Source organism: Juglans regia, chromosome 2, assembly GCF_001411555.2.
Source record: "Juglans regia cultivar Chandler chromosome 2, Walnut 2.0, whole genome shotgun sequence".
In the NCBI taxonomy this organism is placed as follows: domain Eukaryota; kingdom Viridiplantae; phylum Streptophyta; class Magnoliopsida; order Fagales; family Juglandaceae; genus Juglans; species Juglans regia.
Genome location: NC_049902.1, coordinates 6,025,978 through 6,091,773, shown reverse-complemented (window position 1 = coordinate 6,091,773; position 65,796 = coordinate 6,025,978). Strand labels below are relative to the sequence as shown.

Genomic DNA, 65,796 nt, shown 5'->3' with positions numbered 1-65,796 from the left:
ACATTTGTGTATAAACATGGAATGACTCAACGAGGACACCATGAATTTAAGTAAAAATAAAACATCTTAGATGCTTTCTTTACTAAATGTTCGGTTTAGTGAGCATGTGGTAGAATTGCTTATTCTTGTTTATGTTAATTTACGGCAATATTATGTCTTTTGTGATTTAATATCTCATTTCTGAGTATATTTTTTTTAAAATATTTTAGAAGGTCGATTAAAGTAATAGCACTGTTGTGCATGTGCAAGCATGCTTGAGCACATAAGCTAGAAGCCTAGAATTAATGTAATTGATAGGATATAGTTTATATTGTTCATCTGCTAGCTAGCTAGGTGCATGGACCCCCTCACATGAAGAAACACTACACGAATATTTGCTGTAGTGAGTGTTCATGTGAGGAACCGTGTACACGCATTTCTCCTCAATAAAAGGATTGAAGAAACAATTTATATTTTTTTGAGTTTCATATATAGGAACAGTTAATTATTTGATAGTTTTAGAGTATAGATAAGGAGGTGTTCCTACCTTATTATCATATATATGATGTCATGATATCATTCAACTAAATTGCTTATATAGCAAGTAATTTTTAATGATAATATTAATTCGTGATAGATTGAAGTATGGACATGTCCATACTTCAGTGCTCAATGATGCTTCACAATTCCTAACATCGATTCTAGCTAGATTCATGTTATAATTATCTATTCACGACGATATAAATAAACCTCGAATTAAAGTATTTTCATGGAAGTGTATTTAAGCATCATCCTTGACTTATATGTACCTGTTTGATCATCGATCTTTTCTAACTTAAATTTTGGTTGGGAGAGAAAACTTAAAACAATTGACGAATAAGGCTCCGTTTAGATTCGAAAAGTGTTTCATCTTATCATTACAACTTTTTCAAATTTTCACACAAATGTAATAAAAAATTCAACTTTTTTAAATCTCAATTCAATTTTTTCAAATCACAAAATAATAATAATATTAAAAAAATAATATTCTAATAATATTTTTTTCAACTTTCATATTTTATCTAAAACCATCTCATATCATTTGATCTGAATCCAAATCAGCCAAGTCTTTTCTCCATCGACTCTAGCTAGCTAGTTGGATGGCGAGCAGCCGTGGATCGAGTACTTAAAATATTTGACCTCCCTCTCTTTTAGGGTAGGTTTGGATAGTGAGATGATAATTTTTAGTTTTAGATGAAAGTTTAAAATATTATTTTTTAATATTATTATTGTTTTGAGATTTGAAAAAATTGAATTGTTTATTATATTTTATATGAAAATTTAAAAAAATCATAATGATGATCAGACGAGACGAGATGAGATGAGAATTTTATGTCTCATCCGGCCACTTGTGTTTGTTATCATTTCCTCCATCTCTAGCTTGCGTGTTTTCTTTTATTTCCTTTTTGTACTTTTTTTAACGGACTTTACAAACAGTTCCTAAAAATATAAACGTGGAACGTAAAATGGAGCTACTGAATAAGTTATGATCACTTTTCAAAGTGCTCGATCGTGGGGAAAAAATAAAAATTGAGCAACAATAGTAATGAAATAAATAAAATCTTTGTGATCACCATTGTTTTGTACGTCTATTTATGCGATGCAAACCTAATAAAAGAAAGTAGTACTTTATGATCACTTATTTTGATAATAAAAGAAAGTATATAATAGCGTAGTTTATTTTAATAATATTCCAAGGTTTAGGCTTTGGAATCATAGAACTAGAAGCTTGCATGGTACACATATATTTGGATGAGTTTTTAGTGTAGTTGTGATATGAATTCTGATTGAAGATCTAAGAAGAAAGTCCATTTACAGATGCCACAGAACGCAAATTAAGGTAGCTGGTAGACTTTGTCATGGTAGATCTAAGCTGCTTATAAGTGATCATGATGAAAAATATTTTAATGATTTCTTTTATGTTAAATAAGATTTTTGGTAGTAGAAGAACAATGGTAAATCGCTCCAAGATAGCTTCAAGAATTTGAGCAGTTGACGAGAGATAGGCTTCGTGGTCTCCCGAAGGGGGCCATGGCGGCCAAGGATTCTGGTCGACGTTCCTTTGCTGATATGGTATCTGTGGTTCCGCAACCACTTCCAGAATTATTGGTGCCTCATCGTGGGCCAAAGTACGTGGATGGCAAAATGTGTTTTCAGTTCACCAAGGAGCAAATTGCTCGATCTGCGGAACCTTTTCGGTTCTCTATTGTGCTGAAGTTTATAAGACAGAGACCTTCATTGGATGTGATCCGGTCGTTTATACATCTCCGCTGGGGATTATCTTGCATGCCGATGGTTACAGCTATGCGGAGATCAAGAAATGTTTTCATTCAAATGACTAATGAGCAAGATTTCATCAAAGCAATATCTCGTGAATCTTGTGAAATAAATGGGATTCAGTATCGTGTTTTTCACTGGACTCCAGAGTTTAATGAAGATGAGGAACCGTCTTTGGTCCCAGTTTGGATTGTGCTGCCGGGGCTTCCTCCAAATTTCTATCATGAATCTTTTCTTAAGATTTTAACTGCTCCGATTGGTAAGTTCATTAGAAGAGATAATACAACCAACTGTGCAACCCGCACGGATGGAGCTCGTTTATGTTTGGAGATGGATGCATCAAAAGAACCAATTTCGTATTTCTGGATTGGGATGCCTGGATCGGGCCGCAAGCAAGAAATCATATATGAGACGCTTCCAGCATTTTGTAATCATTGTAAAATTCAAGGGCACAATGCTAGTACTTGTAAATTGCATAATCGGAGTGATGGAGAAAAGATTTGGATACGAAAGAATGTAAAAGATTCGGAAGAAAAAAAAACAGAGATTCAAGTGGAAAATAATGTTGAGTTGGATAAAGGTAAGGGAGTGATGTTGATGGAAGCAGGAATGGATCAAGGAGATACGGATAAAATAATTTCCTCGCAGGATCAAACTCGGAATTATGGTGATCAAGAAATGGGTGAAAAGGAGGGGGAAGCTATGGATAAGTTGAAGGGTCACGAAATGGATGTTAGGATGAGTGAAGAAAATGAATTATCTGGTAAGGATTATCATGTAGAGGAGATAGTAGATGAAGAAACAGAGGGAGTAAAAATGAATGAATTGGTGAAGTTGGCAGGGGAGGGGTTGATGGCAGAGAGGTTTGCTGGGGTTGTTGATACAGAAAATTTGGATAGTAATTTGATTTTTGAAAAGGCTTTAGAGCCGATAGTTTCTGATTCGGAGCTACGGAAAATACCTGAGGAGAATACTGAATGTATGGAGGATACAGTTTCTGAACCAGATACGGAGCTTAACGTGGAACATTTTTCGAAACAAAAAGACTATGCTTCGGATAATGAGGGAGCGAATGTTAAGCGAAAAGGAACGAGGAAAATATTTCAAAAAGTTCAAAGTTCGAATCGGGTAAGTTCTTGGCCAAATAAATTTTCTTTATGATTGGTCCTATTTTATCATGGAATATTAGAGGATTTGGAACTTCTAGAGATCGTTTAAAAAGTTTGGTTAGGAAATTAAATCCGAAAATTGTTGCGTTAATGGAACCTTTTGCTTCATCGGATAAGGCGCAGGAGGTTGCTCGGTTTCTTCATATGGATAAGTTTATTATAAATGAGGGGGAGTCTGGTAAGATTTGGGTGTTTTGGCATGATGATATTTCAGTTCAGCCGATTATTTGCAAAGAACAATATATTTTAATTCGCGTTGGAGTGGAAAATAACGCAGTTATTTGTTGTTTTGTTTATGCAAAATGTAATTTGGGTGAGAGGAGAGAATTGTGGGAGTCTCTCAATGGTCAACTGATAGGTAATGAACCTTGTATTATTGTAGGGGATTTTAATATTATAAGGGAAGACTCGGAGTGTAGAGGTGGTAGATCACGTCCGAGAAGGGCTATGGAGGATTTTAATAATTGGATTGATAATTGTGGTTTAATAGATATGAAGTCGTCGGGTAGAAGATTTTCTTGGTGTAATGGCCAAAGAGGGTTAGCTCGTAGCTGGGCAAAATTGGATAGAGGTTTAGTTAATGCCAGCTGCTTGACTAAAGTTCCAAATATGAATAATTGTTATTTATCGAGATCAACTTCTGATCATTCGCCTATGTTTATGCAATTTCAGTCCGATCTTTTTAAGTATGGACATTCTCCATTTCGGTTTCAGCAGATGTGGATTGAGCATCCAGACTTTCAGCAGTTTGTGGGTAGGATTTGGACAGAGGAGGTGGGTGGTTTTGGTCTTCTGAAGCTGGCTTTGAAGCTTAAAAAATTGAGAGGTTCTTTACGTGAATGGAATAAGGGTATCTTTGGTAGAACTGAAACTCATATTCAGGGGTTAGAAAATAAAATTGAGGATTTGGAATCTATTTTACAACAAGACTGGAATCCGGCGATAGAACAGGATCTTGTTAGTACCAATATGGAGTTAGTTAGTTGGCGTCGAAGGGAAGAAATTAGATTGGCTCAATTGGCTAAAATTAAATGGCGGGCGGAGGGGGACCAAAATTCATCTTTCTTTCATGCGATTTTGTCTTATAAACGGAAACAAAAAGTCTCGGACATGAGTTTACAAGATGGGACTTATTTGGGATCTCCTGAGGAGATCCATTTAAGTGCTGTCAATTATTTTTCAAATTTTTTACAATCTGATAGGCATGATAGTTTACCGGATTTAACGCATATTATTTCGCCTGTTATTTCTTTGGAGGATAATGCGATTCTTGGGGCTATTCCTTCGATTAATGAAGTGAAAACTGCTCTGGATTCCATTCCTTCTAATAGTGCGCCAGGGCCGGATGGTTTTGGTTCAGGTTTTTTTAAGAGTGTCTGGGAAATTATTAAGATGGATATTATGGCTGCGGTGGAAGAGTTTTTTAGAGGTGGTAAATGGTCGAGATTTTACTCGTCGTCTTTTGTGGTTTTAATTCCTAAGATGGATAAGCCTAATGGGTTTGATAAATTTAGACCAATTAGTCTTTGTTTGGTGTTTTATAAAATTTGCTCTAAGGTGATTGTAAACCGTTTGGCTGTTTTGCTTCATAAAATTATTTCTGTTGAGCAAGGTGCGTTTATTCCTGGAATAAGTATTTTTGAGAACATTAGTTTAACCCAAGAAATGGTCCATTCTATTAATAAAAAAATTCATGGGGGTAACGTGGTATTGAAGCTTGATATGGCTAAAGCTTATGATCGTGTTGAGTGGGATTTTCTATTGAAGGTACTTCAATCTTTTGGGTTTTCTTCTGCTGTTTGTGGTCTTATTAAGGAGTGTATTACTACGCCTTGGTACTCGATTTTAATGAATGGTACTACAAAAGGTTTTTTTAAAGGTGGTAGAGGATTGAGGCAAGGGGATCATTTGTCGCCTTATTTGTTTATTATTTTACAGGAGGTTCTGTCTCGTCTTATAAAACAAAAGGTGGAAGAAAAAAGTTTTGGCCATTTTTCTCAACCTAGAGGTACGATTTTAGTATCTCATCTAATGTATGCGGATGATGTGGTTATTTTCACTAATGGTGGTTGTCGATCAATTCGGTGTCTTCTAAATATTTTGAATACATATGAAAAGTGGTCTGGTCAATTGATTAATAAAGAGAAAACTGCTATGTATTTTTCCAAAAATCTTTCGATGGCTAGAAGAAGGAATCTTAAACGATTGACAGGATTCTCAGAAGGTAAGTTTCCTTTTAAATATTTGGGGGTGCCTATTGTGTCGGGGAGAATGAAAATTAGTGATTTGGAAGAGTTGGAGAACAAGGTTAAAAGAAAAATTAGTGGTTGGAAAATGAAACTTCTTTCAGCAGGGGGCCAAGTGATTTTATTGAGACATGTTTTGGCTAGTATGGCGTTGCATCAACTAGCAATTTTACAAGTTCCAAAGTTAATTATTTCATCTTTAAATCGGTTAATAAGTGCTTTCTTTTGGGGAGAAAAGGATGGAAAGGGTAAGAAAAAATGGGTTGCTTGGAGGAATATTTGTTTGCCATTAGAAGAAGGAGGTTTAGGTATTAGATCGTTTGATGATATGCAAATGGCTCTTCATTTAAAGCTTGCCTGGAAATTGATGCATGAAGATTCGCTTTGGACAAATTTTTTTCGATCAAAATATGTGGGGAATAAACCTTTGATGTTGTTGGATTCTAAAAAGGGGACAAGTTTTTGGCGGATGATTGTTAGAAACATTCCTACAGTTTTGAGTAATTCTAAATGGAAAATTCGAGAAGGAAATGTATTTTTTTGGTATGATAAATGGTTGGATCAGGGGCCTCTTGCTGATAATGTTTTGGTAAGTGAGCAACCTCTTTTGAAGATAAAAGATTGTATATTGGATAGAGGATGGGATATGGAGAGGTTAGAGAGGCTTGTCGGGTCTGAAGCTGCAGAGAGGGTATTAGAGGTTTTTGCAAATTGCAAAGAAGGCAGTGATTTGTTAATTTGGACTCCTAGTGAAAGTGGTAAGTTTTCAACAACATCAGCGTGGGATTGTGTTCGTGTTAGAGGTCAGAATTTTGAGGGGAATAAGTGGATTTGGAATAGCATTCTTCCAAAAAAAAATTCGGTATTTATGTGGAAGGCTTGGCATGGAGCTTTGGCTGTGGATGATAAAATTAGAAGAATTGGTATTCCTTTAGTCTCAAGATGTAATTGTTGTATTCAAGGACATTATGAGGATTTAAACCCATGTTTTATTTGCTGGTGAAGAGGCTGCCGAAATCTGGAAGAAAATTGGAGTTATGCTTGGGCTACCTATTGGAAGGACCTGGTATGAAACATGTCTAAGTTGGTTTAGGAGAGCTTCTAATGCAACGTATTCTGGAGTCATTTTGGGTATATTACCTACTGTGATTTCGTGGAGGCTTTGGACAAGGAGATGTAAAGCCCGTATAGAAGGGAAAATTGAATCTGGTCAAGTTGTGTGGCAATCTATCAAACAGTGGGTGGGCATTATTTGTCAAGGGTTTTCAAAGCCTAAGAAATTTAATAAGATTGACCTTTACATTCTTAATTGTTTTAATTTACAGCAACTTCCAATCAAAAATCAAAAAAATGATTACATAGCTTGGTCTAAGCCAGAGCCAGGTCGAGTGAAGCTCAACATAGATGGAAGTAGTCTTGGGAATCCAGGTGTGGCAGGGGCAGGAGGTGTGATCCGGGATACACATGGGAATCTGTTGTTAGCCTTTTCAAAGAACATTGGTTATGGTACTAGTAATTATGCTGAGTTGAGAGCTCTAGTGGAGGGTGTCAAACATTGTAAGAATTTGAACTTTAGTGCAGTAGACGTTGAATTGGATTCGAAAGTGGTGCTGGCATGGTTAGATAATAAACGCTATGGTAGCTGGTATTTGGAGGATTATTGGGAGGAACTGCTAGTTCAGAGTATTAATATGGATATACGGTTTATGCACATTCATAGGGAAGGAAATGGGGCTGCGGATTGGCTAGCTAAAAGGGGGGCAACTGATGGTGATGTGGTATGGCAGAGCAAGGGGGAAGTTTCTCCTCTGTTTCGGGGGTTGGTTAGAGTTGATAAATGGGGTCTTCCTTCTGATAGGCGGAACAGATAGATGAGGCTTGTGAATGTTTCTGGGTTTCGTTCCGTGTGGAGTTTTCGTTCCGTGCGGAGATGAGTCTTGTGGCTTGGTTCGGGGATCGGTTTTGTATTTACGGGTTTAAGCGGGTTGATTTTGTTTTCTTTTTTCCAGTTTTGTTTTGCTAGTATGGGTCTGTTCTTTTAGTTGGTTTTGTAGTTTGTTGTTGGGTTTTGGTTTAGATACTTGGGATGGTCTCTATCCTGAGTGTCAGTTTTGTTACCACGGTTTTCCTCCATCATAAGTGAGGTTGATTAATAAAATTGGGACGGGGCCACTAATGCACGGGTGGTTTCCGGCTCTTATATAAAAAAAAAAGTGATCATGATCAGTACTTCTATCATATTACCGCAATATAAGTTATTTCAAGATGATTAGGGGGTGTAAACAAGTCGAGTTTGAATGAGTAGGGCATGCAGGTCTAGCATTGTTCATTTAACTGTTTATTCAAACATGAGTCAAGTTTCAATCATTATCGAGTTAGATTTTATGTTTACAAACAATTTATTTAATATTCGAATGAGTTCAACGTTATTCACGAGCTCCATCATTTTAATTAGTAGATTATTTATGTTACATTTAATTACTTTATTTAAAAATTTTGGCAAACAACTTTTTACTTTTTGCTAGTATCAATGATTATATTGATAAGGATTTCAAATAACATGCTTAGTATTTAGAACATTTATTAGAACATTCATGATGCCTTTTAATCTCTAGTCTTTAAATACTAAAAGTACTGATATGTTTAGAAATATATAATATAGAGCTAATACTATATATAAAAAGAATAATAAATACGGAGCTATTCAAGTTTATACAAGATTTTATGATTGGAATCGAGTTTTATACGAAAAGAGTCGTTCAATAAACAATTACATTAATTTTTACATTAACAAACGGCTCATGATCTATTAAATGAATCGAGCATATGAAGTCGAATTCGACCGATCCCATCTCAAGTGGCATATTTATTTACACCTCTTATAAAGACCATCATGAACCACAAATGTCTCTTTAATTTCTACGAGATGAGGGACCAAGACTTTGACAAAAGTGCACAAAAATGCAATAATCTCTAATATAATTGATATATATTTTTCTCTTCCCGACGCAAGTTGTACGTGGACTGTGTCTAAGATTGGAACGAAGACTACCTCCTTCAACGCGATTATGGATCCCAACCCTCGCCTTACGCAACACAAGATTGTCGACAAAGGCACAAATATTCTTCCGAGGAGTACATATTTTCCTTTTCCCATAATTTTCAACCTTGAATTGCGGCAAAATTGTTGTGGGGAAGTAGGGTGTATACGAAAGGATGAGATCAAGATATCTTAAGTTCTTGTTGAACTTGAAACCTTTGAGTAGAAAAGAGAGAGAAACAATATTAATTGAGTCTTGTTTCCAGATTCAAATAATATTAAACGTTCAATAAATATTGTAGAGCCTACTTTATAATTATATGCTCTAGAATTCGGACAAAAATTTTAAAAAATCATTTTCCAAATAGGATCACTGGTAGGCCGCTCATATAAGATGGTTTATAAATAGATCCTTTAACTATCATACGCTCTACATACCAAAACAATGGGTTCATTCACCATTAAGAAAGTATTTTCCCAGCTTCTCATCACGTTTGTCTTGTTCATGTCCAATTTGGTTTCATTACCAGAAGCTGCATTTTCTTCTAATTCTTCCAAAGAAGCTACTGCTCTTCTTACATGGAAAAACAGCCTTCCAAACGAATCCCAATCTCACTTATCTTCATGGACTACTTCAGTTTCTTCTTCCAATCTAAACCAAATTAGGAATCCGTGCAAGAATTGGCTTGGTATTTCATGCAACTTTGCTGAAAGTGTCATCCGAATAAACCTTACCAACTCTAGCTTACAAGGTATGCTTCATGAATTTTCATTTTGGTCATTTCCAAATCTTGTCTATGTTGATCTTTCCATGAATGCTCTCTTTGGAACCATTCCACCTCAAATTAGCTACCTGTCAAAACTCAAATATCTTGAATTGTCGTTTAATAAGTTTTCAGGTAAAATCCCACCAGAGATTGGCCTGCTAACTAATCTTGAAGTCCTCCACCTTGCTCGTAATAAATTGAATGGCTCAATTCCTAAAGAAATTGGGTGTCTAAGCTTTCTAACTGACCTTGCTCTTTTCAAAAACCATTTAGACGGTTCCATTCCTTCTTCTTTGAGCAATTTGAGCAACTTAGTTAATTTGTTTCTCTATGAAAATGAACTTTCTGGTTCCATTCCTGCACAAATGGGAAACCTCTCAAATTTGGTCAAACTTTTCATTAATACCAACCACCTGACAGGTCCAATCCCTCCAACCTTTGGGAACTTGAAAAAGCTAACCACCATGTATATGTTTGGTAATTTACTTTTTGGTCATATACCTACAAACATTGGAAGTTTGAAGTCCCTTGAAAAATTAAGCTTGTTTGGAAATAATCTTTCCGGTTTAATCCCGACATCATTAGGAGACTTGGAAAATCTTACACTTCTTCATCTCTCTGGTAATAACCTTTTCGGACCCATTCCTCCAGAATTAGGAAATTTGAGTTCCATCAACGATCTACAATTGAGTGAAAACCAGTTGCATGGTCCTTTTCCAACTTCATTTGCTAATTTGAGCAACTTGAAATCTTTATTCCTTCGTGATAATGACCTTTCTGGTCCCATTCCTCAAGGAATAGGAGATCTCATTAACTTGGTTACTCTACAATTGGACACAAATCAATTTATTGGTCATTTGCCTAAAAACATTTGCCATAGTGGATTGCTTGAGAACTTTTCTGCAAGCAACAACCATTTGGTTGGTCGAATCCCCAAAAGCTTCAAAAATTGCACAAGCTTAGTCAGAGTCCACTTGGAAGGTAACCAATTTGTTGGAGATATATCTGATGACTTTGGTGTCTATCCAAACTTGACCTTCATAGATCTAAGCCACAATGGATTTTATGGAAAAATTTCAAGTAATTGGGCAGAATGTCATCAATTACAGACCCTACTAATTAGTAGGAACAATATTATTGGTAGCATACCACCCGAGATTGGAAACTGGACTCAGCTTGGTGAACTTGATCTCTCTTCTAATCGTATAGTTGGGATGATTCCAAAAGAGCTCGGAAGGCTAATTTCTCTAGTGCGATTGAGGATGAATGACAATCAAATCTCTGGTGATATACCTTTGGAGTTTGGATTGTTGACTAATCTCGAATATCTTGACCTATCCACAAACAAGTTGAATAAGTCCATTCCAAGTAATTTTGGGGATTTCATGAAATTGAACTACTTGAATTTAAGCCACAACAATTTTAGTGAAGGGCTTCCACTTCATCTGCTGAGCTTATTTCATATCACCAAGCTAGATATAAGTTATAACTCTTTAAATGGAGTGATACCAGCAGAGATTAGCAAAATGGAGAGCTTAGAGATCTTGAATCTCTCCCACAATAATCTTTCCGGCTTCATTCCAAAAGCCTTTGAAGAAATGCGTGGCTTGTTGTATATTGACATATCCTACAATGAGTTGCAGGGCCCCATTCCCAATTGCAAAGCATTTTTATATGATCCCATAAGAACATTACAAGGGAACAAGGGACTGTGCGGTAACGTTTCAGGACTACAACCTTGCAATTCTTCCATGATACACAAATATAGCTCAAGAAAGGGACACAAAGTCGTGTTTCTTGTCCTCTTTTTAGGAGTGCCTTTGGTTCTGCTTTCTTTCTTCGGATTTTTTCTCTTTATGCGAAGAAGAAAGAAAGATCGAGAATCAAAACAAAGTAAGATCCAAGATGAAGTATTTCTTTTTGAATCACGTTTTGATGGAAGAGCATTGTATGAAGATATCATAAGAGTAACAAATGGTTTCGATGCTATATATTGCATTGGGAAGGGAGGACATGGAACAGTCTATAAAGCAAATTTGCCTTCAGGTGCTATCATAGCTGTGAAGAAATTCAACCAGCCACTTTGTGCAAGTGAGAAGAGATTTGACAAGGCATTATTGAATGAGATAAGGGTATTAACAGAAGTAAGACATCGAAATATCGTAAAACTTTATGGTTTCTGTTCCAATGCACAACATTCATTCTTGGTTTGTCAGTATCTAGAAAGGGGTAGCTTGGCCTTGATCTTGGGGAACGAAGATGCTGCTAAAATATTAGACTGGAGTAAGAGATTGAATATTGTTAAAGGCGTGGCTTATGCCTTGTCTTACATGCACCATGATTGCTCACCTCCAATTATTCATCGTGACATATCAAGTAGCAACATCTTGCTGGATTCTCAATTTCAGGCTCATGTTTCAGACTTTGGTACTGCTAAGATTTTAAAGCTAGACTCATCCAACTGGACTTCATTTGCAGGCACTTATGGTTATGTTGCACCAGGTAAGTTTTTTTCCTTCTTCTATCATAGAAAAAACATGCATGTGTTAATTTTGTTAGTCTTTTTTTTTTTAATTTTTTTAATTATTGTTATTATTTTTGAATTGTTTATTTATTTTTTATTTTTGCAGAGCTTGCTTATACAATGAAGGTAACCGAGAAGTGTGATGTATATAGCTTTGGGGTGTTGGCAATTGAAATCATCAAGGGAAAACATCCGGGTGATTTCATCTCCTCACTATTAGCTACATCAGCAAAGGAAAACACACAAGTGAAGGATGTGTGGGACCAACGCCTTCCATTTCCAACACTTCAAGTTGAGAATGAACTTAAAACAATTGTAAAGCTTGCCTTGGAATGCTTAAATGTCAACCCACAATCAAGGCCGACGATGCACATGATTTCTCAAGCTTTATCAACCAATATTGCACATTCCTAGAGCCATCCATATATGCATTGACAACATGAAAGTCGAGAGTGGAAGGTTATCTATATTGACTACCGATACTAAAAATTAAGGACAATATGTGCTGCAGTCATGTTTTAGTCGAGAGCATTTTCTTTCCATCCCAACTATATATATGTGTGTGTAACCTCAGTTGGAAATTATTGTATGAATGTTTTTGGGATTCCTATCTTATTAATAAATTATGTTCTTCAATTTAATTCCAACTATACTCTCCATTCCAGTTGAGAAATACTTTAACCATAAAGTGACTACACAAAAATAAAACTACAAATTGACATGCCTTCATGCGGTAGTACGTACGTTAGATTGTAAAGTTATTTTTATTATAAAGTAGATCTAACGAATTACATGAACTCACGTCAATTTGTGTATTTACTTTTGTATAATCCCTTTGTGTCTCTAGCACTTCTCGACGCAGTTTACACCAGTCTACCATAGTGTCTAATTTTGGGAGTATATTTGTGACATTTCTTTTTGCAAGTTGAAGGTTTGTTCTTCTCACTAAATTTTAATAAAAATCCGGCCTGTGGAAGCTTTGGACACCAGTTTTTTTTTTTTTTTCTTGTTATTATGGAAGTTTATATATATATATATATATATTATATACATATTTTTAGAGACAGATTAAATTATATTCGTAACTTCTATCAATAGCAAAACAAAATAGTAGCTCATGGTGGGCATGAATAGCCAGATGGTGGCCGCAGGTAATTCCCATCGTGCAGCTAGCGGTCAATATTCCATACATAGGGAGATTAGTAGTCTGCATGGGGAGGGCCGCCAGGCAAATCAGGGGAGATTTTCCCCATTGACGCTGATGTACGTAGTTTTAACATATAAAAATATAGTGTTGGCATATTTATTGACTTAAGTAAATTCTAGGCTAAAGCTGTTTAAACAAATTGCAATTATATCGAATTTGCTAGATTAATTTCACTAGAGTACCTTGGAAGGATAATTGCTAATACTTTCTTGAGATAGCTGACAAGACATGATTAATCAAGCAAAAAAAAAGAAAAAAAAAAAGAGTATTTGTAACAAATATGACTATTTGCAATGGGAATGGACTCATTTTAATATGAAATAGATGTTTGTAACAAATAAATGACTACAAATAAGTCATTTTTACTGCAGTGAAAAATTTAAATAGTTTTTCTAGATGTTAGATTGCTAGGTCAAGTGAAAATTCATGATTTCTGAGTCAGAAATAAGGAATTTTCACTTGACCTAGCTAACTTCCACAAAAACTATTGGAATTTTTGGGGTTGAAATAATTTTTGTGGATGACTAAAGTGTTGAGGATTATATTTCTAGATGCTCAATAGGAGCCGTGATTGAGGGAACTGGGCAACCTTCATTGTCAAGACGTTTTTTAAATAGTTTTACTCTAATTTGAGTAGTCCGATCCTTCCTATGTAATCATCCTTATACATAACTAAATCTACGTGTAGAGCAGTTATTTTAGAAATCCAAACTTGTTTCTTATAAGAGAAAAGCTTATTTATATGAGACTTAGAGATGTTTGGAGAAATGGTTTGAATTAAGTTGTTTTATTGGATTTTGGAAAATGAGAGAGAAAAATATTATAAAGTTTAAATATTGTTAGAATATTATTTTTTAATATTATTTTTGTTTTAGAATTTGAAATAGTTGTATTAATTTTTGTACTTTATTTGGAAGTTTGGAAAAAAATTAAGGATTAGGTAATAATTAGATAAAAAAGTTTAGATAAAATATGAAATTGAAAAATATTTTTATTTGAGTACTGTTTAAGAAGGAAATTACTAGAAATTTTATGATGAGATGGCTTGTTTCCAAACAAGCCCTTAAGCTTAAGATAGTTTTGTGGATTTTTTTAGAAAGCTACCAAGTATTGATAGTTTTTACTTTTTATTCCCAAAAATGCAAAGGTGAAAAGTATCCTACTTTACAACCGCACTTTGTTACTCTTGAACTTGTCCCGTCCGACCCCTTTTACTGATAGTTGCATGCGTCGTGTTCTGACAACTTGTAGCCAGAAATAAGTCAGCGAAGCCGCCGCGAAGGGTTGAGCTCTATCACAAATGCCAATCATTCTATATTTCAATAGTACATACTTGTTGGGATATTTGTAGAGGCTGAATTGACCTTACATGGCAAGCTGATCACTTCCTTGTAAACACGTTTCTCAGCACTCAGAATTTAGCCTTTGATAGCATCTACCTGGCGTCGATATAATCACTAGGATTTATTTCTCAGATCCAAATCTTATTGTGATATGGTTCGTTATGTTCCTATGTCGGTCATCATGCCCTTCTAGAGTTTATCTTTGACATCATTGGGATACATGTGTATACCTTTTATCTCTAAACCCAGCTTTTAATGTAATAAGATCCTTTTAACTGCCTTTGTCACATGAACATCTTGTGATGCCTTTAGTCGCCAATGGCTCCTTCCTCACCTATTGAACATAATCATACCCAACAGTTTTTATCTGCCTTTCCGCCACAAAGAGTCCTTGGGTAAGAGTTCAAAACTTATTTACATTTTATATTTCTGATTCTCAAAATAGTTTGTGTAAATCACACACACACACACACACACACACACACACACATATATATCTCTATGACGTGCTGCAGCGGAATTACCTGGCTATCTGCCCCATTTTGGGTGGTAGTTTCTTTTAGTGGGTTTAAGTGTGTTCCATTTCATTAAAAAAAGAAAAACTAAGCTGCAGGTCTTACAAACTGATCTATGCCTTTATGTAACATTACTATATTCAATTTGGTTTGCTTTGGAATTAATTTGCCATTTCTATTGCACATGGCACATTTCTATGACCATGTCCAATCAAAATTTCAATATAATTTCAAAATCTTTTCGAGATCTTTATTTCAGTCCCGTACGCACATGCACTTTATAATAGTAATTTGTTCTCGGAGTCTCATGGGACTATTTAGAAAGTACCAATTAAAAACGATAGGATCCACATTCTCGATCAGACTGATGCAACCATATTTGATTCTCACTAAAAACTCTGGCCAACTACGTCTAAAAAAAAAGATCAAATTTGTGGCTGAATAAACAAAATTTGTAGTACTTGTACAACAATGGAAAGAAAGAAATGCCAGATATATATTTTATATATACTTAAGCCTTTGGTGATCACATCGATCTAGACTAGAGACTAATTTGGACATTAAGAAACAATTGCCAGATCTGATGAAATGATCTCTTATTGACGACAACAAACGAGGCTAGACTAGATCAGACAGAATGGGGATATATATATATCAATAATATTATGATTGTGTGTATGAACGATATTTGGTGGAAGAACCATGCATGCATGCTTAACGTACGTACAGAATGCAAACGTATCATACAAAGGCCTTTATTTGTTAATTTGGATGATCCGAACTGAACTGTTCATGAACTATATATCATGATCTTTGCCTCGCCAAGTCATGAGAGTACTCCAGCTCCCGGGGACGGGCTTCCACCAAAATCTAACAAGAATTGAGGTTGGCCGGCTCCAGGTGTTAGAGGATACAGGCCAAACTACAAGTCGTTTAGTCCCTACTATCCCTTGTACATAAACTGTCATCTTTTTCATTATTCTTTGATTTGTTATTCTACTTTACAGATGTCACTAGCTCATTTGAACTTACGGTTAGTTAGTTAGAACTTTCTGCTGTATATATGTTTTGCATTCTCTGTATACGAAAACAGAACAATACAGAGGAATAAAGTTCTTCTTCCATCCACTCGTCTCTCTATTTTCTTTACTGTTTTTGCCAAGTCTGGCTGTGTTGCAGCACTGGTTATCATCTTCTTACATGGTATCAAAGAGCCACTGAGAGATATATCGATGGAAAATCCCACCTCCCCCAAATCCAGTTCAGACCTTAACACAAATACCTCCTTCAACCCTCATTCAGACCTTAACACAAATACCTTATCTCGCTACCTCAATCTCTCTGATCCAGCAAATCCTTTTCGCCTGGATCATGGAGATAACCCAGCCATTACTCTCGTTTCTGAACTTCTTACTACAGACAACTATGCCACTTGGTCTCGTGCCATGCGCCGTGCCCTTCGTGCGAAAAATAAAATTGGTTTCATCAATGGTAACCTCTTGCAACCTACTGATTCCATGGACCCTTTATTTGACCTATGGGAAAGGTGCAATGACATGGTCGTTTCATGGATACAAAACTCTGTAAGTCCCTCCATTAAATCTAGTGTTGTTTTTGTTGATGATGCTAAGGAAATTTGGCAAGATCTTTAGGACCGTTTCTCTCAACAAAATGGCCCACGAATTTTCCAACTCAAGAAAGCCTTAGCTAGCCTTCTTCAAGAACATGATTCAGTAAGTATATATTATGGTAAGCTGAAGACTCTCTGGGATGAACTCTCCATCTATGACCCTATTCCCGTATGTAATTGTGGCACCATGAAAACACTTTTAGATCGATATCAGAGAGATTGTGTTCTTCAGTTTCTAATGGGCTTACATGACTCCTACTCTCCCATCCGAGACCAGATTATGTTGATGGACCCCATTCCCTCTGTCACCAAAGTATTCTCCCTCATTCAGCAACAAGAAAGGCACCACCAAATGATCTCCACTGTCCCTTCCACTGAAACCATGGCACTGGCCATTAAGAAACCATTTTCTCCTTCACGATTTTCCAAAACAAATCCTTCTTCCAAAAAGGACAGGCCCTATTGCAGCTACTGTAAAATCTCTGGCCATTTATTGGAAAACTGTTTCAAACTTGGCAATGCAGCAGCCCCCATTTGTTCCCACTGTAACTTAACTGGCCATACAGTCGACAAATGCTACAAGCTGAATGGTTACCCACCTGGTCACAAGTTTCATGTCAAGCAGCAACCTCCTGGTTTTCTTGCTAACCAGGCCACTCTTTCTAATGCTACTGAATCTGAAATTGTTAGTGATGACAGGATTGGTTTGACCAAACTTCAATATCAGCAGCTTATGTCTTTGATTCAATCTCAGGATTCTTCAATTGCAGCCAATGTTCTTCACTCTGGCACTCAACCTCAACCCTCTAACTCTCCTGTCCATTCTTCCAAAATGTCTGGTATATCTACATCCTTCTCTACACACACACACGGTTTCCTACATAATTCTTCTTCCAATTGGGTAATTGACACGGGTGCCACAGACCATATGGTCTGTAGCACTTCTCTTTTCACCTCAATTACCTCAGTTGTTGCTTACTCAGTCAAGCTTCCCAATGGAAGCTCAGCCTCAGTAACACATGTTGGTACCATTCATTTGACAGATACTATCATTTTGAGGGATGTTCTTTGTGTCCCTTCATTCTCATTTAATTTAATTTCAGCAACCAAGTTAACCCATTCTCTAAATTGTTGTTTGTTTTTTTTCTCAAATTGTTGCTTCATTCAGGACCTGCCTTCTTGGAAAACGATTGGGAAGGGTGAGCTAAGACATGGCCTGTACTACTTGGTCTGCACAAACGTCTCTCCTTCAGCCCTTGCACTATCCCTCTCAGATTCTACTCATAACACTCACACAGATTTTTCTTCTTCAGCTTCTATTGTTAATTCTGATGCTCATGCTGATCTCTGGCATTGTCGCCTGGGTCATTTATCTATTTCTAGATTAAAATTGGTTTCTGACCCTATTGTAAGCAAGCACACAGATTCCATTAATGAAAAACCTTGCCACATTTGTCCATTAGCAAAATTTCATCGATTGCCCTTTCATGACAGTGTTCATTCTTCATCTAGAATATTTGAACTAATTCATTGTGACTTATGGGGACCTAGTCCCACTGTTGCACATGATGGTTCTAAATATTTTTTGACCATTGTGGATAACTTCTCTCGTACAACTTGGCTTTATTTACTTTCTACCAAAGCTGAAACTAGAGCATGCATCAAGTCCTTTTATAATTTGGTGGAAACACAATTTGGACTCAAAATTAAAACCCTACGAAGTGATAATGGTGCTGAGTTTTGCATGACAGATTTTTTTAATGATAAAGGCATTATTCATCACAAAAGCTGTGTGGAAACCCCTCAACAAAATGGCATTGTTGAGAGGAAACACCAGCACTTGCTTAATGTAGCTCGTGCCCTACTTTTCCAAGCCAATTTGCCTTTAGAATATTGGAGTGACTCTCTTTTGACAGCCACATATATCATCAACAGACTTCCAACCCCACTTTTAAAAAATAAAACTCCATATGAGCTTCTGTTTAACAAAAGACCTGCTTATGCTCACATGAGAGTATTTGGTTCCTTATGTTTTGCAGCCACCCTTTTACATGGTAGAAAGAAATTTGACCCTAGAGGTCGAAAATGTGTTTTCCTTGGTTATCCCTTTGGAATAAAAGGATACAAATTGTTAGACCTTACCAACCACACCATTTTCATTTCAAGGGATGTAATTTTTCATGAGTCCATTTTTCCCTTCCAAAATCCCACCCTTTCCCCATCACCTCCTTCTCTAGAGTCTCACTTACCCATATTTTCATCTTCCCCACCTCTTGCCTCTAATTTTCAGCCCCTTTCTCCTGCACCTTCCATTCCTTCAACTATTTCCACTCCTGCCCATTCTACCCCCTCTACTGTCAGCATATCACCTCCTTCACTAATCACTGAGTCCCCTTCTCATTCTACTTCTCCCCACATCCCCATTCCCATTCTTCGAAGGTCAAATAGGATTAGAACTGCACCTCAATATTTGAAAGACTTTCACTGTCATCAGGCTTTGTTGGCTCCTCCTGAACAATCAATTTCCAAGGATGCTCCTGCTCCAAATGGTAAGTCATTCCCTCTAACTAAATGTTTATCTTACCATAAATTCAGTTCTTCCTTCCAAGCTTTTTCTTCTTCTCTTTCTCTCCAATCCGAGCCTAATTCTTATAAACAAGCCTTGAAGGATCCTGATTGGTGCAAAGCTATGGAAGCTGAGATTGAGGCCTTGGAAAACAATCATACCTGGACACTTACTGACTTACCTCAAGGGAAAGAAGCCATCGACTGTAAGTATGTTTACAAGATTAAATTTAAGTCTGATGGCACTATAGAAAGACTTAAAGCTAGGTTGGTAGCCAAGGGCTACACACAACAAGAGGGCATAGACTTTCATGAGACTTTCTCTCCAGTTGCTAAGCTGGTTACTGTGAGATGTTTACTCACTGTTGCTGCAATTAAAGGATGGCATTTACACCAATTTGATGTAAATAATGCCTTCCTTAATGGTGATTTACAAGAAGAAATTTATATGAAGAGACCACCCGGGTACACCAAGGGAAAGCCACATCAAGTTTGCAAATTACTTAAGAGTCTCTATGGTCTTAAACAAGCATCAAGGCAGTGGAATTTTAAACTTACCTCTCATCTACTTGAATTTGGTTTTATCCAATCAAAAGCTGATTATAGCTTATTCACAAAGCAAGATGGAGACTCTTACATTGCCTTGTTAGTTTATGTGGATGACATCTTAGTTGCTAGCAATTCTCAAACCTCTATTGATTCCATTCGAACTTTTCTTCATTGCAAGTTCAAAATAAAAGATCTTGGATGCCTACGTTATTTTTTGGGCCTAGAGATTGCTAGATCATCCAAAGGCATTCACATTTCTCAAAGGAAATATGCCTTAGATATCTTAGCTGATTCTGGTATGCTCGGTTGTAAACCTCTCAAGCTACCTCTTGATCAAAACCTTAAAATCAGCAAAGATGAGGGCATTTCTCTTGCTGAACCAAGCACTTATAGAAGGCTTATTGGTAGACTTTTATATCTCACCATCTCTCGGCCAGATTTATGTTTTGCAGTTCAATTGTTGAGTCAATTCATGGATAAACCATCTTCAACTCACATGGCAGCAGCATACAAGGTTCTAAGGTATCTCAAAGCAGCTCCTGGACAAGGAATTTTTCTTTCCTCCTCATCTCAGTTTCATCTCCAAGCTTATTGTGATTCGGATTGGGCCTCTTGTCCAGACTCTCGTCGCTCAACCACAGGTTATTGTGTATTCTTAGGCAGCTCATTGATTTCTTGGAAATCCAAGAAACAAAATGTGGTTTCTCGGTCCTCAGCTGAAGCTGAGTATAGATCCATGGCTGCCACTTGTTCTGAATTAACTTGGCTTCGTTTTTTACTTCAAGACCTTGGTATCTCTCATCCACAAGCTGCCCTCCTCTTCTGTGATAATCAAGTAGCCCTCCATATTGCTGCAAATCCAGTGTTTCATGAGAGAACGAAACACATTGAACTCGATTGCCACTTGATTCGAGATCAAATTCAAGCAGGAACCATTACAACAGCTCATGTTTCCTCTCAAACCCACTTAGCTGACATTTTCACTAAAGCATTACCCTCTTACCTTCTGCAATTACACCTCTCCAAGATGGGCATAGTTAATCTCTATTCTCCATCTTGCGGGGGGATGTTAGAGGATACAGGCCAAACTACAAGTCGTTTAGTCCCTACTATCCCTTGTACATAAACTGTCATCTTTTTCATTATTCTTTGATTTGTTATTCTACTTTACAGATGTCACTAGCTCATTTGAACTTACGGTTAGTTAGTTAGAACTTTCTGCTGTATATATGTTTTGCATTCTCTGTATACGAAAACAGAACAATACAGAGGAATAAAGTTCTTCTTCCATCCACTCGTCTCTCTATTTTCTTTACTGTTTTTGCCAAGTCTGGCTGTGTTGCAGCACTGGTTATCATCTTCTTACACCAGGGGACGGGCTTCCGATGAAAGTCAACTTGTACTCGGGAGAAGGGCTTCGGATGGCAACACTGCTCGATGGGGCTATAGTCTCTGCAATTCATCCAAGGTAATTAAATAAATAAGATAAACTAATTCATAGGTCTCTACTACGTAGCAAGTATATATTATTATTATTATCTTCTTAATTTCTGACAACAAAGAATTATAAGAATATATGTGGGCAGAAAAGTGGGATCCAAACATCAAAGATGAGATTAAAAGATTACGCGATCGAACGTGCACGTGAAAAGAGAGAGAGAGTATTGAAATTACCACTAAGAACTCTCTCGATTTGTCGGGAAGCAATTACAGGATTAGCGAGGACGAGAAACGCAATGAAGCAAAATACAATGACAGTAGAAACTTTGAGAGCCATATTCTTGAGTTTGATGGGTGCAAGAGGAATCCACACCATCTTCCTCCTTTATAAGGCTTCTCAAGTACGACCACAGCTCATGGTTGACGCAACGCAGTTGAAAGCTTGTAATTGGGCTTGTCAGCCGGAGCCCTTTAACACGGAGCTAATTGATGGGACGGGTTAACGCAATAAATGGAAGAATTCTTTAATAAAAAATATATATATATATATATATATTTATATATGTATGTATTTAATTATATAAACGTTAAGTTTTAACTTGACTTGGCATTCATTCCGCAAAAATCGGCTTAACAATTCATAAATTATTAGAACATTTTACAAACTAACAAACCAGCAAACCATTTATTTGTAAAAGTTCAAGTGGTGCAATGAACTAGCAAAGTTACAAACCGTTTATTTGCAAATAGTCAAGAGGTGCAATGATTCAGAATATTTACAAAGGGTCAAACGGTGCAATTGTCAACGCGCTCTATAGTGTATTTGCAAAGTTGGTCGAGATGGTTAAAAGCAAATGGCCAAGCACTCTGTTTTGCACCATCGAAATACAGTAACCTTTTCCCCACCGTAAGCCACAACCAAGCCACTGCGAATTTTATATTGCAAGGGCAGATGCCCAAGCCATTGCGAATGCTTTAGGAGAAATAGTGTTTGCTTGTACATAACTGTACATGGATGAGCAACAATAACCTTACATATACATATAAAGATGGAAAACTCTTCTTTCAGGCGCTTTTGCGCACCGATGCGCACCGAATCTGACAAGGCGTGCTGCCACGTCAGTATTTTTTTATTAAAAAAATAGAAAAAGACGAACTCATGAAGAGAAGAAGAAGAAATATCGGCTCCCCTTTGTCTCTGTTCCAGACTTCCAGTGCAAAGACCCAGATCCATTTTTGTCTTCCCTTCATCTCCCCTCTCCAAAATCCCACCTTCGCACACCATTTTTGCCGTTTGTGGGTGTTGCTCTATCGTTCCTCCCTCCGCTACAAATTGGTCGGTCTCTTACACTCCTCCGCGACGGCCACCTCCTAAGCGTCAGATCCTGAAAGTCGGCCGCACTCCTCCGCCACTCACGTGAACTCCTTTGCATCGTATCTGGTAGGTGCTTTCATTTCCTCACTAGTTTGTTCTTGTATGGTTTTGAGCTTTCATGGTACCGATTTTACTAGGAATCTCCCCAGCCCAAGCTGTGAATATTTCTTCAACCTTTTCTTCCAAAAAAAATTGGCCTTGCTCCGCCTAGAAATTTATTTAATTAAAAAAAATAGTTTAAAAGCAAATGTTTTCGTTTTCAATGAATTATCAAGGGAAATCAAAGTAGTATCCTATTGATAAGGAAGGGTGATGGCAAAGTTTCACTGCATTTTGCTTTCGATTCCCAATTTATTTTATTCCTGGAGATGCAGCGTTTATTTAGCTTTATATTGAACAGATTTGGTTGATTTTATACCTTTGTTTTCGTTTTATTTCTGTCCATTCAGTCATATATGCCCTCTTGCCCAAGTTTTATGCCCGTTTCTTTGACTTCGTATGTGATCTGATCTATGCTCATTTTGCCCGATAGATGATCGTGGCTGAAGTTGCAATGTAGAGACCTGCCTCAAACAATTTGCTTAAAATCTGTTGTTTTCATTTAGTTTGGTTTTCTTGAATTTGACCTGTGTCTTTTAATTTTCTATCACCAAGCAGCCATTAGTTTGGTTGTTTGTGGTTTCTTTTTCTAGGTTTTAAATAATTTGGTTGATCTGAAACTATTTAATTTTCCATTGTCGGCATCTGTAATGTTCATTAGGTCGATCATTTCACGAGTTCAATATGATATATTTGTGTGTATGGGTTATAATTAAGTAAATTGATATAGTCCGTGATTTGCTTTACAAATTCAAATGGATATATATAATGTGCATAAATCTCCATCAATGTATTTACTGTTGTCCTTAGCAACAAAAACAGAAGATACATGTGTTGCGGTATGTATCTTTAGAAATATACTCAAAATGTATAAAGTTATTCATTTAAGTTTGAAGTTGATTTATTTGGTCATCCAATTTTACTAATTGCAATATCTTAACCCTGCAGATTAAGGTACAAGTGTTAGTGAAATTACAAGTACAACAACCAAGAGCCGAGCAAAGCATTCAGGGATATAGACCTATTAATTTCTGTAAAAATCCTTCACAGGCTGTAAAAAATATTTATTGGTTTTCCCATGTTGTGTGTGATTTGGACTTTACATTTGTTTCATGGGTTGTAAAAAATATTTGTGAATTTATTTTAATAGATGTGGGTTTGATTTTATATTAGTATCAGGTTGATAGATGTGGATGTGCTTCTGTACTTGACAGCTTCTAATCGTGAATGGCTGATCTACGTTGGAGTGGACATGAGATTGTCTATTTTGCTTACCATTCAGACATTGTTGATGTGAAAATTGTAAATTTGTCATATAGTTAATTATTAGTTGTAACATGAATTTGTATTCACTTTGCAGGTTTCTTACTTGGGTGAAGGTTGCACATGATACATATTGGAGGTTTTATTTTTTAGCAAGTTCAATCTCGTCAACAGTCACCCAAATCCACAATCATGGGGTCGGAAGGAAGCTGTTTTTTTGTTAGAGAAACTAGGCTTTTTGAGACATGTAATATTTGCTGTAATATTTGTTTACTTTGTGTTTCATTTGCTATAATATTTGCTTACTTTGTGTTACATTTGCTGTAATATTTGCCAGTTATGAACTCAATTCAAGAACTAATGTTTCTCATTTCAATGGAATCTCTACAAAACCATGTGCACAAGTTGTTTTCATTACACAACTTTTCATTACAAAGGTTAATTTAATGAACCTACAAATACTCATTTTGTACATCATAACCAAAACACTTAAGAAGTGCCACTACAGTTGAAACATTAAAAAATGATCTACTCCATACACTTGAGATAGACAATATTGTCGACTATGATCTGAGGTGGATGAACATTTGCTTTCTCAGAATATTCTTGTGCAGCTGAATCCAGCACAGACTGCACCAAGTGAAGATCATCTTCACGGCAACGCAGCAAAACAGTAGGCTCTTTCAGCCTGAGCAAACTCTGACCAAATGCTAAGGTGGACTGAGCATAACAACTACTCGAATGATGATACATCAAACAGCTTCCAAAAAGTCAGGACCTAAATGGAGGAACAACCAAAACTCCTCTAACAGTCTAAACTAATTCATCATAACTGCAACATTGAGCTACTGCCTTCAGCATATAGAAGATTAAAGAAAAGATTCCTTTTTGCAGCTCCAAACAAGTATGGATTGTTTTAAGCACCACCAACAACCATTCAGCTGAACAGACCATTTAGAGATTCTAATCAACATCAAAATAATGCATTTGTTAGTGAAGATAACAAGTAAATAACTATCAAGCTAAAACTTCAACTGGCAACTAGATGCATGAATATATTATTTTCAAGTCGCTTCACATGAAATAAGTGCCTATTGAAGGTATATATGACAAAAAACCAAATGAGTGCTTATATTTTATTTTATTACTTGGTGGATTAATTTAGAAAGGGGCTTCTAATTAATGGGCGTAAAAATGGATAGGCATTGACTGACCCTAGAGTTTGGGTTATGTATTTATGCATGAAAAAAGAAAAGTGAATCCCCAATTGTTTGTTACTTTTTTTTTTATTTTTTTTTCGTAAAAGAACTAGAAGCATGTTATGTTAGTTGGACACCAACTCTGGCTATAAAAGAAGGTTGGCCTTCATTTTCGGAATAGCAATTGGGACCGCTCTAATCAGTTTTATTTTCAACCCCCATAATCAGTTTTGTAATCCCGTCTTATTTTATTCAACATGTCTTGGAATTTTTATCAAACATCTGGAGTACATTTAAGCTTTATATGTGTATTTCCATAGAAAAGGACACACACCACCCAGTGATAAAACTAACAGAACTCACAAGTAGTCAACTATGCAGGGGAACACCCAGTGATAGGGATAAAAGGAGTGGACATCAGTAGAGATCGATGAGGGAAATGAACATAAGTGATCAAAGAAAGAAAACACAACACCTTGCGTACCCTTGAGACTGTGGTTCTTCAAAAGATGACGATAAAGACTTGACGACAGGCATCTCGAATGTGGGTCACGCGGGGAAGAGATTGGCCAAGCTGCAGTAAAGGGAGGAACGAGAGAGCACTGCCATCGAATCTTGGGATTTGCATGAAGGGGAAGTCTTCTTCAGAAGGGGCAATATTCTTTTCATTTTCTTTCTTTCTTTTTTAATTTTATTTTTTGATTTTTTAAATAACTTTGACAGCAGCAGTTCCACATGAGATTCGTCCACCGATTCGTCCACCGATTCGCTTGTACCTAGAAGAATTGTATAAAGATATACTATAGACTTTACGTGAGATGCAGCTAGTTGGGCTTGTTTTCGTAGAGCCTTATTTTTGTTTGTGTGCAGTCCGTTTTGATAATTTAACCAGACAAGAATTTGTTTTAGTTTTTTGGTGGATTTTGAATGAGACTTGGGCCATGAAGCGGTTACTGGCTCTTGTCCCAAGCCCTTTTGACCCTGTACTAACATGATCCACAGAAAGGGTTTATTAATCTGACCCAAACCACTAATTAAGATTTGCTTAAACTTTATTAAACCCTTGTACGTATATTTGATCTTTCAACTGAATAAAATCCTCTGCATCATAATGCAAGTAAGCATATTGCTGAACCACGTAAATCTTATGGTCATGTGTGATTGATTTTGTTTTTTCCTTTACTTTTTATTTTATTGTTCCTAACAACTCATATCAAGAGCTAGGTTCAGGTTTGAGTAAGAACAATGGCTAAGAAGAAGTGACAATGTCTAGAATCGAGAAGTTTGATAGCACAAATTTTGGCTATTGGATGATGCAGATTGACTATGATCTCTACGGAAAAGACTTCATCTTCCTCTGTTGGGGAAGAAGTCGGATTACATAGAATATGCGGATTGGAACCTATTAGACCGATAGGTTTTGAGAGTTATTTGGTTGGCTCTATCAAGGTAAGTTGCACACAATGTTATCAAGGAAAAGACCAATGCAGATCTTATGGCAGACTAGTTTAGACGCAATGACTAAGGAAGTACATGATGCTCTACTTCTTGCGGTTCATAGTCTAGTTGATGATTGGGTGTTGGATTCGGGAGTTTCATTTCACACCACTTCACTAGCGATATTGATGGTGACTTCAGTAAGGTGTATTTGGTTGGTAGAGAAGCGTTGGATGCCATGGGAATTGGAGATGTGTGCATTATACTTCCAAACATAATTGTATGGACTTTACAAAAAGTCATACATGTTCCCAAGCTAAAGAAAAATCTTATCTCAGTGGGTCAGATTGATGATGATTGTCATTCGATATATTTTTTCAGTGGTGTATGAAAGGTTACAAAAAGAGCGATTGGCTTGGCTTCTTGTCAAAAAATCGGTACTCTATATATGACATCAGGATCAAGCAATCTAGAGCAAAAGTATTCTGATTTTAACTTTTTGAGATCAAAGTGTAGAGCAAAAGTATCACTAACAAGGGGAATAAGCCTAGTGCACCCATTCCTATTGTTCCATAATCAAATCCAAAGCCATCTACAACTACAATTGTTGTTCGTAGCTCTTCTAGGACTACCAGATCTCCACAGAGTTATAATAAAACATTGAGATAAAATTTTGAACAAGTGAGAGTCAGTAATAAAGGATGGATGAACTCTCTATTAGGGAGTCAGACATGAGAGCTAATTGACCTTCCAGCAAGGAAAAAGGCTTTCGACAACACTTGGGTATATCTTTTAAAGACTGGGCATGATCGTAGTAAGAGATATAAAATTAGACTCATCATGAAAACAATTTAGCAGAAGTAGAGGTGCTACCCACACCTCCCAGAGGGGAGGTCGCCGGCCCCACCCTTCTCCTTCGTGTTTTGTGGGGGGGGGGAGTTAGACCCATGAGCCCCCCCGGGTGGGCGATTGCTCTCTTGTAAAGGATCCACCCACCCTGCCCAAAACCAACTGTAAAAATAAAACAAAATACAAAATCAACCTAGAGAGAGAGAGACAAAACAACAGACGGCGACCTGTAGATGGCGAAACAGAGGAAGAAAAATTAATAGTGGGGAGAGAGAGAGCACGCGCTGGGGGGATGGGGAGTTTTAAATGAAACCTAATATAAAACAAAGATGTTTTGGGGAGTTCTCCTTAAAACAACGCCGTTTTATTAAAAAAAATTATTTTTTTAATATGTGTATGGTACAAACAATCTTTTTTTTAATATCTATATTGAAATAAGTTCCAAGGCAGTGGTACAGAAAGTTTGAGAACTTCATGTGTAGTTCTGGTTACACTAGATGTCAGGCAGACTATGGTTGTTATACTTGGCATTTTGACAACTATATTATTCTATTGTTGTTTGTGGATGATATGCTTATTGCAGGGTTTAGTTTTGAGGGGACCAACAATCTGAAGAAACAATTGTCAAAATTGTTTAGAATGTATGATTTTGGAGTTGCAAAACAAGTCATTGGCAAAAGAATTATCGGAGAAAGAATCAAAGCCACGATGAGAATTTCACAAGGAGAGGATGTTAACAGATTACTCAAAAAGTTCAATATGGATAAAGTCAAACTAGTGGGCACACCAAAGATAGACGTTGCCCATGCAGTAGGAGTTGTGAGTACGTAGGTATATGAGTAATCTAGGAAAGTAGCATTGGGAGGCAGCAAAGTGGATTTTGAGGTACTTGAAGGGTTCTTCATATACGTGCCATTGCTTTACTGTAGTTGGTCTGGAAATGTAGGGTTACAGAGTACTGCAAGTTTTGTATATGCAATGGGTGGTGCTGTTGTGTCTTGGGGTTCAAACTTGCAAAAGATTGTTGATCTGTCTACCATAGAAGCAGAGTATATTGTTGTATCTGAAGTCTCAAAGGACATGATTTGGTTTTAGAGTTTCTTGAGGAAGTTGGGTAAGAAGAATGAGAATGGTACTCTCTACAATGACAATCAGGGTGTTAGGCGAACCAGACAATCATTAACCAAGTTCATATACCTCAACTCACAACTCTTGGACTTTGTTTTCATGATCGGTGTTTCCTTCACAAGAGAATTAGTCGGAGGAAAAGATTTTCCTTTATATAAATGATTGTAATTAAGAAATTGGGAAATAATAGTTTGCAATCTTGATTTATGTTTTTTTTTTCCCTCTGTGGTCAATGCTTATTGGTCGCTACTGACATCGGGTTTTCCGTTTGTAACTATCTTAATATGTTCTTATTTATCATTCAATATGTATAATCCAAACATTAAATTTCACCTAAGGAGATGGTGATTAAGAGGGTGATGGATATAATTATTTTTTAAATTATATGAATGACAACATGGACTTTGTTTTCAAAAGTCTTCTTTAAAAAGAAAATTTGGAGGAAGACGTTCACTTTCTATAAAACGATGGTAATCATAAAATAATGTTTTACAATCTTGAATTATATGAGTAATACTACATACAGTCGTAGAGAGTGCAAGCGCCGTATAGTCATTTTGAAAAATAGTAGAGTTCACTATTAAAGAATTAGTTTTTTTTCTCATGTAGATCCCGTATTTATTTACTTTCTTTTAAAGTGATTGTGTGACACTTGCACACTCACGACTGCAATTATCATTTATCTTCCACTATATACTTACTGTTTTTGAATTAGATCGTGGAGACAGTACTAAAAGTGGAGTTCTCTTATGAAATGCATTAGAATACTCAAATGTAGTGTATTTTTATCGCTTGTATTTTATAGCTACACCTAGGGGTGTAACCGGTCCGGTCCAGTTTTGGATAAAATCTAGGACCGAATAGGTATGTACCGGTTTTGTATTTTTCAAAATCGATTACGCACCGGTTACCCTCCTAAACCGCTACTTCCGGTTTTACCGGTTTCCGGTTCGGACGGGTCCAGTTTTCAGGTTTTTTTAAAATATAAATTTTACAAATTGTCATTAAAAATTTGTTTATAAAAAAAACAAATTTTGATTTAAGAAAAACTGTTTTATATTTTATTAATATATTAGACTATATAATAGTATTAATATTAAACTATTGGTATACTTATAAGTTATATATTAGTATTAGTTATAAACTTTTAGTGATATAGTATTAACATTTTATGTAATAATTTATAAATTATAATATGAAATTATTTCATATATGAATATATATATTATATATAAAATTTTACATAAAAATTTATAATTATACATTATATATAAAACTTATATATATTAATATTTAATATATATAAAATATTTTGTATAAAACTTATATATAAAAATATTATTTTTTATTTTTTTTAATCAACCGGTCCTGTCCGGGCCAAAAAATCCCGGAACCGGAACCGGACCGGAATCGGCTGGTTTTTACATTTTAAAAGCCGGTTCCATAGCGTACTGTTTCAAAACCAATAAAACCGGTCCGGTTCAATCCAGTCCATACCGATTTTTCGATTTGAGTTTGCACCCCTAACTACATCCAATCAATCTATTTGTTGAATCAACACAAATCGCCAATATAGCTCAGCTAAGGAACAAGTGCCCGAACCTATGGTTCATTAGCTTTTTCTTTTCTAGTTTACTTCTCTGACTCCGAGCATTGCGGCTATAGTAATAGATTTTTGCCTTGGGAACCTCACTCTCTCATCTTGTATATTTATTAATTTTAATTCAATGCTATCTTTGATCTGAAAAGAATCATGACCAGGTATTTCCAGCTCCAGTTTGCGTTCAGATGTATGAGCCCGTTAATGGTTTTGTTCAACCCTTTCATTATGATTCTGTTACTATCACACTCAGTATGTTAGAAAAAATACTCAAATCTTCTATACAAAATTTTCTACATCACATGGTTTTCTTCATCTATAACTTATTGCTGGGGAAAGAAAGCAGAAGCAAGGAGAGGAAAAGGACAGGCCCGTCGATCGAGGAACTTGACTTTCTCCAATGAGTGGTCTCGTTGGATGGCATGCAAAGAGGCATGGATTGAATGAGGTCTGTGGCCATTCAAAGCCCATCCCATCCATTTCATTGTATATGTTGAAACAAGGCCCTTGTAAAATGGTACTTCCTTGTGTTAATGCAAATATGCTCTTGAGATTTTGGAGGATTTTGGTTTCTTGGGACCAGGTATATATTAATGATAGAGATTTTTAATTAATCTCAAGCTATTCCACTATATACTTACTTTTTTTGAATGAGAACGTACGTGGAGACAGTCAAAGTGGAGTTTTTCTTATGAAATGCATTGGAATACTCAAATGTAGTGTATTTTTATCGCTTGTATTTTACAGCTACACCCAATCAATCTATTGTTGAATCAACACAAATCACGGCCAATATAGCTCAGCCAACGAACAAGGGCCAGAACCTATGGTTCATTAGGTTTTTCTTTTCTATTTTACTTCTCTGACTCCGAGCATTGCAGCTATGGTAGTAGGTTTTTGCATTGGGAACCTCACTCTCTCATCTTGTATATTTATTTTAATTCAATGCTGTCTTTGATCTTAAAAGAATCATGACCAGGTATTTCCCACTCCAGCTTGCGTTCAGATTTATGAGCCCGACGGTAATGGTTTTGTTCAACCCTTTCATTATGATTCTGTTACTATCACACTTAATATGTTAGAAAAAATACTCAAATCTTCTATACAGAATTTTCTACATCACATGGTTTTCTTCATCTATAACTTATTGCTTGGGAAAGAAAGCAGAAGAAAGGAGAGGAAAAGCACATGAGGCCCGCGTCGAGGAACTTTACTTTCTCCAATGAATGGTCGTTGGATGGCATGCAAAGAGGCATGGATTTTCATTGAACCATTAATGCCCTTTTGTTTTCCATCATGAATTGGGAAACAACACAAGACTAATGAAAGCAAAGGATTAAATGAGGTATGTGGACAGTATATATATAGTAGGATTAATAACCCATCCCCAAGTGAATCCATCGGCCTTGACTTGGAAGTCTATTAACTGTGTATTTATATTGTTACGTAGGATCAAAAGGATTCATTCCTCAATTAGTACTGTTCAAACTATGCTAATTCAATAAGTTAGATGATGAAGATGTTGGTATAACTGCATAAGTCAAGAATATTGGTGTGTGCAAAGGGTGCGTGGTCTAAAGACTCTGAGAAAATTTCCTGCTTATCATATTGGACCACATCAATTAATTAAGAATACTACTAGCGGGCCACCAGGCCAGCGATTGCTGCCATGTCCGCTAATATATTTAAAACTTTTATTTTTTATTCTATTTTTTTTCAACATTTTTTTAATATCTTTAATAAAAAACTAAAAAAATACACATTTTCAATAATATTCATTTCCTTAACTATTAACTAAGAAAAATAAATAAAAATAATCAAGCGGTAAGTTTAAACCGTGAGTTTGAGGGGCTCTACTAGCATTTTCTATTAATTAAAATGGTTATCTCCTTTTTGTGAATAAGATATGTTTGGATTTTATATATCAACTATATCATTTAGGCTTATAAATTTACACTATTATATATCCCACATGTTACATAGATTCCAATAACTCATGAACAAGTAAGTTTACATGTTCATCACAAATAGATCATAGGGTGATGCCAAATATTAGCCGACAGGCTTAACCTTACTTTAGCCCAAAACAATGGGCTTACCATTTTAACATGCTGTCAAAGCCCAATAAAGATAAATAGAAGCGGAAAGGGCAGAGAATAATCCAATGAAATCACTTCAAGTAACATATATGCCAATATACACTTCAGGCAACGTACAAAAAATTCTAACCAATATAAAATTACCGGAATTTTAGCCATTCAAAACCCATGCCATCCATTTCATTATATGCGTTGAAACAAAGCCCTTGTAAAATGGTACTTCCTTGTGTTAATGCAAATACGCTCTTGAGATTTTGGTTTCTTGGGACCAAGTCTGTTAATGTGGACAAAATACAATAGATTCCAATGCAAAATGAATTCATAGGAGATATATATGTGTGTGCATGTATGTGTCATGTGTTGGATAGGATTCATTTTCCGTGGAACAGAGTGATCTTTTACTAAATTAGACTTAATCTTGCTACTCCTTTCAAAACCCAAGTCAATCTGTGGAGTGCAATAAGACAAGCAGAATTCAATTTCCTTTCATATTAGTTTCAGCCATGAGCTATGTTTGCATTATCATTCAATTTTAAACAACGTGCAGCACCAGTTATCATTTTACAACAGTTAGTGGAATTTTTCTTTTGTTGCTAAACAATGTACGAAAATTTTACAAGTCACCTTTTCATTCCGATTATTAAATTCTGCTAGATGAATTTATAAAATGCATTGCATGTTATCTGTCATGAACATGAATACGTGATCGTGTGTTACTTGTCCTGATACTCCAAGTCCTTGTTATAAAACAAGTAGAGATTGGGGTGTTATAATCATAATGGAAGAACCTATGGAAGTTCAGGTAGAGATTATTGACTCTCTGTCTTTGGACATTGGTTATAGTCACCCCTAGCAGATCTCGAGGGCTAAAGTTTTATATGGGTAAAGCCTAGCCCAATAACCTTAGCCCAAGTCCTCAGAAGTCTGTGTAGCCCACCATCAAAACAATGCCGTTTTGGGCCAAACACACACAACAAACCCAAATTCCTTTCTTCTATCCCCTTCCCCAGTCTCTATCTCTCCCCCTATCCCCCACATTAGCTTCTCCCCTCCCGTGATGCCCTGTACGCCTCTTTGCACAACAACTGCATGACACTCACTGTTAAGTCTACCCTTTTGTCCCTCTCTTTTCCGCTTCCTACGCTGGACACACCCCACCTCTCTCTCAGGCGTTCACTCACTTTAGGCTTCTCTCCCCCTATCCCCATCGCCTTTTGCCTCATGATGTCCTCTACTCCATCTCGCCGCACACAACTACTGTAGCCCTTTCATTGTTGGTAACCTCCTCCGCCTGCACCCCTCTCATTTCTCTTAGAGTCTTTCTCTCTCTGGTTTTCTCCCCTTTCTCACTCTCTTTCTATCCTATCATCTTCCTTTATTTTTGTCCCTTTCCGATTGTCGCCACTACCGTTTGCCATCCAACCTCCTTTGGACCAAGACCACCGGTAATCTTCAACTATTCAAGGGTTAGAGATCTCCAACCTATATTTGGTGCTGTAATTTATCATGTAAAATCGTTTGATAAAGCTTGTTGCTTTTTTGGAAAAAGAACTGCCATTATTTTGTTCAAATAGTAAATATAGTTTTGATGTTTCTGTTGAGAGTTGTGGTTATTGGATTTCTTGCCTTTGGACAACTTATTAACATGTTTATGATTTGATGATGCATGCTGGATTTTTGGGTTGTTGGGAATATTGCCTTACTCACAAGTAGTGTGTGTCTATGTAAGTGTTCCAATAAACAGGTTTTATGTAGGTGTATATATGACGACCCTATGTCAAGATGAGGCATTATCTCTGTGGAGCTTCTTTAGTCAGTTGAGAGTGCATAATACTAAGTGACATCTCCTGAGTTGTTGGGCGATAATGGGCTTGGGCGAGATAGTAACCTTTCGTGTCTAAACTATGGCCTCTCTCCTGGTGAAGGCTAAATGATGCTTGGCCAAGAATGTGCTAGGCACGAAACTGGGTATCGCTTGTAACGAAGTCACTCGCCTAGTCGTTACTCATGGTATGCCAAAGGGAGTTATGGTGTGTGGATGGTCTATTTAGGGGAGACCACGGTGCACAAATTAAATAAACTGGATATTTTAAAGGTGGGTTTTTGAGTCAGTTTTCAGGTTGCTTAGATGGTTTGGGGCCCTTGAGCGAGTGATTGATGTTTGTGTGTTTCGAGCATTGTTGTTCGGTAAATATTTATGTGAATTTTTTTAGTATATGGCTCGAAAATCTATAGCTTAGTACGCATGATTTAATTTTCTTTGCATCTATAAGTTGCATATCTTCATTTCCATTAGACTTGCATATTTGAGTTTGGTGTTAGATTCACTTACTGAGATTTTGTAAAACATTGTACCATGGTAGCCCCATTACGGTCCCTTTCCTCGATATTGTAGATTTTGATGCAGAGAAATAGTTTGGATGTAGTTATGAACATGGAGATCTGACACCGTTAGAGGATTGAGGATTGCGACTTGCCCCCATTTTGATTAAGTGTTGTATTTGGATTTTATAAAAATGCTAGATGATTGCAATATTCTTTAACGTATGTTTGGAGGAATATGGCTTATGGATAATTTGGGGTGAGTTGTATCAAGTTTTTCTAGTACTATTATATAGACTTTATTTTATGACTATCTTTTTTATTTTCAACAACGAATGAACTATACATTTTTATTGAGAATGTAAACATGTACTTTGTTATCATAATATGCAATGAGTGTATGTACATTTTTATTGAGCATGTTAGCACACACTTTGTTGTCATAATATGTGTGGGGTGTATGACCCGAGTGGTCGACATCCCGGCATCACGGTCCTTGCTGAGGTGGGGGCGGGGGTTGCTGTAGAAACAAATAGAGCGACCTAAATCTAATTCGAGTTATTTGATCGTCTCTCTTGATTAGGGAAACTCCTTTAATCTTTTTGTTTGAACATAAATGAGATCCTATCCTTTTTGTTTCTATTGGGAAAATGTATGAATATAACGAAAAGATGAACGTTACCATATAGTAATCTATTATTAGCCGGCACCTCGAAATTATGCATCAATTCCAGATATGTGGTATATCTTTAATAGTCGTTCTGTTCAAATATATGTGCAATTCTGATATTTGTAGTCAAAATTATGATTAAAATACTAACATGTGTGCAATATCGCTCCAACTCGAGGAGTCTTCATCATTTCCTATCATATTTGCACAAAACTGCCTTCTCAAAAGAGTCCAAAGCTATTAACGTAGAATATGCCAACTTGGCATCATCAGACCCATATCTCCTTGCATAAAAAAGGCATTAATCCATCTTGCCGTTAATTTTTGAGAACATCTAAGTAGAATTTTGTTTTCTAAAGTATAAGGAGTGTTGAGGGAAAAATAAGTTGATTGGCATATTTTTGTGAAAACCTGTGTAAAATTGAGTTGTAACAAGTGTTGAAGCGATGTAACATGAAAAAGAATTAAGTGGGCTCAACACGGCTCATCTGGCGCTCGAGCGGAACCTTCCAGAGAGGTTTGCTTGATGTGCGCTCGACGTGGAGCTCGAGCAGAACCCATCCAGAGAGGTTCGCTCAATGTGCGCTCGACGTGGCGATCGAGCAGAACCCATCCAGAGAGGTTTGCTGGACGTGTCACTCGAGCTGTTTTTGAAAGACAACGTGCGCTCGATTTGTGCGATTTGTTTCATCCTTTAAGTGCTTACTTGTCAATATATTTTATTAGACTAGAAAAATTGAAATGCACCTATTCACCCCCCTCTAGGTGTTGTATTGGATAGAACCACTGCTATTTCAATTAGTATCAGAGCGGGTTCACTCCGCTAGGATTTAATTCCTAAGTGTGATCCTGCTATTGTGGTTAAAATGGATAGGTCTCAATCACTCACATTGCCACCATATTTGATGGTAGCAATTATGCCTATTGGAAAGTTCGAATGATAGCATTCCTAAAGTCTATGGATGAACGAGTATGGGTTTCCATAACAAAAGGATGGAGAGAACCAGTTGCTATCATTGAGAGAGTTCAAATCCCCAAAAGTGTGGATTATTACTCTAGGGATGAAATAAATGTGTGGTTGGAATAACAAAGGCTTGAATGCGATTTTCATGGTTGTGTCCTAGGAGGAATTCAAGTGAATCTCCATGTGTGATAATTGCAAAGAAGCTTGGGACATTCTTAAGGTTACCCATGAAGGTACCAAGGCTGTAAAGAATTCTAAGCTTCTAATGCTGACCACGAGTTTCGAAGAACTTAGAATGAAGGATTATGAAACATTTGATGCCTTCTATGCCAAACTAAATGTTGTTGTCAATTCTATTGTTAATTTAGGGGACATAATTCCTAAGAATAGAATTGTGAGAAAAGTTCTCAGATCTCTTTCTGAGAGATTTTGTCCCAAAGTCACAGCCATTGAAGAGAGCAAAGATATGGACAATATGAGGATTGAAGAGCTGGTGGGCTCTCTACAAACCTATGAACATACTCTTCCTGTGGATAAGAAAAATAGGTCCATAGCCCTCAACACTATCGATGAGTCATCCGATGAGTTGGCTATGAGTGACAACGAAGTAGCTTTTTATGGAAAAATATTCAGGAAGATGTTTGTATCCAGAAATAGAAAGGACTGGGGACATAAGAAGAAAAAGTTTGAAAGAGTCAATAGAAATTCCAGTTCAGGAACAAGGAAAGGAGCTCTAAGAATTACACTAGAGCTACCAAAGATAAGCTACAATCTGATATACAGTGTCATGAATGTCATGGTTTTGAGCACGTTCACTTTGAGTGTGCAAATTACAAAAAGGGCAAAGGGAAAGCAAAAGGTGCTTCCTTGAGTGATAATGGTTCTGAGACAAGTGACTCTTCAGAGAGTCCCTCTCCAAAGAAAAATCTCAACTACATGGCATTCACATCTTCTGTTGGTGGCCAAAGTCACAGAAGTGAATCAACATCTGAAAATGAGAGTATATCTGGAAGTGAATCCAGGGATGAAGATGAGTTGTAGGAAATCTATGAGAAGTTGTAGAATGAATGTGTAAAATTGAGGAAACTCAATAAAGTACATATTGAGAATATAGATTTCTGCAAAAGCAAAAAGGAGGATCTCCAAGGGAAATTGAATGAGGCCATTTGTCTAACCGATTAGTTGCAAAAGAGGAATGTGTCACTCGAGGATAAAGTAAAAATGCAGGAAAGTGAGTTGATTTTGTTAAATGATAAACTGAAAAACTTTTCTACTGGGAAACAAAAACTTGACAAAATCTTAACCTCAGGAAAATCCTTTGGTGACAAGAGAGGTATAGGATATGTTGAGGGAAATCTAATGTGGCTTCAACTTCAAAACCTCCTGTAAAAATGTAATAAAAATTATGTTTGTTTCTACATCGAATGAGAATGGCAAAGCACAACCTTTTAAAAAGGGTAAGAAAACCCTACATATGCAAAAGTCTGTCCCACCTCCCAAGAGACAAGGAGCTCACAACACGAGCCCTATATGTCATCATTGTGGAAACGTTGGTCATGTTAGACTAGATTGCTTCAGGTTAAAAAATCAAGTTGTTCATGCTCTTGCATTCTCTAAAAGTAGGACTGCTTATTCTTCTAAAAAGAGTAAGAAGTTCTTGAATGCTCCTAGGTACATTTCACCCTCCAAGAGACAAAAAGCTCACAAGGCAAATCACGTCTGTTACAATTGTGGTAAGATTGGTCACATTCGACCAAACTGTTTTGAGCTTAGGGGCCATCCTAAGAAAATGGAAAAGCCCTACTCAAGAAAAGGGCATCAAAACTTGTAGAGCCAAGTCATGGTCTTGACCAAGCAAAATGAGATGATCAATGTGAAGTTAGACCAATTGACTACTTGCCAGAATGCTGATAAGGTGAATCATCCAAAAGTTAGACAAGTGTGGATGAGAAAGGGGGAGGAGCAGACCGTACATGGTATTTATGGTATAGACTGATGATCATGCATTCATGCATTTTACATATGTTTAGGTCTTTTATAGTTTTTCTTCATTTTTTTTTGTTAAAAGCATATTGTGTGTGTTCATTACATGCATAATTGTTTCTTTGTATATTGTTGTGTGTGTTCCTAAAAAACATGCATAATGTTTTGCACATGAATGTGACAAAGAGTGTTAGTGATGTTAATTTTAAAAATCTAGGTGCATGTGTCTTTTGAGAATTGTATCATATATCTATGGTTTACAAAGGTTTGGAACATGGGTATCTTTTGTAATTTGTGACTAGCATCACACACTTCACTCCCTACTTGGTCAATCGACATTTCACCACAGTGAGTTTTGGGGAGGCAATCAAAAGTGTTAGGAAGCTCTACTTGCACACAGAATTGACCACGGGCTAGACAACCTCACCATTGTTCCTTTGTACAAAGAAAAAGAAAAAGAGATGATGTTGTAAATGAATAAAAAAATAAGGAAAACTGGTATCTTGATATTGATACAGGTAATCAAACAGAAGTTTCCAGGTTCTAGCAGCATTAGGTTTGACTTTCTGTATCTTGGAAGAACTTCCCAAACACTTCTAGTTTCTTGTACAGTGCAATCCCGCTCACACTTTTCGGTTGAAATTTCTTGATTGAGCAAGGACCTTATTAAAATGCGTGTCTTTGTTACTTGTAGTACTTTGTTTTATTACCAGCATGTTTTATGAGGATATGATGCTCTTCTACATTTGATATGTATTTTTGGTTTGAAAATTGACTTCATTAATATTTGGTTCACACTGAAAATTTTAAGCAGGAAGTGAAAATTTTGGGCTTCCGCTCAAGCGAAACTTAAACTCCGCTCGAGCGAAAACGTTTTAAAAAGCCCTCATCTCAGCCATCGAGCTCACAGCCTCATAGCTTGGCACCATCCACATCGGCACCTGGTTTGATCGAGTCCAGCCTTCAGCAGGTCCCTGAGTACCTTGCTCACCTTGAAGCCCGGTTAGATAGCCTTGATGCTAAAGTTGAGAGCCTGCAACTGCTTGTGACTCAACGCTTCAACGATATAGAGGAGCGCCTTGATGATGATGGTGGCAGTCTGAGTGATGGTGATACTTGAGACGCTTGGCTTGTCGTGACAAAAAAGGGGAGTAGTATATATTTAGGGGGAGTGGTATAAATGTAGGGGGAGTAGCAAGAAAGCTGTAGGGGAAACTTTTGTTTTGTTAGTAACACATTGTTTTGTGGGGGAGCAGCTTTTGTTTTTAATCACATGCTGCTTGTGTTGCTATTGTTTGTCTATTTTGAACTCAAAGTCTGGTTAATTTCATAATGAAAAATCTTATATAAAAATTGTGCTATAGACATTTTTTATCCTTATGAGATTATTTATTTCATATTTTTTTTGGTACGTTTAACCGTTTGTTAAGTGTTTGCAGAAATATCTCAACGTGTTGAAGATTATACCTGAATCATGAGAATCTTGTTTGGGGTGTGTCAGAATTAGGTCCTATGTATAGGTTAGATGTTTTGTCACAGAAATACCAAAGGGGGGGAGATTGTTGATGGAAAAATAAGTTGATTGGCATATTCTTGTGAAAATCAGTGTAAATTTGAGTTGTAACAAGTGTTGAAGCGGTGTAATATGAAAAAGATTGAAGTGTGCTCAACACGGCTCATCTGGCGCTTGAGCAGAACCTTCCAGAGAGGTTCCTCGATGTCCCCTAGACTCGGCGCTCGAGCGGAGCCCATACAGAGAGGTTCGCTCGATGTGTGCTCGACTCAGCGCTCGAGCAGAACCTATCCAGAGAGGTTCGCTCGATGTGCGCTTGACGTAGCGCTTGAGCAGAACCTATCTAGAGAGGTTCGCTCGATGTGCACTCGACGTGTTGGTCGAGCTGTTTTTGAAAGACAACGTGCGCTTGACTTGCGCTTGACACCTCGCTCGAGCCAATGTTCAAGACAATCTAAAATTCAGGATTTTGAGCGCCGTGATTTGTTGGGACTATATATAGAACAGCTTATTTCCGTTCTTTGGTGTGGAGAAACTAAACAAAAACCCTAGTTGCTTCAAGAACCATTGAGAGAAACATTTCCTCACATTGTGAATTTCTCTTGGACAAACACATCTCCACCACACGACACTCAAGATCAAATCTTATTCAAAATCCATTGAAGTGGACGTGTTGATAGGTCGGAAGAGTTTGGAGTTGCTATTGATGCAGAAATCGAGAGGTTCTCGTGGGAAGCTCTAGAAAGGTCGGAGTTCCGGCACTACATGCTTGTAGAGATCGAGTCGGTCACTCGGGGTGTTGCAAGCCAAGTTTAGGAACTATAAAGGTTTTGTGAGTGTCTCTATATTGGTTGTAACAAACATTTTTTATAGTGGATTTTAGGTGGTATTTTACGCCTTGAATGGTTTTTGAATTTGAAGACGTTCTTCAAATGAGTTTCCACTTTGTGAACAAATCTTTGTGTTGATTATTTGTGCAATTTGTTTTATCCTTTAAGTGCTTACTTGTTAATATATTTTATTAGACTAGAAAAATTGAAATGCACCTATTCACCCCCCTCTAGATGTTGTATTGGATAAAACCACTGCTATTTTAAGGAGAATAGTTAATTATTACATAGTTTTAGAGTACGTATGAGATGGTACTACTTATGCGTTATCACATTATATTATATCATTAAAATTGCTTATATAACTACCAGTTTCTAATGACTTCACATCTGTGATAGAGTGAGAGTTACACCATGTGTCCATATAGACTATGACTGCGTTTATACCTTGAGATGATCTCAGATGATCTGAGTTGATCTATGATTAGTAATATTTTGTAGGTTTTATTGAGATGTGTTTGAATGTAAATAGGTTAAGATATATATTTAAATGTATAAAATATGTTGAGATGGGTTTAATTTTTTATAAAAAAATTGAAAAAGTAGTAGATTCCATTAATAATTGAATTGAAATGAGCACAACCTACATGTACCTACGCTCTTTTAAGCAGACTTCTGACTTGTGCCAGCATGCATCCTCTGCTAACTTTAAATGTTGGTTTCGGGAGAAATTTGAAAATAAAATTAAGAAATAAGGCCAAGAAAGAGTACTTTGACCGAGTTTATCGTGGTGGAATCTAATGTCTATATAATAGCAAGCAACACGCTGATCAATTATATTTGTAATTGAGCATCGTTATCGAGTTGATGATACTTTTTAGTGAGCATGCGGTTGAATTGATTATTCACGTTTTTGGCAACTTCTGCATTATTAACTTTGTAATTTAATCAAATCCTAACCAATAAAAAAGAACTTTGTGATTTAATCTCTTCTTGAGATTTATTTATTTTTATTTAAAAAAAATTCTTAAATAAAAGGCCGATGGTGTACATACATTTGCCAAGATCACCATAAACCAAAAATGTCTATATCTCTACCATAAATTAAGCGTAGAAAAAGAGGAACAAAGACTTTGACATAGTGACAAATTATGTCAAGATCACCATTCTAAACCATAAATGTCTATATCTCTACCATAAATTAAAGAAACAAAGACTTGTCTATTAATTTAGTCAAAAACTCCAAAATACAACATACTACTATCCAGATTATCGCCCATATTGTGACCTATCCATGATTTTTCCAAATATATTGATATGTACAATTAACTTACTTGATGAATCTTCTTCTAACTTTAAATTTTGGTTGGTAGAGAATATTCGAGAAAGAAAATTAAGGAATAACGACAAGAAAATTAAGCAATCCTAATTGATGTGTATTTCATGCAACATGTTCGTACTTTACTACTTAAATTTTCCTTGGGGGAGAAAACTAAAAAAAAAGAAAATGATGAATAAGTTATTTCAAGACGATTAGGGGTGTAAACAAGTTGAGTTTGAATGAGTAGACCGGGATACAGTTCTAATATTGTGCATTTAACTGTTTATTTGAACACGAGTCAAGTTTCAATCTTTATCGAGTTAGATTTTATCATGTTTACGAACAACTTATGTAATATTCGACTGAGTTCAACTTTATTCACGAGTTCCGTCATTTTAATTGGTAGATTATTTATATTACATTTAATAACTTTATTTACAAATTTTGGCAAACAACTTTTTACTAATATCTTTATAAAATTTATATATATGCATATCAATGATTATATTTATAAGGATTTCAAATAACATGTTTAGTATTGTGAACATATATTATTTTAGTCTCTTTAAATGCTACAAATACTATCATTAGAAATATAGAGCTAATGCTATAAACAAAAAATAAAAAATAAAAAATTTTGCATTAACAAAGACCATCATCTCAAGTGGGTTATTTATTTACCGCTCTTATAAAGACCATCATGAACCACAAATATTTCTTTCAACAAGATGAGGGACTTTGACAAAAATGCAATAATCTTCCAAGGGTACATATTTTTCTTTTCCCGACGCTACTTGGACGTGGACTGTGGTATAATGATTGGAACGAAGACTACCTCCTTCAAGTGAGAGAGAGGTGACTCCTAGCCTCAATCCTGCTTGTTTATGCATGGTAATTCATAATTCATCGTCTTTGTTATTTGATCTCTTTTTTTAAGATATGTATTTTTATTAAAATGATTTCGGTTAAGTAAAAGGACTAACTAAAACAATGTCACTATTGTCGTCATGTGTTTACTGACTTGTGTGTATTAAGGAAAGCAATACCGACCATAAATAGCAGCTGTAAGCAGTCAACTATATCCATGATCTCAGCAATCCATGACAGCAAAGGAAAATTACTTCATACGTTTCTGTGCAGTTATTATTTGGTACATTTATTATTTTGTAACTGCTGTGTATTTTTCAAATTTCACAATTTATTTACTTTCCTAAGATAGAACATATGTGATGTATATATTTACTCAAAAACTGAATCAATAAGATTATTGAGAATTGTTCTCTATCAACGGCAATGTGTTATTCTCTATATGGTATCAAGAGACCTACCTCTAACGAGACAAAGATCCAACCATGTCTTCCGCAACAACTCCAAACACTCAACCTATCTCTACCCCTGAAAATTCCTTGGTTGTTCTCAACATCACTGCCCAGATTAATGAAAAACTCACCTCCTCCACTTTTCCTCAATGGCGTGCTCAGTTTGAAGCACTGCTCATTGGGTATGATCTGATGGACTACGTTACTGGTGATTCCCACTGCCCTCCGATGGCACACCCACGTCTTCCTCTAGGAAAACCCATTGGGTTAGGCAAGACAAACTTATTTTAAGTGCTATTCTAGCATCTACTTCTTCCACCATAACTCCACTCATTGCCACAGCAAAAACTTCTCATGAAGCATGGAAGAAGCTGAACAACATGTATGCTAGCCGTTCGCGTACAAGGGCGATGCAGTTAAAGGAAGAGCTCACCTTGGTTCAACGCGGAAATCGCTCCGTTCCAGATTTCCTTCATGCTGTCAAGGCTTTGGCGGACGAAATAGCACTCATAGATCATCCAATTTCGGACGATGATCTCACCCTCTATGTCCTCGATGGACTTGGACCTGATTTTAGAGAGATAGCTACTCCTATTCGGGCAAGAGAGAAATCTCTAATGTTTGAAGAACTTCATGATCTTTTAGTCGGTCATGAGAATTATCTCCGTTGCATGGAGATGGCTTCCTAGCAGCTTGTTGCTGCTGCAAATTTCACGGCCCGAAAAAATGGTTCCTCTGGCGGCTAGCAGCAAAGGACATCTTACAAACCAAATGGGTCTCGTAACCCCAGCTTCTCTCGTTCGGGCACACAGCAGTACAAAGACAGCCGCAACAATAATAAAGGCTCGGGCAAAAACACTTCAACTCATAAAAGGTACCAGCCCAAATGCCAGCTTTGTGACCAAATGTGCCACACGGCAAAGGCCTGCTCTCAGCTGCAGTCCAATGAGTTCAGTGCAAATTGTACTGCTACTTCAAATAACCAAGACTCTAAATGGCTTCTTGATTCTGCCGCATCGCACAATGTCACTATTGTCGTCATGTGTTTACTGACTTGTGTGATGGTATTAGTTTGGTACTCATGTTATAATTCATTGTGAAAATCGTGTTTCGTTAACTGACTTTTCCAAGTACGTCCAAGGAAATTCTATGAAAATAAACTTTCAAATTGATATGGTTTTATAAGATACGTTGGATTTACTTTATAATAAAAATAACTTTACAACGACCAAACATACTATATTAAGATACATCATTTTGTGAGTTTATTTTTGTACAATCTTTTTGTGGTTAAAGCATCTCTCAATATCAAAACATCATGAAAGTTATTTACAGAGAAATTGTAATACAACAAAACAAACAGAGCAGCCTGAATCTCCTTAGTTTTAGTTATTTGGTCGTCCCTCTTGACTGGGGAAACTTCCTCGATCTCATCTTTTTGTTCGAACCTAAATGAGATCCTTTCATTTGTGATTCTACTGGGAAACGTATGAACATAATAAAAAGATGAACATATGAACATTGCCTTGGTGGAATCTCTCAATTGCTCTCTGCGTAAAATATAGTGACTTATATATCAAGACCATTGCGAACCACAAATGTCTACATATCTCTACCGAAAAAGGAACCAATGCAAGACTTTGACGGATTAAAAGATAAGGAAGAAGACTTCCTCCTTCAACACATGAGCCCCAAGTTCCAGCTCTCTTTACACAAGATAAAGAATAAGTTCGACTGAAGTTCGTGAAGCAATAGGTACACATTTTGATTTTCCCAGCCATTGATGTGACTGAAATGTTGAATGCACTGTGGAATGTTGAATGTTCCGTGGAATCTAGTCGACGAGATTAATTTCCAACCATGAATTGCTGAGAATGTTGCAAGAAAGTATAATGTCCCTGCCCTAAAATTATTTTCTAAACTTGAACAGTATCTATTGATGATTGGTAGGCCCGTACAAGCTAGATTGCTTATAAATAAAGCCCTTAACTATCATACGCTCTACAAGTAAAAACAATGGGATCATTAGCCATTAAGAAAGTATTTTCCCTTCTCATCAACTTTGTCCTATTTTCTCAGTTGGTTTTTTCACTGGAAGTGCCTGCCGTTTCTTCTAATTCTTCCAAAGAAGCTACTGCTCTTCTTACATGGAAAAATAGCCTTCAAAACGAATCCCAATCCCACTCATCTTCATGGACTTCAGTTTCTTCTTCCACTCTAAACCTAAGTAGGAATCCATGCAATAATTGGCTTGGTATTTCATGCAACCTTGCTGGAAGCGTCGTCAAAATAGACCTTGGCAACTCTAGCTTACAAGGTACGCTTCATGGATTTTCTTTTTCGTCATTGCCCAATCTTGCGTATATTGATCTTTACATGAACACACTTTTTGAGACAATTCCACCTCAAATTAGCTACATGTCAAAACTTGAACATCTCGATTTGTCCTTTAATCAGTTTTCAGGTAAAATCCCACCTCAAATTGGCTCCCTGTCAAAACTCAAATATCTTGATTTGTCCTGTAATCAGTTTTCAGGCAAAATCCCCCAAGAAATTGGCAAGCTAACTAATCTTGAGGTCCTCCACCTTGCATATAATAACTTAAACAGCTCCATTCCTGAAGAAATAGGGCGCCTAAACTTTCTAACCGAACTTTTACTTCACAGAAACCATATAGACGGTTCCATCCCTTCTTCTTTAGGCAATTTGACCAACTTGGTTAATTTGCTTCTTTCTGACAATGAACTTTCTGGTTTCGTTCCTTCAGAAATGGGAAACCTCTCCAATTTGGATCTACTTTTCATTCATAGGAACTGTTTGATAGGTCCAATCCCTCCCACTTTTGGGAACTTGAAAAAGCTAATCAGCTTGTCCATGTTTGCTAATTCATTTTCCGGTCCCATCCCTTTAGAAATTGGAAATTTGAATTCCCTAATGCAATTAAGTCTTCTTCAAAATAATCTTTCTGGTTCAATTCCACCATCATTAGGTGATTTGGCAAATCTTACCCTACTTCACCTGAATAATAATAACCTTTCTGGATCCATTCCAACAGAAATAGGAAAGTTGACTTCTCTCATATCTCTACAGTTGAATGAAAACCAGCTACATGGTTATCTTCCAACTTCATTTGCTAATTTGAGCAATTTGGTAAATTTGACCCTTCATGACAACCAACTTACCGGTCCTATTCCTCAAGGAATTGGAAATCTCCTCAACTTGGCTTTTCTAAGAGTAGACACAAACCAATTTATTGGTAATTTGCCTCAAAACATTTGCCATGGTTTATCACTTCGGTACTTTGTTGCAAGCAACAATCATTTGGATGGCCGAATCCCCAAAAGCTTCAAAAATTGCACAAGCATAGTCAGAGTCTTCTTAGGAGGTAACCAACTCATTGGAGATATATCTAAGGACTTTGGTGTCTATCCAAACTTGACGATCATAGATCTAAGCCATAATCAATTTTATGGACAGATCTCAAGTAATTGGGGACAGTGTCCACAGCTACGAATACTACGAATGGGCAACAACAATATTGCTAGTAGAATACCACACGAGATTGGAAATTGGAATCAGCTAGGTGAACTTGATCTTTCTTCAAATCATATAGTTGGGACCATTCCAAAAGAATTCGGAAAGCTGATTTCTCTAATAATATTGAGGATGAATGGCAATAAACTCTCTGGTGCTATACCTTTTGAATTTGGGTCATTGAAAAAAATTGAATATCTTGACTTGTCCTCAAACAAGCTGAGTAAGTCAATTCCAAGTAATTTTGGGGACTTCGAGAAATTGATCGACTTGAATTTAAGCCACAACAATTTTAGCCAAGGGATTCCAACCCACCTCCTGAAGTTATCTCATGCCTCCAAATTAGACATAAGTTATAACTCTTTAAATGGAGAGATACCATCAGAGATTAGCCAAATGGAGAGCTTAGAGATCTTGAATCTCTCCCATAATAATCTTTCTGGCTTCATTCTGAAATCTTTCGAACAAATGCGTGGCTTGTTGCATATTGACATATTCTACAATGAGTTGCAGGGTCCCATTCCCAATAGCAAAGCATTTTTAGATGCTCCAATAGGAACATTAAAAGGGAACAAAGGATTGTGCGGTAATGCTACAGATCTACAGCCTTGCAAACATAGCTCAAAAAGGGGACAAAAAGTCGTGTTTCTTCTCGTTTTCCCACTTTTAGGAGCAACTTTTGTTCTACTTTCTTTCTTTGGGATTTTTCTCTTTATGCAAAGAAGAAAGACAGATCTAGAATCCAAACAAAGCAAGACCGAGGGCCAAGTACTGTTTCTTTCAATATTACATTTCAATGGAAGAACATTGTATGACGAAATCATAAAAGTGACCAATGGTTTTGATGCTCTATGTTGCATTGGGAAAGGAGGACATGGAACTGTCTATAAAGCAGAGCTAACTTCAGGTGATATTGTAGTTGTGAAGAAATTCAATCGACCACTGCATGATGCTGGTGAGAACAGATTTCAAAAGGAGTTTCTGAATGAGATAAGGGCATTGATGCACATACGCCATCGAAACATTGTTAAACTTTATGGTTTTTGTTCCCATGTGCAACATTCCTTTTTGGTTTGTCAGTATCTAGAGAGGGGTAGCTTGTCCATAATCTTGGGCAACGAAGATGTTGCTAAAGAATTGGGCTGGTGTAAGAGATTGAATATTGTTAAAGGTGTGGCATATGCCTTGTCTTACATGCACCATGATTGCTCCCCTTCGATTATTCATCGTGACATATCAAGCAGCAACATCTTGCTGGATTCTCAATTTGAGGCTCATGTTTCAGACTTTGGCACCGTAAAGCTTTTAAAGCCAGACTCATCGAACTGGACATCATTTGCAGGCACTTATGGATATGTTGCACCAGGTTATAAATTATTTCATTGTCCTATCAAAGAAAAGCATGCATATGTATTGATTTTTTCCCATCTTTCCTTGATTTATTTTTATTTTTTTGCAGAGCTTGCTTATACAATGAAGGTAACTGAGAAATGCGATGTGTACAGCTTTGGCGTATTGGCAATCGAAGTCATTAGAGGAAAGCATCCAGGTGATTCCATCTCCTCACTATCAATGCCGTTAGCTATGGAGAACATACAGGTGAAAGATGTGTTGGACCAACGGCTTCCATTTCCAACAGCTCAAGTTGAAAATGAACTTATAATAGTTGTAGAACTAGCCATGAAATGCTTAAATGCCTATCCCCAATCAAGGCCGACGATGCACATGATTTCTCAAGTGTTATCGACCAATATTGCAAATTCCTAGAGCCATCCAGATGTGCATTCCAACATGAAAGCTGAGAATTGAAGGTTATAGACTGTTGAGATAATAGTTAATGAGAATAAGTGCTAAAATCATGTGGCAGTCTAAGATATGTGTAATTTTAGTTGTCAGTTGTATGAGTGTTAACATATCTTTTTTTATCATCTCATGTCCTTCAGTTTAATTCCAACTATATCAATCAACCAAAGTGTCTTTTGGGAGTATAAATGTGGCAATTTTTGCAACTTGAAGGTTTGTTTGTTCTCATAAATCTTTTTAATAGAACCCATGTGATTTGAAAATTTTGGAGTTGAAGACCTTAATTTTAAAAAAGTGGGAGGTTGTTAAATTAGAATATAATATTCACGTTCGATTATTTCATTTTCAAATTTTGTAATTTTTGGGTGAAACATAATTAACAAAAAACTCGACGTTCAATGGATAGCTAGCTACGCAATATGCAATTACACTACGTAAAAACTTTTAAATATATGATATTACTGTTATACATTATTCAAGAAAATATAAAATTTATGCCTCGTTGGGAAACACATCCTATGTCGAAATTTCTCATAATTTTCTTCCGAAACATCATTCAAACACAAAAACTTTCAATTTCAGATTTTTAACTTTTTCATCTAGTCATTATCTAATCATTATAATTTTCCTAAACTTCCAAAAAAATTAATACAAAAAATAATTATTAAACTTTTTTAAATTCTAAAATAAATATGGTATTAAAAAATTATATTATAATAATATTTTAACTTTATAGTATTTTTATTCAACATTTTCTCTCTCGTTTCCTAAAACTCAATAAAACATCTTAACTCAAATCATTTTACTACTATTTACATATTTCTCATCTCATTCCACAAACGAGACCTTAGTTTATGGTTTACATATATTACCACTTTTTTATATTCCTATATATATCATTTCTATGATCCAACATCTTCTCTTAATTGAAACATATAAAAAGCTTAGACGTAAAATTCCCTGTATTCAAGAATAATGCAAGTTTGGAATTCATTTTTTCTTTCTTATTTTTTACAAATTTGTTAAAGGTGTTCCTAAAAATTCTCAATTCAACTATTTATTCTATACCTAAAAGTATTCAACCCCTCCAAACTTATAATTCTGGCTTTGTCCCTATTGGGAAGGATATATCCCTAACCTTAGATTATTACCTAAACTTGATTAAGACTTAAAATAGGAGAAAGATAAATTTGTAAAGCGAGTCCTACAATATTTATGGATTCCCATTTTGATAATATTAAATTCTCAATAAATGTTGTATAATTCACTTCATATATATATCTTAACTAAAAATTTCAAGTTCGAATAAGGAACTTGTGACAAACCACTCATTTTTCTCTTGGTTGGTCACGAGTCTTATATTGTATTTTAAACCTCGAAGTCGTGTTTTAAATATTGCATATGATTTTTAAATGAAGACAAGAGCCTTCAAAATATTTTAAATGTCCAAAATTAATTTTAAAATGGGGTATTTTCGGTATTATTGAACCAAACCTAATTTTAAAGTAAGCTTTTTTATATTGTGAAGTCCCAAAAATAATATAGTTTTAACAAATTATTTTATTTAAATGATTTTAGTTCTTTAAGAGTATTATTAAATATTCATCATTTTATTTTATATTAAAAACTATACTTAGATAATATTATTTCTCTTAAAAATGTTTAGTAAACTTCATCATTTTATTTTATGATGAAAGATTATAATTTTAGAATTGAAGTTGTGTTTTAAATTAGTCTCATTGTATTTCTATTTTCATTTCACTTATTTTAGTCAGTTTATTTAAGTGTTTTATTTCTCACCTTTAAATCAATTTGGAGACTCCTAAGTGAAGGGTTGGGATTAAATTCCAAAACCCTAACTTTTTCCTCCCATTTCCTTTTCTCCCTCTCTTTCCTCTCCTCCCTCCAGTCGACGCCCCCTCCCCTAATTCCCTCCCTTCCTCTCGGTTTCTCCTTCCTGGCCCAGCTCTAACCGCTGCCGCTCGTCGACGGCATCACCCCAACCCCGTAGCCCTTTTTCTCTTCTCCCTCAGTTTCTCTCCACCGCGCCACCGGGAGTAGCCCACGAGCTCGCCGTCGAGCCTCGCTAGCTAGCTAAACCCCCTTTATGGCCTCACCCTCACCCTAGACTTCCCCATGGCTCACCCTATAGTCTTTTCTCCCTTGGGTTCCCCATCATCGCAGCTCCGCCCAGATTGTGGCGCCAAAGCACCATGAGCCACCACGCCCCACCATACGCCATCGCCACGAGCCTTCTCCACTCCGTGGACCAAAGCTGCTCTACCCCTAGTCCTCGAGGCCCACAGATCACTCTCCCTCTGGTCTCTCAACCGTGACCTCTTGTTCTTCTAGAGCCATTGCAACTCCTCCCAAGCTGCCATCAATCACCAGCTCGCCACTACCCACGGCTACCCGAGTCAGCCCCATGACTTAGCCTGGGCACCACCGTGCCTAGCCAGCTGAGGCCTTGCCTCCCTCTCTTCTCCCCTTCGGCCTCTAGCACCCACACACACCCCCACAACCGTACACTACCCAGCCAGCCACTAACTACCCATCTCCGCCTCATGTTGCCACCATGAAGCCCCACCAAACCCTAGCCACCCCAAATAGCTATGTCTTAAGGTCACGAAAATGACCACCACGCCTTAACCAATAACCAGCCCCTCCTTACACATGCGTAACCGCCATCACAGGACCATGCCGAGCAGCAAGCGGGGCAACAGGTCAGCCCAGACGCATGGCATCATCCTACAGCCATCACACACTTTGCTTGTGACAGTCTCTCTCCCTTTTTTTTTCTCTCTCTCTCTCTCTCTCTCACACACACACATCATGCTTATGATTCAATTATAGAAAGCTTTCTTAAATCAAGCAGGTTCATTCTTTATTGGTTGTCCAGATGCAACTGGGAAAACATTTGTATATAAAGTATTTCTTGCTACAACAAAATCTAAACAATTAATAGCCCTTGCAACTACACCATCTGATGTTGCTGCATCAATTTTACCTAGAAGTCGAACAACACATTCACGACTTAAAATTTCATTACAGTTTGACAAGAGCAACACATGCAATATTCGTAAACAAAGTATAACTGCTAGATTATTATTTGTTGCAAGGTTAATTATGTAGGTTGTAGCCCTTATGTTACCAAAGCAATCTATAGAAGATTGGACATAATGCTTCAGGACATCAATGATTCAAAGTTAACATTTGGTGGCAAGGTTGTTTGTGTTTGATAGAGATTTTTGACAAATTTTACCTGTCGTTTGTAAAGGTACAAGACAAGAACAAATTGATGCAAGTTTAGTCTTTTCTTACTTATGACCTACTCTGACCAAGATTTGCTTAATTGAAAGCATGCGAGCACAATTAGATCTAAATTTTTCAAATTACTTACTTCAATTTGGCAATGGAATACTGCTATTCACAATTGAAGAAATGATAAGAATTCCTGATGATATGTTTATCCCTTACAAAAATGATGTTGTTTCTTTATAGAAGTTGATAGATGTTTTCTATAATATTCGTGATTATTCAAAAAATCATTGAAATGTTAAATCGAGCTATATTAACACCAAGGAACAGATATGTTGATGAAATAAACAGTATTATAATTTCGATAAAACAATAGATACATTTGAACAAAGCATTATGGAGGATTTCTTAAATACTTTGACACCAAATGGGCTTCCAACTCATGAATTACTATATAACAAAAATTGTCCAATCATGTTACTTAGAAACATTAATTCTTCATAAGGTTTATGCAATGAAACTCGTCTGATATGTTGCAACTTTGAATGTAACATCATTAACGCAGAAATTATAGTTGGTCATCATAGTGGTAAAGGGGTTTTATACCAAAAATTTCATTGATACCAAAATTTGATCAAAACATTAGGTTTCCATTCAAGAGAACTCAATTTCTTATTAGATTAAACTTTGCAATGACAATCAACAAATCATAAGGGTAAACATTGGATTTTGTTGGGATATATTTGCCACAACCTATAGTTTCTCATGGACAATTGTATATAGTATTATCAAGAGCTAAGACAGTTGCTTCAGTAAAGATTCTAATAAGGCTAACATCAATTGATAGATCTCAACAAAATTACACAAATAAAGAATCATTAAGCTTGGCGTCTTCATCTTAACACTATACAAGTAACTTGATTTAATTTTCTATTTTCCTATTGTCATTATTTTATACAAGTTCAACTTTAAATACTAATTCATTTTTTTCTTTTTACAAAATCAATGTCTAAGATGTGGAAGGTTTATTCTAATGCTCTACAGGGAAATCGACTACAAGCTAACATGTTTGATAGAGATATTGATTTGTGTGATGACACTTTACATTTGTTCCTACCATACTACATCAGTAATGCTTATGTGAAGCCGTTAAATCCTAAACATAGAATTGAAACCCATCAATACCAATGGATCTTAAACTCAAGGACAATCATTGAACAAATTCTAGATGATGAAAAAGCATTGCAGCCACCAAATTACAATATCATTTCATTCAGTTAGCTCAATAATTACAAAGATTAAATTGTAGAAATAGGTAAATCTTTGTTTAAAATTTTCAAATTCTTTGAAAACTATTTTTATTAACAAACTAATATATGATTTATTAGATCTATTGGCTATTGCCTTATATATAAATTTAGCTAGAGAAGTAAACACAACAAATAGTCCAACAATCCTCCAAGAAATATATGTGTTTGATCAAAGGTAAACATAATTTTTAAATATCTATTTATATTATTTAATTTTGAATATTAACCTATTTATGATTTTATTTATTAATATTAAATTATTATTTGTTCTTACTTCAAATTTGTAGTTTGAATCCTATATGTTTGACTATGTGGGCTCAGTTTGTTCATGCTTATTGTAAACAAATTTCAAAAATTATTGAAGCTAAACCACATAGTTAAACATTACTTCAAGAAATAACTATATCTTGATTTGTGGAACCATTTGTGGTTTATAAATGATGCTCTGCTAGAAATGCGAGGATTGATTGGAAACATACTTGTTGATTGTGATGACAAAGAAAGTCTTATGTTAAAAAGATGTATTAGATATAGTGTAGACATATAATATAAAATCAAAATATAAAATTCTTAATGATTCATTACTTCAAGATATAATGATTACATTTTCAAATTTTTGTCTTTGTTTTCAATATTTTTTTTTTTTTAATTTTTAGGGCAACAATCAATGATTCATTACTTGAAAAAAAAAATTATAAAATGATTGGATCAGATATATGCATCTGCCTATACTCATAGTGTTTATCCATTAACCAACATTTTTTATGTTGCAAACCTGCTCAAAACTTCACAACCCATGACGGTAAAATCATATTCGTAACAACAAATTCTCATTTCTATGGTGTAATCACGAAAGCAAATTTCATCCACTTTCTTATTAGTACATCACAATAGTTTCCTATCTACACAATATTTATAACAACTTGATTTTAATATTGGTTATGTATATGATGTAGAAACCAAAATTTTGGATAAAAGGGAAGATAAATGTGCTCGACTTCCACCAAATCTTCTTTTACATGTCGTGCATTGGATGTAATGAAGGAACAAACAATGAATATTGTAAAGGACGTGTTTCACACCACCAACCACACGGATGACCTGCAACAACAATGGGGCACTGGGCGCTCGGGGGACACTCCAATGTCAAAGTCAGAGAGATAGTATAAGTGTATTCAGAAGTCAAGTGAAGTGTTTGCTAACTCCTATAGGTTATTTATAGAGTGATATGGACGTGCAAGTAATTGTTGATAATCACTAATCCTATGTGCTTATCCTTCATAATTCCTCAATAACAAGAGTGGATAATTGTCCTGTCTTATAGGTGCCATCCTGCCCAAGATGATCATCCCAAATCATGGGCTTTATCTCCAACTCCCTGAGGAGTTATTTGTAACTACTTGAAGAGTTATCTTCCACGTGGCAGTGGTTGTGGGCCTTTTGGCCATGGCCCTCCCAACCTTAGGGAATACCTTGGGTTGGTCTTCTTAGTCGTGGGCTTGGCTATTGTGGGGGGCCCAAATATCCCCTCTAGTTATCCCACTAATTTTTCTTGTGCTGGCACATGAGAAATTGAAAACATTCCATTCTCGACACCTGTGTCTCACCTTGCTGGCCATTGGGCATCTATTTGTTTTTCCCAACCACACCGAGGGTCCATGCTACTTAGTGTGCCTAAGTTAGCTGTAACTGTTCCTGCGTATTCAATTGTATTTATTTAAAAAGGAAATGGCAACCTTCACTGCAGCCAACCTTTCGGATTCCCAAGGGGAGCCCATGATTACCTGTCTTGAGGCATTCTTTTTGGTTGTTTAGCAGATTCACGTACTCCTTCTCATCTCATTCCATCCTTCTTGCTTCCTTAACCTCCCTACAAGCTTTGGTTACATGCCTCGCTATGACGATTAAGTCATTTTATGCTTCTAAGAATTTGTTTTAATAAAGCCCATGAGAGTTCTGGCCCATGTAGGGAAAATTAGGGTTTAGGGCCAAAAGGATTGGGGGTCATGCCCAATCTAAGAGTTCTTGTGCCACTTGTCATCTTAGGTTTATAATGGATTAAATGGAAGCCAAAAAAGCAAGACAAAAAGGCTTGGGGCATGGCTTACATGCATACCATAGGAAGATCAAGTTTTTCCTTGCCATGTGTCATACATGCAAGAGGATTTCTTTGTGGGAAGAACCATTTTGATATATGTCACTATGGGGGAAAGGCATTTAGAAGGACATGATTAGAAATATGGGAAAATGAAATTTAGAGTAGGCCAAAAGGCCAAGGATGACAACCATGGGAGAAAGAAGATTTTATTTTTGCCATGTGTCTTCCATGCATGAAGGTAGGTAAAAAGTTACTTTGGAAAAGAGCAAGACGAAGGAGGGAAGAACGCTACATGCCTAAGAGGCTTGTAGAAGAAGATTTTGTGTAAGAAACCCTAGAGGTGGTCGGCTAGGGCAATATCTTTGTGCCAAAAGGAGGACCAATCACATGTTGTCCAAAGGAATGATGAAAAGAAGATCTTCTAGAAGAGAATAGGGTTCGGCGTCCATGCACTTACACACACACTCTTCATGTGCCACTAGGCATTCATGCACACTTTTAAGGGACTAGAGTTAGTAAAAGACCCTTTAGCCTTAAGATGCATTGGACCAAGACATGATATGAAGGGTAAAAGGGGAAGTGGATCGGTTTTTGGAAGAAGGAGGCACCACTTGCAAGAAGATGTCTTAGGGTTTCCAACTTGATCTAATGATGAGCTAAGGGAAAAAGGTGGTAGCGCTACATGCCACTTGGCATCCATGCATGAGCTTGTTTCAGGGACGAAGCTTCCTAAAATACCTATAAATAGGGAAGGACTGAAAGCCCTAGGACCTTTGGCCATTTTGTGTTTTTGCTCTTGCGCGTTTTGGCTACTCTCTTTTCTCCTAAGTTTCCATCACTCTCTCACAAACCAAACACTCTTGTAAGGATAGGCAACTAAGGATACTTTAAAGAAGAGAAGGCTAAGAAGGTAAGAAGCTAATTTCTCTTGTGATATACACACACGCACAACCTCAAGGGAGAAAGGTTCGGTTGAGCCAAGTTCATCCAGAATTTATGCCCACACACACGCACACTTGAGTTAGAAGAAAGTAGGTCATGTTTTCAAAGGTTCATAAACATGAAACCATGTCTACTCACATATTTAGATTAGGGTTTTCATCAAAGGGAAGACAAATGTAACTCTACATGTTTTCAAGCCTTAAAGCATGATGCTTTGAGGAATGAGAATCACAACACTAGTGAGTTGAAATTAGGGTTCTTATTGAGGTAAAGTTTTGGATTCCAAGGGGAAGGGTCCGAAAATTTGGAGCTTTTCATGGGAAGAAAAATGTGTAAGGAGCACTACACTTGAACACATGAGTTAGTGAGTAGTGATTCTAACTAATGTTACATGTGAGTTTTCAGCTTGCTTACTATAAAAATATTTTTCGGATTTTCGTAAGTACACCTCTAACTTGTACTTGGATATTATATGCATATGGCTTGTGAACTTTTTGTTTGTTTCGGTTTTGTATGGTTACTTGTGATATTATGGTTCCTTCATGTGTTATGAACATCTCTTGATATGATTGTTTTAAGCATGATTTAAATGGTTTATGGAAGACATGTATAATGTGGAAAAGAAATGGAATAAGAAGTCATACTAGGTTTCAGGTGGTTTTGTGTTGCTTGAACACGAATATTCCTATTTCACTCATTTGGCCTTGGAGTAAGATCATGAAAAGATCACACATAATCTTAAGAAGATGTTTCGGCCTTCATGAGGATCTTTGATGAAAAATCTTGTTTAATGCATTAGAAGATTCTAAGTTCATAAAGTTGATTGAAATGCATGTTTTCTTACAATAGAAACTTTCGGTCAACCCTAAGGATTTAATGAGATCATTGGTAATTTGGAATTCTTTGTCATAAGAACCAAATTTTTTATCATAATAGGGTTTGATGTATTCAGTCCCTACATGTTTGTCTTTGGTACATATGCCTTTGATTGATATGAATGTCATGAATTGTTATAAAGGAACATGTCCGCATGTTCTAATATTTTCTAGCCATAACGCGATATGTATTCCATGAATGAATGTTCTATTGTATGATGATGAAACATATTGGCATCTCATGATATTGATAAGGCATTTGACATTACATGCGTCTCGCGAAAGTTCAAAAGTCCATAGTCATGTCACATGCATTGGGATTGTGAAAACCTTTTTAAGAAAAAGAGTCATTTGTTTTTAAAAGAAAGGTCTGATCACGACCCCGAATGCTAGGATGGGGGAATGTCCTAGTGGAACCCCTCTGTCCACTCAAGAGTGTTTAAAATGGAGGGACAACACTTGGGTTGACGTAGTACAGTCAACGGGTCTCGTATAGACTCTAAAAGAAAAGGATGTTGGAGCAAGATCTCACCTAAAGCTAGTGGGTGCACCTACGGTGAAGGCGAAAAGCAAATTGCCGTAATATGGAAAGTTTAAGACGTAGTCACCTTGGTCAAAGAGGCCAATGGTTGATGCGGTAACTAGTGGGGAACACACAGTAGATAGGGGAGCCGTGAGGTATCCAAAGTTATGTTAATGACAAGAAAGGGGTTTCGAGCCCAAAAAGTTATGCTATGAAAGAAAAAATGAGGCCATAAGTATGTTAATGAACAATGAGACGATGAAAGAATGTTTTATGAAAGCAAAAGTTATGAAATGTCGTGTTTTTTACACACTGTCGTGAAAAGTCAAGTGCATAAGCATAAGTTCATGTCCATGCATTCGTTGTTAAGTTTGATTGGTATGCTTATGATTTCTGTTGCATGTTATTTGTTTACGTACTGAGATTTTTCGAAATCTCACTGTTGTATTTACCCAATATCATTCCTTACTCGGGATGACAGAAGTTATGCCAGGTACACAAGATCGTAAAGTATGGATGGAATCAGTGAAATAATAGCGGACGAGTTCAGTATTGAAGCTCGTCATCAGTCTACCTTAGAATTGCTTAAGGAGTTAGCTCAGTGACTCAAAGAGATTGTACCTTTTGTCAATAAGTCAGAATATGGGTTTGTATAACTGGACCCGCAGAAGATGTCGAGGCTTACGCAAGATATGGGTTTTGTGTCAAGACATCTTGAGCAAGCTAAGAACTCTGCTGTAAAGGCTAAGGTAATAGCCATGGAGTTGGGTCTGGACATAGACGTTCACCCATCTAGGGGAATATTCTTAAGCCTGCTTGAGGATGAGACCCTAGGTTCGACCCATTCCTCTTTTGGGAAGGGACTTTTTGCTTAGCCTAATGTTTTAAGGTTTTGGGTCCCTTGTGTTGGGAGTTCATTGTGAAACTCTAAGTTTCTTTTGATGGCAACTATGTTATTAAGTATTGGGATCTTATGTTTTGGTACCAAGCCTAATGTTTCATTTGATATGACTTAATTAACTTTCCACTGCTATATACTACATACTGCTAGCCATTAATAGATGCATTGCATCTTATTTATCATGTACGAGGGGTAGGTAACCCTGGTGTTGCTTGTTCCGACTTTTCAATTTCCAACAAATCCCAAGCAGGGGCTGGGGGTGCCACAACGAATGGTATCAAAGTGGTATTAACGTCTCTTGGTAAAACCATAAGTTGTCATAGGAATACATGGTACCTGATGATAAGATTGGAATCTAATAGTTATAGGCTTGAATTCTATAGCTGATATTTTAAGGATAAGTATGTGGTTTGCCAGTATTGTGAAGTCACGAAAGAATAGGACTCTGTTTTAGGAAAAAGTGAAAGTTGACGCGTCAGTTTGTGCATTTAAGGAGGAAAGGACCAATGGTGTGAAGACAGCTTGAAGAAGTATCCCCAAGGTCACGAGATTGGGAAGTTCGAAACCTTCCATTAGAAGGAGGTCAGGCAGTCACAGAACCCATACGACAGATGACTGAGGTGGTGAGACACCAATTGGAGTTAGGCAGATTTGCCCCACATTTGATTAACATAGAGAAGATGCAAGCGAGGAAATTCCAAGATGGGTTACAACCGAGGATTTGGAATCAGATTGCTTGCTTGCAGACTAAGAGCTTCCAGGAACTAGTGAACGTAGCTTCGATAGCATAAGTAGAAAAGTGGAGTCTGATTGCCCAAGTCCAAAAAGATCGCAAAAAAGAGGACTTCCCTACGCTCCATGGAAGAATATGGGAAAGAAAAAGGTCCCATATACTCGGGATAAAGGAAATGGAAAGATGGTCAAAAAAGTGGTGCCTATTATGCCACCACCCTGTTGTAGTTGCGGACGAAAGCATAGTGGTGAATGTCAATTCACAATCGGAGCATGTTTCGGATATGGTCAGACTGACCATATGATTCGAGATTGTCCACGTCATGCGGCGGGAGGAGCATCTATGCCTGGAAACAAGGGAAAGATCTCGCAGAAAGCTAAAGTATATGCAATCACACCGGGAGTGGTAGATCTAGAAGCTGATGGAGCTACTGATGCTGGAGTAATTACTGGTAACATTCTAAACTTAGTATAGATGGTAGCTCGTATTGCTAAGAAACTTTTAAGTAATCGTAGTTACCATTGTAGGTAAGGTTAAATTAATGCAACAACTGGTTTTTTGCTCTGTTTGACTTGGGAGTTTTGCTTTCCTTTGTATCTTATGACTGCATAAGAAGGTGTAAGTTGAGTGTGGAAACCTTACCCCTGAAGGTTTTAGTAACTATTCAAAATAGGAAAGTAGTGGGATGCACTCGGATAGTTAAGGATTGTCTGTTGGAAGTCGTAGGATTAAGCCTATTAGCGGATTTAATTGTATTCCATTTAATGGAATTTGATTTGATCTTAGGAATGGATTGGTTATCTAAGCACTATGCCAAGATATATTGCCGGAGAAGAAAGGTGATTTTTGAGCTACCTTCAAAGGATTGGATTTGTTTTATGGGGGAAGTTGTGAAGACGATTCCATCAACCTTATTGGTAGGAAAAATAAAGAAGGCTCTAGAGGAGGGAGCTAATGGTTATCTAGTGTTTATGACTAGTATGATAGAGAAAGTTAAAGGAGTTGAAGGGATTCATGTGAAAGAAGAATTTCCTGAGGTTTTTGCTGATGAATTGCCTGGGTTACCCCCAAGTCGGGAAATGGAGTTCGTAATCGAGTAGGAGCCAGCTGCAGCCCCAGTACCAAAGGCAATTTATCGAATGGTCCTAGTGGAGTTGAAGGAGCTGAAGGTGCAGGTCGAAGAACTTTTGGAAAAGGGTTTTATCCACCCAAGTTGGTCCACGTGGGGTGCACCAGTTCTTTTTGTGAAAAAGAAAGACGGTACAATGAGTATATGCACTGACTACCAGGACTTGAATAAAGTAACAATTAAGAATAAGTATCCATTGCCACGAATTGATGATTTGTTGGATCTGTTACAAGGAGCATCAATATTTTCCAAGATAGGCCTACGGTCAGGATATCATTAGTTAAAGATCAAAGATCAAGATGTATCCAAGACAGCTTTTCAAACTCATTATGGACACTGAGTTTTTAGTAATGCCATTTGGATTAACTAATGCTCTAGCATCATTCATGGATTTGATGAACCAAATTTTTAGGTAGTACTTGTTCAATTTTGTAGTAGTGCTCATTGACGATATCTTGATTTATTCCCGAAGCGATGAAGAACATAAGGAGCACTTAAAGATAGTATTGAAGATCTTGAAAGAACATTAGCTCTACGCTAAACTCAGCAAGTGCGAGTTATGGCTTAGAGAGGTGAGATTTTTGGGACATGTCATTTCTAGCAAAGGTGTAGTAGTAGACCCTGCTAAAATAGAAGCAGTGATGGAGTGGCAGAAACCAACCAACGCCCATGAGATACGGAGTTTCCTGCGTTTGATTGGATATTATAGAAGATTCGTCGAAGGATTTTCTAAATTATCTGGTCCTTTAACGGCTCTGACAAAGAAGAATGCTAAGTTTCAATGGAGTGAGGACTGTGAAAGGAGTTTTCAGGAACTTAGGAAAAGGTTAACCTTCGCAACTGTGTTGGCTTTACCTGAGCCTCATAAGCCGTATGTGATCTATAATGGCACCTCTAAGATGAGTTTAGGGTGCGTTTTGATGCAAGAAGAATGAGTCGTCACTTATGCTTTCGTGATAACTTAAGGATCACGAGCGGAATTATCCTACTCATGACTTGGAACTTACTGCATTAGTTTTTGCATTAAAGATTTGGAGACATTATCTTTATGGAGAAAAATGTGAAGTATACACTTACCACAAAAAGTCTTAAGTATCTATTTAGTTTAAAGAACCTGAACATGAGACAGAGAAGATGGGTTGAAATGATCACTACCATTGTGAGATCAAGTATCACCTTTGAAAGGCTAATGTGGTAGCAAATGCCCTTAGTCATAAGGCCGAGGTCGATATGCAGTCACTTCTAGCAATAATGAGGGAATTATTAATTGGGAAGCCGTCAAGAGATGTTAGGTTAACTATGGTATAGTAGATCGTACCATTAACTGACAAGGACATTATCGAAGGACAGAATAAGGATGAGAAAGTGGAAAAACTTCGATAAAAGATTCTGAAGTCTGAAGGACCGCAACACTTTTCGATTGAGAAGGATGGGATTTTGCAATATAAAGAGGGGAAAGTGATTCCTAATGACCATGAATTAAAAGAAAGAATCTTGAAGGAAGCCCATTGTATGCCATATACTGCTCATCTTGTCAGCACCAAAATGTACCGAGACCTGAAGTGACAATTTTGGTGGGTTGGAATAAAAAGGGATGTGAAATGGTGGATTTTGTTGCCAAATGTTCAACTTATCAATTGGTTAAGGTTGAACACCAGAGGCTGGAAGGGGAGTTGCAGCCGTTATCAATACAAGAATGGAAGTGGGAAGATGTATCAATGAATTTTGTGGTAGCCTTGCCAAGGACATCATCAGGAAATAACTCAATTAGGGTTATAGATGACCGGTTGACCAAAAGTGCGCATTTCCTACCAATTGCTAATACGGATTCATTGGAAAGGCTCTCAGGAGCCTACATGAAGGAAATAGTCAGACTTCATGGAGTACCCAAATCTATAGTGTCTGACAGAGACCCATGTTTTACTTCGCATTTCTGGTAAAGTTTATAGAAAATGTTGGGCGCGAAACTAAAATTTAGTAGTGCCTATCATCTGCAGATAGACGGACAGACATATTGAACTATCTAGACATTGGAAGATATGCTACGTGCTTGCATAATGGATCAGGCTGGCGATTGGGAAAGCCATTTACCATTGATAGAGTTCACTTATAATAATAGCTTCTAGGCAACAATACAAATGGCACCCTATGAAGCATTGTACAGGAGAAAGTGCAGATATCCATTATATTGGGATAAAGTAGGTGAAAGAAAGTTGCTTGGACCAGAATACCTGCAGGATGTACGGAAGCAAGTGGAGTTGATTTAGGAAAGGATGAAGGCATCTCAAAGTCATCAAAAGAGTTATACTGATAATCAACGAAGGGATTTGGAATTTAGTGTGGGAGACTGTGTGTACGTTAAGGTGTCACCTATGAAAGGAGTCATACGGTTCGGAAAGAAAGGGAAATTGAGTCCCAGGTATGTAGGACCATATGAAATTCTGGAAAGAGTCGGCGTAGTTGCCTATCATCTGGATTTACCAGTTGAACTGCACGGAGTGCATAATGTCTTTCATGTATCATCCTTAAAGAAGAACTTTGGAGAAAGACAACCTGTAGTGATGGACGCCTGTAGCATACGTATACAGCTGAATTTGTCTTATGAAGAATGTCCTGTTCAGAAGTAAATAACAAAGAACAAGAGCTGAGGAACCGAAAGGTGTCATTGGTGAAGGTTCTTTGGAACAATCCAGCTTTCCAAGACGCAACATGGGAAAGAGAATATTCAATAAGTACTAAATACCCTCATCTGTTTGTAACCTAGAACTTATGTATTCACAAATCTTTCTCATGAATGATGGATGAGTGTGTGGTATTCCTTTGCTTGTTACTCTTATGTAATCTATGAAATTTTTCGTGATATGTGTACCTACCATACCAGTGCACAGGGCATGGCTCATAATAGGAACAACCTTCGTATGTCTGTATCTTCAGTAGCATAGATTAGAGCAAGGCATGAACGTAGTTGTCGAAATTGACAAATCAGAAGAGATCAAATGATGAGAGACCATTGGTAGCAGATGGAGAGATTGGAATATCATCGTACTCATGTGTTAGACATGAATTTTTGGAATAATATTTTTTTAAGGAGAGCTTGACCGCATAAGGAATGTCAACCCCGACATGATCCATTAGTCTGGAGGGAAGTTAATCTGTTACATTTACTTGGACTTAACCCTAAGGCAGAATCTAGTCTCGCTATCGAAGTTCGTATTTTGAGGCATGAGCGTTTTGAGACCTCAGATACATCTGTCGATCGAATCCACTACTGTGAGGAAGGACAAACTGTTGAAGACACTGAGTCTAATATTGAGCGTACATTGAATGAGATATGGGTAAACATGTATTACGATCCTGACTTGGATGTGATATTCTATCATTCAGAAAATTCAGTGACGAAGGAAGAAGGAGAAGTGCCAGTCTTCCTCTGAGGAGTCCATAGCTGCGAGTACCAGAGGTAATACGTAGGATTGATTAATTTCCCCTAGTAATGTCTTTCGATATGAACATGGTATCAATTTCTAGGACAAAATCTTTTTCTAAGGGGGGAGGATGTGACGACCAAGACTTTTTAGGCTTATGAGAAATTTTTTTTTCTAAAGCCCATGAGAGTTTCGGCCCATGTAGGAAAAATTAGGGTCTAGGCCCAAAAGGATTAGGGCTCATGCCAAATCTCAGAGTTCTTGTTCCACTTGTCATCTTAGGGTTATGATGGATTAGTTGGTAGTGAGAAAAGCAACAATAAGGTTTGGGGTGTGGCTTACAAGCCTACCATAGGAAGATCAAACTTTTCCTTGTCATGTGTCATGCATGCATAAGGATTTCTTTGTGGAAAGAAGCTTTTTGACATATGTCACTATGGGGGAAAGGAGTCTAGAAGGGAATGATTAGGAATATAGGAGAATGAAATTTAGAGAAGGCCAAAAGGCCATGGGCGACAACCATGGGAGAAAGAAGATTTTTTTTTGCCGTGTGTCTTCCATGCATGAAGGTAGGTAAAACGTTTGTTTGGAATGGAGCAAGACCAAGGAGGGAAGAAGGCTACATGGCTAGGAGGCTTCTAGAAGAAGATTTTGTTTGAAAACCCTAGAGGTGGTTGGCTAGGGCAACATCTTTGTGCCAAAAGGAGGACCAATCACATGTTGTCCAAAGGAATGATGAAAAGAAGATCTACTAGATTGGAATAGGTTAGGCACCCATGCACTTACACACTCACCCTTCTTCTGCCACTTGGCATTCATGCACACTTGTAAGAGACTAGAGTTAGTGAAAGACCCTTTAGCCTTAAGATGCATTGGACCAAGACATGATATGAAGGGTAAAAGGGAAGTTGATCAGTTTTTGGAAGAAGGAGGTGCCACTTGCAAGAAGATGTCTAAGGGTTTCCAACTTGATCTAATGATGAGCTAAGGGAAAAAGGTAGTAGGGCTACACGCCACTTGGCATCCATGGATGAGCTTGTTTCAATCAAGATGCTTCTTGAAATCCCAATAAAAGGGGAAGGACCGAAAATTCTAGGACCTTTGGCCATTTTGTGATTTTGCTCTCGTGTGTTCCAGCTACTCTCTTTTCTCCTAGTTTCCATCACTTTCTTATCAGCCAAACACTCTTGTAAGGAGAGGCAAGTCAGGATACTTTCAAGAAGAGACGACTAAAAAGGCCAGAAGCTAATTTCTCCTCTGATACACATGCACAGCCTCAAGGTAGAAAGGTTCAGTTGAGCCAAGTTCATCTAGAATTTATGCCCACACACACACACACTTGAGTTAGAAGAAAGTATGTCATGTTTTGAAAGGTTCATCTAAATGAAACCATGTGAACTCACATGTTTAGATTAGGGTTTTCTTCAAAGGGAAGACAAATGTAACTCTACATATTTCGAAGCCTGAAAGCATGATGTTTTGAGGAATGAGAATCACGGTATCAGTGAGTTGAAATTAGGGTTTTTGTTGAGGCATAGTTTCGAATTCCAAGGGGGAAGGGTCCGAAAATTTGGAGCTTTTCATGGGAAGAAAAACGTGTAAGGAGCACCACACTTGAACACATGAGTTAGGGTTTTCTTGAGGAGTGATTCTAACTAACGTTACATGTGATTTTTCAGCTTGCTTACTATAAAAATATATTTCCGATTTTGTAACTGCACCTCTAACTTGTGCATGGATATTATATGTATATGGCTTACAAATTGTTGTTTGTTTCGGTTTTGTATGGTCACTTGTGATATTATGGTTCTTTCATGTGTTATGAACATCTCTTAATAAGAATGTTTTAAGCATGATTTAAATGGTTTATGGAAGATATGTATAATGTGGAAAAGAAATGGAATAAGAAGTCATACTAGGTTTCAAGAGGTTTTGTGTTGCTTGGACATGAATATTGCTATTTCACTCATTCGGCCTTGGAGTAAGATTATGAAAAGATCACACTTA

The 65,796-nt window shown here is 36.9% G+C and overlaps 4 protein-coding genes and 2 long non-coding RNA genes across 6 annotated transcripts; 5 read left to right on the top strand and 1 right to left on the bottom strand.

The window, feature by feature from the left end:
- The first annotated feature begins 9,195 nt into the window (after positions 1-9,195).
- On the top strand, positions 9,196-12,525 carry LOC109017664 (MDIS1-interacting receptor like kinase 2-like). Its single transcript, XM_035687643.1, has 2 exons — positions 9,196-12,019; positions 12,148-12,525. The coding sequence occupies exons 1-2, from the start codon at positions 9,196-9,198 to the stop codon at positions 12,453-12,455; spliced, it is 3,132 nt and encodes a 1,043-aa protein (XP_035543536.1). The 3' UTR covers positions 12,456-12,525.
- A 9,937-nt stretch (positions 12,526-22,462) lies between these two features.
- LOC118344746 lies at positions 22,463-24,395 on the top strand. The gene is made up of 3 exons (XR_004798501.1): positions 22,463-22,731; positions 23,713-23,797; positions 24,125-24,395. It is a non-coding gene; the product is annotated as an uncharacterized LOC118344746 (long non-coding RNA).
- Positions 24,377-25,901, bottom strand: LOC109016376. Its single transcript, XR_002000126.2, has 2 exons — positions 25,702-25,901; positions 24,377-24,990 (listed from the first exon to the last, which is right to left on the bottom strand). It is a non-coding gene; the product is annotated as an uncharacterized LOC109016376 (long non-coding RNA).
- Positions 25,902-26,491: 590 nt separating this feature from the next.
- Positions 26,492-28,607, top strand: LOC118347644. The gene is made up of 3 exons (XM_035687642.1): positions 26,492-26,585; positions 28,096-28,335; positions 28,459-28,607. The coding sequence occupies exons 1-3, from the start codon at positions 26,492-26,494 to the stop codon at positions 28,605-28,607; spliced, it is 483 nt and encodes a 160-aa protein (XP_035543535.1).
- Positions 28,608-45,277: 16,670 nt separating this feature from the next.
- LOC118347643 (MDIS1-interacting receptor like kinase 2-like) lies at positions 45,278-46,749 on the top strand. Its single transcript, XM_035687641.1, has 2 exons — positions 45,278-46,646; positions 46,739-46,749. The coding sequence occupies exons 1-2, from the start codon at positions 45,278-45,280 to the stop codon at positions 46,747-46,749; spliced, it is 1,380 nt and encodes a 459-aa protein (XP_035543534.1).
- LOC108995427 (MDIS1-interacting receptor like kinase 2-like) lies at positions 46,510-48,640 on the top strand. Its single transcript, XM_018971005.2, has 2 exons — positions 46,510-48,161; positions 48,255-48,640. The coding sequence occupies exons 1-2, from the start codon at positions 46,784-46,786 to the stop codon at positions 48,560-48,562; spliced, it is 1,686 nt and encodes a 561-aa protein (XP_018826550.2). The 5' UTR covers positions 46,510-46,783; the 3' UTR covers positions 48,563-48,640.
- Positions 48,641-65,796: the final 17,156 nt, after the last annotated feature.

Bases quoted from the DNA above. Each gene is read 5' to 3' on its own strand.
- LOC109017664 (XM_035687643.1), top strand. From the start codon at position 9,196: ATGGGTTCATTCACCATTAAGAAAGTATTTTCCCAGCTTCTCATCACG. The intron at 12,020-12,147 runs GTAAGTTTTTTT...TTATTTTTGCAG, and splicing joins TTATGGTTATGTTGCACCAG to AGCTTGCTTATACAATGAAG.
- LOC118347644 (XM_035687642.1), top strand. From the start codon at position 26,492: ATGTCTAGAATCGAGAAGTTTGATAGCACAAATTTTGGCTATTGGATG. The intron at 26,586-28,095 runs GTTGGGGAAGAA...TGCTTATTGCAG, and splicing joins AAAAGACTTCATCTTCCTCT to GGTTTAGTTTTGAGGGGACC. The intron at 28,336-28,458 runs GTACGTAGGTAT...CTGGAAATGTAG, and splicing joins CCATGCAGTAGGAGTTGTGA to GGTTACAGAGTACTGCAAGT.
- LOC118347643 (XM_035687641.1), top strand. From the start codon at position 45,278: ATGGGATCATTAGCCATTAAGAAAGTATTTTCCCTTCTCATCAACTTT.
- LOC108995427 (XM_018971005.2), top strand. From the start codon at position 46,784: ATGGGCAACAACAATATTGCTAGTAGAATACCACACGAGATTGGAAAT. The intron at 48,162-48,254 runs GTTATAAATTAT...ATTTTTTTGCAG, and splicing joins TTATGGATATGTTGCACCAG to AGCTTGCTTATACAATGAAG.